We start from the raw sequence: 57,678 nt of genomic DNA, 5'->3' as shown, positions 1-57,678 counted from the left end.
GAAATGAACCAAATACTAAGAATATGGATAGCACACATACTTACCAGTACCCATGAATATATCCCCAAAGATCAGCTAGGTCTTTCACAAGGTTGTAATGTAAGGTTTAGGCTAGGGGCTACAAAAGAATGGATTGGAAATACTAGAGCCTGGGACATACCAAAGTGTCTTTATTATGAAACCAGCAAGCTCCCCTCTTCAATTGACTTTAGTTGTTTATTCTTGGTGTCCAGGACCCATGTACGATAGTGAAGGATTTGGAAATTGCATCTTCTTCTTTTTTCTTTTTTCTTTTTTCTTTTTTTTTTTAACTTTTTTTCTTGTTTTGCAATTCCAACACATGTTACCTCGGTACATGCCACGTTCTTGATCTAGAGCTCAATCTATATGTCTCCATCACTTTGGTATTCTCCAAACTTTAAGGTATGGCTGTAATGGCTAAGATGGGTAGAGTTTGGTGTAGGTGATGAAAGAATTAGGTTAAAAGTGTTTGGCTACAACAAAGATGAATGGAACACACAAAGGGATGGGAATTAGGCCTTTTAGTGGCTAAAACATGCATAGCCTAACATCGTCTCAATGAGTTCATTCATAGGTGATAATAAACACATGGTATCTGCAACATAGGATTCTTCTTAGCATTCAATCAAAGAAAAATAATGAGATCATTCAAAGTGAAATTGAAAGAAAAAGATAGGAACAAAAACACTTTAAACCCTCTCAAAGAAGCAAATAGGCTCAAAAGAACTCACTAGGGTAGTCTTCACTATTCTTCTTCTATAATTTGAGCATGGTACTTTTACCATCATAATTCCAAGAGTAACAACTTTGTAAAAGAAAATAAGATACGAAACTTTTTCATGACAACACTGTAGTTTTGTTTGTAAACATAGCCCTCATATACATTCACATTAGTAAGCAAAAACAAACTTAACCAACACTAAAAACAAACAAAAAGTTTCAATCCCTAGCCAGGACGTGGTGGGTATGATGGATGAACGCCTAGGGTGGCAGGAAATCAAGGTACCTTCAAACCTTGGTCGGAAGAAGTGGTTTCTTTCGAGGGACCTTGAATATGGTGTTGAATTTCCACAAGGACTTGATTGTGATGGCATTTTTGTCTCTCCTTGTGAATAAAATGCAAGACCATATCCTCTTCCTTTGTTTGAGATAGCAGCAAGGTCTCATTATCGAACTTCAATTATTTTCCCTCTTGAAATGGCAGCAAATCATCTTCCAAAGACTCCAAATATGGCACCTGAAAAGATGTAAAACAACATGGAGAATCCGGCATAGATTATGAAAAACATTCAATTAAATTAGAGGATAGAGGAAGAGCTTCAAACACTATGTTCGGCACAGTTTCACCATGCACATCTATGGGTGACTCATCATGCTTTTGTTTGACAAATCTCCCTTGAAAAGGAATTGGTGGATCATATGGCTTGGGAGGAATGAAAGGCTCTTCATCTTTGTAAAGCTCAGGAACCTCATGAAAATATGCACAGCAAGCTTCCTTTGGTTGTTCCTCATTCTCTTCTTGATCATCACCATCGGATTGATGTTCATTTAATACTTAGACAATTTGCCCCAATTGAATTTCCAACTTGGTAAGTGCAGTGGAGTGTTCTTGAATCATGCTACTCCTTGATTGTTGAAATTGTAAAGTGCTTTGAGCAAGTAGATCCAAAGTTCCTCCAACGAAGTGTTAAAGGGGGTCTACTGTGGGGGAGGTGCAAATGTTTGATTTGGAGCTTGTATGTTGTTCAAAGAGTCAATATTAAGGTTTCTCCAAATAGGGCTATATGTGTTTGATAATGGATGTGTTGGACTTTGGTTGGATAAACTTATGAGGTGTGAATGCTCTCAGAAAAATGTAGGAAATTCATCTCTCCTTCGACATAACTAAAAAGGATGACCAGTCTTGGCACATAATGGACATACACCATACATCTTTTTATACCGCCTGAAATCAAAACAAACTAAATTGTAAATGAAAAATCTAAACTAAGAAAATAAAAACAGAAAGGGTTTATAAAGCAAGCAATTATAGGGGACTGAAATCAGTCCTCGGCAACGGCGCCTGATGCGAAAATTTACTTAACACACAAATTAAACCCTCTTGTTGTCAATTGTAGTAAAGAATGTAAGTAGGGATCGTTCTAGGCCGGAGATTAGGAGGGATTGCTAAAACACATGAAACTGACTTAAAAACGTAAAATTAAGTTTAAAACACCAAACTAGACTCAAAAGATGCAATACAAACTAAAAAGACTCAAAACTACTTAAAACAATGAATTAGACTCTAAACTGACTTTAGGGATGGTTTTGGATGAAATTAGGTTCTAACTTAACTCAAGACACTTAAAAACACAAATCAAAAAATATTTTGACTAATAAAACACTTTAAAGTAAAGGGGGAATTGATTTTGACGAATTTGAAAACAAAACAAACAGATTGTAAACTAAAACAGATTTTGGACGAATTTGGGTAAACTATGGATGATGGGCTAGCTAGAGGGTTCTTCTCCACATATGACATACTTGCACATAAACCAATTTTCAGTTGTTCTTTCGATCAATCATGAAACTCAACACCCCAGATTAATTAAGTCCGCTTAAATTAACCTTCAAGTTCTCCTTAAGTTATTGAATTGGATGGGAAAGCGCATACAACAATTCAAGCATTCTTCAAAAGTCCTTTACATGAACAGCACAATAAAGATACAATTAAAGATCATTAAGCATTATGAAAACTATAAGTATTGACGAGGCATTCGTTACTATGATGAGCATGAAACTCCTTCCAAGAATTCATTTAACGTGATCGTTTATAAGCGACCTCCACTACTTGTGAATATAAGTTTGTAACTATTAGGTGAAACTCCCTTATACTCTAGCATCATATTCATGCATGCAAACTAAGTGTGCACTCTTAATAAACATACACGAATAAGTTATCAATCAAGTAGTTAAACAAATTGAATTCACAACTTATGAAATCACAACTGAAGGTAATCAAATCATATTGCAAGCATGAACATGGTTTCGAATTCCCCTTAGCTAAGGGGGGGTTTAGTTCCTCATACTCACAAAGCAAAGATAAACAAATTTAGACATTGAAAACAAAAGAATGAAAACATCTAAAAACGCTCCAACAATCCAACTTGAATGGCAAGCACGTCCAAGGGTCCTCATTCTTCTCTTTGTTGCGGCACAAGGTGTGGTTTGATGGATGAGTGGTAAATTATGGTGGTGGATGGATATAGGTGAGTTATGGTGAAGGGTGGATGGGTGGATTGTGTTCTATCTGGTTTTCTTCCCCCTTGTTATGGTGAAGGGTGGATGTATTTATAGGCTAGGGAGAGGACCACCATCTAATTAAGGTGGTAGTGATGAGTGTTGTGGTAATGAGTGGATGTAATGGGTGCGGTGGATGGATGTTTGGTAATTAGTGGATGTAATGGGTGTAGTGGATGAGTGTTTGTGGTAATGAGTGGATGGATGTAATGGGTGTAGTGGATGAGTATTTGTGGTAATGAGTGGATGTAATGAGTGTAGTGGATGATTGTTTGTGGTAATGAGTGGATGTAATAGGTGTAGTTTTGGTAATGAGTGGATGTAATGGGTGTAGTGGATGGATGTTTGGTAATGAGTGGATGTAATGGGTGTAGTGGATGAGTGTTTGTGGTAATGAGTGGATGTAATAGGTGTAGTTTTGGTAATGAGTGGATGTAATGGGTGTAGTGGATGAATGTTTGGTAATGAGTGGATGTAATGGGTGTAGTGGATGAGTGTTTGTAATTGTAGGTCAACACACTTACACACACACACATGCTGATTTCTAGCATTCTAATCTTCAAAAACGTCCATCCTCATGTCTCCATGCTTGCACTATCCAATCTTGGCCCAAAAATGCTCCAAAGTGCTCCAAATAACACTTTGTTGCCAACTTTGTTATTTGAACCTACAGACACACAAAAATAGCTTAAAGTACTAAAATAACTAGAATTAAACTAAGTAAATGCCAAGAAACAAGCTCACTAAGTTGCATAAATATACTCCTATCACCTGCCTCGACCGCCACATCGCCAACGCCCAAAAGGCTTGTTTGTCACTTCAAGCTCTTAGTTTTTTGAAGGAGAACGTGAGGGCAATTGGGTCTAGAGGTGGGGTTTCGTCGCTCTTGGACATTTGTCAAGGCTGCATGCCCAGCTTGCAGGCTTCGGCAGTGAGTGTGCCGAGAAATTTGGCTGGGTTTGCTGAGAAATAAAAAAAAATTGGGTTTTTTTGGTTTCAAAATTTGTTTATTTATAGGGGAGTAGGATGAGTGGCAGGGGAGGGTTGGGGGGGATGTTGGTGTAGGTGGGATCTGGGTTTAAAGTGGTTCTGGTATTGGGTTGGGGGAAGGTAGGAGCAGGGAAATTTTTTTATGGGGATAAGGGGTGGGGTGATGGGTTTGTAGGGGATAGGTCCGACCTTTTTTAATAAATGATTTTATTTTTTATTTTTTTAATATTTAATTAATTTTTTAATCCAATTGGGCCAGGGAGTGGGCCCCGCCTCAATCCACGTCAACATTTAACGGAAGAATTGACAAACAAATTGATGAAGGTATGACATTGCAACAAATTCGTAAGATCAGGTATGACATTGAAACTGTGGTTGGCACAATAGTTAAGGTAGTTTTATAATTTACCCTAGAATATGTAATGTAGTGTGTGGGCTATAGTATTAGAATACTTAAAGTATGTACTATGCTAGCTTTGTAGTTGGTTTTGGATTTCAGCAAATTGTGAAACATCAGAATTGTTAAACTATGCATATAGTTTTACTTTCCTTACATTTTTTAAACTCTTTGGATTTATGAGCATCCTCTGATCTTAGGGTGGTACAAGAAAAATTGAAGAATGTATTGGAGGTGTGTTTAATTTTCGCTTAATCTACCCAGTTTCTTTCTTTTGTTTCTAATGTTTAAATTCATTTCATTTCGTTTTGTTGTAAATATCAGTGGCTAAACCCCTCTTGGCTAGGGGTGATTTCAAAGCCATGATTATGTGTGCAATATGATTTGATAAATTCCAGTTATGAGTTCTTGAATCGTGAATGCAATTAGCTTAACTATTTGATTGATAACTTATTTGTATTTGTTGATTAAGGGTCGACACTTAATTGGCATGCATAAATCCGTTGCTAGAATATAAGAAAGTTTCACATAATCGTTACAAACTTATATTCACAAGTAGTGGAGGTCGCTTATAAACGATCGTGTTAAGTTTAATTCCTAGCATGAGTGACATGATGTCATAGTTGCAAGTGTTTTGTCAATGCTTATGATTTTCATTAAACGTAATGATCTTTAATTGTATCTCTATTATGATGTCATGTAGGGAACTTTTGAAGAATGTTTTGGGTTGTCAAATAATGTCATCCAATCCAATAAAACAAGGAAATCTAAGGGTTAACTAGTGATGTCACGGTTAATTTGAGGCATTGTCTTTCATAATTCAATGAAGTAGTAACTGAAAATCGAATTGTTTGCATACATGTCATGTGTGGAGGAAAAGCCTCTAGCTATCCCATCATCCATCTAAATTCCTAAAATTGTCTTCAAACCTGTTTTTAATTACAATCTGTTTTGTTATTTTAAATCTGTCCAAAACAAAACCCCCCTTTACTTTCTTGTTTCAAATTGTTTTAAACTTATTTTGTTTGTGTTTTTAAGTGTTTTGAGTCAAGCTCAAACCTTATTTTCATCCAAAATTGTGTTTAGTGTCATAAACTGCCTAGTTGGAGTTTTTAGGCAGTTTTGAGTGTTTTTATCTTATTTTGAGTCTTGTGAACTAGTTTTGAGTCTTTTGAATCTATCCTATTGTTTTTAAGTTTGTTTTTGTGTCTTAAGTCAGTTTAGAATCAATTAGCAACCCCTCCTAATCTGCGGCCTAGAACGATTCCTACTTATACATATACTACAATTGTCAAAAGATGGTTTAATTTTTGTGTTAAGTTAATTTTCGCATCAGCTTGGCTTGGCATCGGGTCAACTAGGCGCAGCTTGGCTCACAGCTTTGGTGTAAATTCTTTTTTTTTTTTTTCCAAATTCTAGGGTTTGAAAAACCCTAATTGCTTGTAATTTCTTTTGATTCTTTGACTCACAAATTCTACATATCAAAAAATTGCGTAATGCATGAATATATATATATATATATATATATATATATATTGACAAATTTATTAAACATATACAATATATATATATATATATATATTGGAAGGTAAATATAAATGTACGGGGTTCATGCATCATGGGGAATGTTTTCATGTTTCATGGTCTTTTCAAATATCTTAATATATTTTAAAAGAACCTGATTGGCAGAAAACAGCTGAGCCTTTGAATTTGTAGAAGATCCTTCTCGGAAAGTCGAAATTGCATCTCCAATACGTTGTATCACGTCTAACAAAGAAAAATTAAATTGAATCAATAACATGTAGATTAATTCAATAAAATAATAAATTAATCATAATAAAGAATGATTAAAACGTAATACTCCCTTAATTGAATATCAAACTCTCTTTAGCGCAGCGTCAAGAGCGTGCTGATAAATTGTTGTAGGCATAATTTACTAAACAATTATGGAGGCCAGAGAGGGGGTGCGACACAGAGAGAGAAGAGAGAGATGTGTACTAGTGAGGTGTGTTCTATTTCATCTCATTGTGCCTTTATTTATAGTAGTATGGAAGGTTAATTCCATAGGATTACAACTCTAATACGATAATATATAGTCTAAGAGATATGGTAGAATCCCATAAGGATATCCTAGATATGTTAGGTTTTACACAATCACATTTCTAATCTAATAGGATTGCAATTGATAATTAAAAGACAAATAAATGGGGAAAGAGATCCTATCGGAATCTCTTCCACCAAAGCCAACAAATCAAGTGATCCGGGCCCTTGACATTTGATCAAATGACTAAAATTATTATAACTTTTAAAATGGACCTCTGTTTTTAACTATTAGATCAAATACAAAGGATCCGGATCATTTATTTTTATAGCTTTGGTGAAATAGATCCGGAGATAATCTCTTTCCAATAAATAGGGACATGCTGGAAGAAAATTGGGCAGAAATCATTTTTCAAATTTGAAAGTATAAATGTTGATTCTTCTGTGCTCGTCCGCACAATAATACGTCAGATTTTCTTCTTTTTTTATTTATTTAGGGTTAGTGAAAACTCAAACATTGTAGATGAATCTCAAACTGTTATCCCAGTTCCAGCAGACTTCACCCGACATCGATTCCCCAACAAATGGCAGAAGCAACAAAAAGGTGGCCGCTTAATTTTCTTCAATTCTCTTCTATATTGTGTTTTGTTTCTTACTTTTGTTTTGTGTTTTGATTCTGAATTTGTTGTTTCTGTGATATTTTCAGGTATGCAGTTGTGACAGGTGCAAACAAAGGCATAGGATTGGGAGTCGTGGAGCAGTTAGCATTAGATGGAATCACTGTTGTCTTAACTGTCAGAGATGAGAAGCGGGGTCTTGAAGCTGTCGAGAAACTCAAGGAGTCTGCTGGCCTAGCAGAAGGTCAAGTGGTTTTTCATCAACTTGATGTGACTAAACCTGCAACAATTGCTCCTTTGGCAGAATTCATCAAAACCCAGTTCGGAAAACTCGATATCTTGGTACGATCGGAACTGGTTTCTTAAAATGTTTCTGTTATTTGCATCTTATTTTATTTTATAATTTGTTGGTACAAGATAGATACTAGGGAATCTGGGGATTAGAACACAGGATATGAGGTGCAGGGTAAACGCTTTAAACTGTTTTATGTTGTCAATTTTCGATACGCGACTTCTTACATTCTTCAACAATATCTGTGTTCATTTTCCAGAAAAGAATACAGTAACTCCTAGTGGTGTCAAAATTAAAACAATCCGGATACAAAATCGCTCTATCAAACTGAAACATCACCAAATCCTACAAAACATGTCTTAAAACAAACCCACCAAATCAAATTTGCAAACAATCGGATCAGCAACATGATATGCTCAGATTGTAAAAAAAAAAAAAAAAAAGCATCAAAATTTCTGCATGTTTATAACAAAAATACTTCTACCATAAGCACTTATAAGCAAAAGTTCTTCTGTAAAAACCCCACTACGTCTAATTTGCAAGCAAACAGATTTGGATCAAGATATGCTCACATTTTCAAGAAAAGATACTGGGGAAAGGTTGATGGCTTTCCTGGTTGAAGTGGCATGCCCCATGGCCTCAAAGCTAGGTGGTTTGGCATTGGCAACATCAAGGATCTACAAATTTTCCCTTTTATTCCGCATATCTAGATTTTTTTTTTTACTTTTTAGTTGTTTGTTTGTGGCTGATTAGAAGTGATATAGAAAGAGTTGGGGTGTCACAGGTGAACAATGCAGGGATCGGTGGAGCAATAGTGGACGCTGATGCTTTCAGGGCTTCAATAGTTTCGGGTGCTGCGGTAAGTCTTTCACTTGATTTTTCTCAAAAGCTTCAATGTGCTAAAGTTTGAACCTATCTATCGTTTGGCCAAAGTCTGGTTGGGTTCATAACATCCCATGCCTTTTCTCTAGCAGAAATTATGTGTGAAATGTCATTCAAGAATTCATTCAGTAGTACTTTGTTGTAAAAGAATCTGATGTTTCCCGGATATGAGTTGAAGTAATTAGAAGTTTACCGACAAGCTGCAACCTTTTGAGATTTTTCTTTTCGTGCCATAAAACTTTCTGCGTTCTGTCCACAAATTTTGAAAGCCTTTTGCTGATATAAGTTCTGAATTTAAGTTCACTTTTCCCTGAATCTGAAAAATATTTCCTCTGTGATAGTGTAATAATTGATATGCGTGTCACACTGTAATCAATAATTTTCTTGTTTGGGGTTGGTGTAATGCAGGAAGGAGGAACAGTTGATTCGAATAAAGTAATGACTCAAAACTATGAGCAAGCGGAAGAATGCTTGCAAACAAACTATTTTGGTGCTAAAAGAACAGCTGAAGCGCTTATTCCACTCCTCCAGTTATCTGATTCACCAAAAATTATTAACGTTTCATCTTCTTTGGGAAAGTTAAACTGCATACGAAATGATTGGGTTAAAGGAGTTTTCAGTGATGCCGAAAACCTCACAGAAGAGAGAGTAGATGAGGTGTTGACTGAGTTTCTAAAAGACTTCAAGGAAGGCTCACTTGAAAGCAAAGGTTGGCCTTCTTTTATGTCTGCCTATACACTTTCTAAGACAGCATTGAATGCATATACAAGGCTTCTGGCCAAGAAGTACCCCAATCTTTGTGTCAATTCGGTCTGCCCTGGCTTTGTCAAAACAGATATTAACTTCAAATCCGGCATCTTGCCTGTTGAAGAAGGTGCTGCAAGGGTTGTGAAGTTAGCATTGCTGCCCAATGATTGCCCTTCTGGTTCCTTCTTTGCTCATTTTAAAGTGACAGATTTTTAATTGAAGATGATCGACTTAAGCAGAAGTTGCAGAGGCATGTTATGTATTTGGGTAGCATCTTCAACTTTTTATAAGTATATTTGGAGTATGATAGCATCATAACTCTGTCAAACTCTTCCAGCATCTGACAGAAATTGAAGAATCTAATACTAATACTATTGTTTGTATTTCGACATAGAACAATACTTGGCTCGTTACAAGACAAGTCACACTTTGGCGCGGGTGAAAACCTCAAAGACTGTAACCACTTTTAATTGTGGAAGATTTATCTTCGTCCAGATCGGATTCTTTTTTTGTCACTCCGTCGTCAAGTTCTTTTCGATATCTGACAGAAATATTACTTTTTGTCAAGGTGTTCGTCAGAGTTACATTTTTGTTGCCAAGTTTTCTAAATGTATTTTTCCTTTTTCAAAACAAAATATAAAATGAGACAGTTGGGCTCTACATAGGTGAACAATGCAGGGATTGGTGTAGTCAGAATCAGGGAAGAAAATGCCGATAATATCGGCGAAATATCGCCGATATTATCGGTTTTTCGGGACGGCGATATTAAAAGTGGTATCCGCAAGCTTTTCGGCCAAATATCGTGATATTATCGATAATATCGATAATATCGCGATATTTGGAAATTATCGGCGAAATATCCATGGACGGTGGAATCGGAATCCGAGGCGACGTCGGAGAAGAACGCCGGAGACGGTGGGGCGATTCCCGGGCCGGTTTCGTCCCAAAAACCTTGCAAAAACACGAATCTTAACATCAATTTCACAAATATACATCAGATTTCACGCATGCATAAACGATTCAAGGCAGGGTGAAGTCGGAGAGATTAGGGTTTAGGGTTTCATGGAATCTCACCTGACGAAGCGGAATACGAACGATCCTTGCTCAGCGGCGCACCTCTGACTTCGCCTGAGCCACGATCAACGGCGATCTGTGTGTGTGTGTGTGTGTTTGGGAGAAGAGAGATCAGAGATCTCTCTTTGTATGTGGGTGTTTGGGAGAAGAGAGATCAGAGAAGGGAGAAGAGAGATCGGAGAATGGAGATGAGAGATCGAGAGATCTCTGTGTGCGTGTGTGTGTTTGGCAGAAGAGAGATCGGAGATCTCTGTGAGTCCGATCTCTGTGTGTGCGTGTGTTGGACTTGGATCCGATGTCAACCTGTGGAGCTCTCTGTGTGAGTGTGTGTGTGGGAGAAGAGAAGGGAGAAGAGAGATCGAGAAGGATGATCGAGAGAGAGAGAGAGACTGAGGAGCTCTCTGTGTGTGTGTGTGTGTTTGGAAGAAGAGAAGGGAGAAGAGAGAACGAGAAGGATCGAGAGAGAGAGAGACTGAGGTGGTCTGCGTGCGTGCGTTGTGTGTGCGTGCGATGTGTCTTTTGACAGTGATGATGTGTGTGGGTTCCTCCTGTCAGGAGGATACAACTCACTCAATATTTTTACAATTATTTGGACAATTTCATGCAGCTTTTACAATTATCAATTGTATTCTTTTCAGACCATGAATGGTGGTCATTTGTGTGTGTGTGTGTGGGTTCCTCCTGTCAGGAGGACACATGACTCACTCCATATTCTCGACAACACGAACAATTATTTGGACAATTTTATGCAGCTTTTACCATTATCATCAGTAGTCTTTTCAAACCATGGACGGTGGTTTCATTCAAAACCGTGTGCCAATATTGTTTTAAAAGGTGGAGTTTCAGAGTTATTGTGTGAACTCGTTCAAAGTTGTCATTGTGAAAAAATTTCAAGAGGTGGAGTATCAGTATCAGAGGAGCCTTTTCGATTATTTTATTTTCCTTACCCCTTTCAAAGTCATTCCAGATCCAGAGCTTAAACACAAAGGGTTCCATATTTAAAGTAAGTTTACAAACTTATATTTATATTCTTATAATTTAAACAACAACAAAAAAATTTGTGTGAACTCGTATGTAAATTTTTTAAGTAATTAATACTTGCATGTTAGTTTTTGTAAGTAATTAAGTAATGTTAACAATTGCATGTTAATTTTTTTAAGTAATTAAGTAATGTTAATACTTGCATGTTAGTTTTTGTAAGTAATTAAGTAATGTTAACAATTACATGTTAATTTTTTTTAAGTAATTAATACTTGCATGTTAGTTTTTGTAAGTAATTAAGTAATGTTAATACTTGCATGTTAGTTTTTGTAAGTAATTAAGTAATGTTAACAATTGCATGTTAATTTTTTTTAAGTAATTAATACTTGCATGTTTGTTTTTGTAAGTAATTAAGTATTGTTAACAATTACATGTTAATTTTTTTTAAGTAATTAAGTAATGTTGTATAATTATTCCCTAGGATAATTTTAATATGTTTAATGTTATTTATTATTTTATTTCCCTTACCATTTTCAAAGCCATTCCAGATCCATTCCAAAGCTTGAACACAAAGGGTTCCATATTTAAGGTAAGTTTACAAACTTATATTTATATTATTGTAATTTATACAACAACAAATAAATTTGTGTGGACTCGTATGTTAATTTTTTTAAGTAATTAATACTTGCATGTTAATTTTTGTAAGTAGTTAAGTAATGTTAACAATTACTTGTTAATTTTTTGTAAGTAATTAAGTAATGTTGTATAATTATTCCCTACGATGATTTTAATATGTTTAATGTTATTTATTATTTTATTAATATTAGGTTTTATTATCAAATAGGATTATTCTTCATTAATATTAGGTTTTTTTATTATCAAATTGGATTATTATTCATTAAATTAGATTATTATTCATTAAATTGGATTATTCATTAAATTGGCTTATTATCAAATTGGACTATTCATTAAAGCCCACTCAATGTAGTCTCCAAACTTGACCCTAGGCCCAAATCTCAAACATAACCACACTTGGGTTGGGTTGGGTTGAACCAAAAGGTCCAAAACTTAGGAAAAAAAAAACGAATTATTCAATTTTATTCTTTAATATTAGGTTTTTTTTATTATCAAATTGGATTATTCATTAATATTAGGTTTTTTTAATTATCAAATTGGATTATTCATTAAATTGAATTATTATTAAAGTGGATTATTATTAAATTGGATTATTATAAAAAAGGAATATTATTCTTCACTATGTTTTATATTAGGATTATTTTCATGAAACATAATTATCATCATTTATAGTAGGATTATTTATATTAGGATTATTATCAAAAAGGAATATTATTCATCATTTATATTAGGATTATTTTTTTATCAAATTGGATTATTATTCATTAATATTAGGTTTTATTATTCCATATTAATTTTTTAATTACTTAAATTTTTACAATCATTTTCTTTACTTCATATTGTATTCTTCTGTAGAATAACTTTATTATTTAGGTTCTGTATAATAACTTTATTATTTAATTCTTTTGTCTAATTTTCATGAAAAATAAATGTAGGTACGTTTAAGATGTCTAGTGGAGCTAGTAAACGTGATCCAGCTTGGGAACATGGCGACCCAATAGACGGAAACAAACATGGCACAATTTGCAAATATTGTGGTCGGGTAATGAAGAGTGGTGGAGTGACACGACTTAAGTACCATCTTAGTGGATTAGATCCAGCAAAAAATGTCCAACGATGCGATAATGTCCCCCCAGAAGTGAAGGCATTCATCAGCACATTATTAAAAAATAAAAAACAGCAGAAGGAAAAGATGACACAAGGAATGGAAAATATTCGAGCTGGGCTACGGGGAGAAGTCTATGGCCAAGCGGTTGACAGTGATGATGATAACGATGAGGACGAATGTGATGATGACATGGGACCTGAAGAACGACGCAGTTTGAAACAAGCATTACGTGCCTCCAAACAGTCAGCATGGGAAAGAGAACACCTTCATAAAATTCCTAATAGGGGACAAGGTTCCGGGACAAGTGGTGGTGCACAAATGAGACGGGGAGGCAGTCTTAGAGAATCACAACCAACACCACCAATAGCCCCAAGTTTATATAAGTCATCCAACGCACGTCAAAAGAGTGTTTGGAGTTATTTCAAGGGAGGTAATGTGAAGGAGGGAATGGGGCGTCTAATTAGCAAGTTCTTTATCTATGAAAATGTCCCTGCTGCGAAGGCTTCATCACATCATTTCAAAAATATGGTAGTGGGATGTCAACAGGCCGGTGTTGGAGTACAACCTCCCACTCCCTATGAGATAAGAAACAAATATTTGGATATGGAGTATAAAGACATTGGCGAGTATGTTAACAAGTTGAGGTCAAAGTGGGAAACTAATGGTTGCACAATCATGTGTGACGGATGGACCGGCCCGACCAGATTATCTATCATCAACTTCATGGTATACTCCAAGGGCAAGACAATTTTTTTGAAGTCTGTTGATGCTTCAGACCATATAAAGAATTACAAGTATATTTACAAATTATTGAGGGATGTAATCATGGAGGTGGGAGAGCATAATGTTGTCCAAGTCGTGACCGACAACGGTTCTGCATTTGTCAAAGCTGGAAAAAAGTTAATGAAGCATCATAATGTGCTTTGGACATCATGTGCAGCACATTGTATTGATCTTATGTTTGAGGCAATGGGGAAGAGAGAGAATGTTGCTACTGTGGTCAAAAGAGCTAGAACGATCACTAATTATATTTACAATCACGGTTGGTTGTTGGCAAAGATGCGTGAATTTTGCAGAGGAGAAATTATTCGTCCAGCTACCACTCGATTCGCCACCAACTATATTGCATTAAACAGCCTACTCAAGAAGAAAGCAGGGTTGAAGCAACTATTCACTAGTGACGATTGGGCCAACCACAATTTCAGCCGCTCAAATACAGGTCGTATGGTGGAAAGTATAGTGCTTGATCATGCTTTTTGGAGTCAAACAGAACATGTGTGTCAAGTGTTTGAACCTCTTTACAAAGTTTTACGGATCGTTGACACAGAAGTGTATCCTACTATGGGGGCTGTATATGAGTTGATGCGTGTAGTGAAGGATGAATTGGAAAGAAAACATGGTGCAAGGTGGGTCGTAAAAATAATTGAAGACCGATGATATAAAACATTATACCACGATTTGCATGCAGCAGGTATAAATTATGTCATAATTTGCAATTCATTTCTTTAGTTGCATAAGTATTATTTATCTTATTAGAGTATGTGTTTCTTTGAACAGCATATTATTTGAATCCCCGATACCAATACAGACCCGGTGTTGGAGATGATGGTAACCTTATACGTGCTGTACATAATGTATACTCTAAATTAGACCCTGCATCACCAGCAGTTGGCCAATTTGGAAATGAGGTACACAATTACTTAAATTATAATAATTACTTTGTTGGATTAAACTAACACAATTTATTGTATTCAGCTAACATGGTTTAAAGATGCAAGAAGAACATTTGGAGAACCAACATCAGTTGCTGCTCGAACAAATATGTCTCCTAGTGAGTATAAACATATTTCACTATAAGTTTATAATAGAATTTGTTGGAGTTATTAGGCTTATCAACATTATTTTTCATTGTAGCTGAATGGTGGATCATGTATGGGACCGATGCACCAACTGTGAGAAAGTTAGCAATAAAAGTATTATCACAAACAGCTTCCTCATCTGCTTGTGAAAGAAATTGGAGCACATTTGCACTCATCCACACAAAGCAAAGAAATAAGTTGGCTCATAGTAGCTTGGAAAAATTAGTTTATTGCTACTACAACATGAAGCTTCAAATTCGAGATAAGGAAGCAGAAATCGATCATGTCGACCGTGGTGACCCACTAGATGTGTTTGATATTGTTGGTAAAGATGATGATACGGAGGGTAACCAACTTTTTCAATGGATTAGACCTCTTCATTTAGATGATGATGAAGGCAACCCAGCTCCCAGAGTTGCTGAAGAAGCACGTAATGAAGGGATAAATGTAGAAAGAGTATTAGAGGAGGAGGTGGGATCTAGCAGCGCTGACTCTTTCGAAGAACTTTTGCACCCAAGACCAAGCAACACTGGAATTCCACCTTTTTCCAATCCTACACAACCACAACATCGTGCTGATACTAATGATAGCTCTAGTACAAGATCAGGAGACTCACCTACCACCGGAGGTGGGAATGATGAAGGACATAGTGGAGCTGGAGGTAGTGGAGCTGGAGGTAGTGGTGGTGGATATGGAAACTATTATGGACCACCACCTCCCGGATATATGAGCCCCTTCACTGGTGAGGCAAACTTCACGCATGCAACACAAGATGATGACCATGGCAGTAGGCGGGCAGGACCAGGAATTGGTGCCATAGGGAAGGACTATACTCGCAGAGAAAGAGGCAAAAGGATTTTGTCAAGTCAAGAAGATGACTCGTTATCTAGAACTTCAGACTCTGTTGGATTGGGAAGTAGTAACTATGGTTATACTCATAACCAACCATTTCCCTACCCTTCATATCCCATTCCTGTTGGGATGGAATCGAGCGACTCATGGAATCAATCCCAGCCTCAATCTTCAAATGATTTTTCTTATGGACAACCTCAACCAATCTCGGATCCATATGGGTGGCATATTAACAATTACATGCAAAACTATTTTGGGGATTTATCATTTGATAACTACTCTTCACAATACACTCATTCTACACATAGAGATGATGAAGATAGTGACAAATTTGAACCTCATAGGAACTCTATGTGGTACTAAAGTGTAAAATATTGTACTAATTCATTATATATAAATGATTATGGTGTGTTTAGACTTCTTTCATTAATTACTACATATTTTCTACACTCATAATGTTTGTCAGATCGCTATATAATCAACTTGATAATGTTAAATCCATCATGCAATGCATTTCCTTCCAATTTTTTGTGATAAACTAATAGATAATTGACTAAATAAACATCCTACAAAGTTTCAATAAAAATTTCCAAGTTTTTCTTACAATTTCCGTGGTTTCCATGTAATTTTTATCGATATCGATATTTTACCGATATTTCCATCGATATTTCCGTATTTTCGGACTACCGATATTTCCGATATCACCGATATTTTCTTCCTTGGTCAGAATAGATGTTGATGCTCTTAAGCTTCAGCAAATCCAGCAACTGAGTTAAGTTCTTCGCATTCGAACTTTGTTTTCGGGTTTTGTTTCCACAGCACTGTGAAGGTGATGCATCTCTGAGGAATGGTGGCTGCATAATAGTTGATGCTGTTTGCTTCTGGTTAGGACATAGCTATTAAGAACGAAAAGCCGAGCGCCATTCCAGAATCCATCAAGATACTTAAGTAGTGTTTCTCGGAGCTGTGTATCGTTTGGATTTAGTTTTCGTGCATGAAGAATCCTTCCGCTTTCAGGGCACAACAAATTAGTTTTCGGCACGAGGCTTTGTGTTTGTTTGCAGCTGAAGGAACATTCACCACCATTTCTGCAGAGCGCCTCTCGGCTTTTTGTCTCAACTTTATATAAAAAGTATGCATGTCGCTATTCGCATGAGGGATGAGCATCCCCGCATCCACCAACCAAATTCCAATTCCTGGCTTCTCAGTTACATGTACTTAAACACGTTCCGTCCTGAGCTGTCTAATATGCAGAACCACTCACCGCCACCACGTGCTCGATCAAGCCACAACAAAAACAAACAACCCAGATGACTCCACAAAGTCTCATACTTCCTTTATATGGTAGAGATGTATCACATATCACATAATCCAACGGCACATGGACCAACTCTTGACATGCCAAAACACAAATGATTTAATAATTAGAGCAACAGATCAATGACATTCAAAACATTCTCGAGATTAACTTTACTAGAAATTAAAGAATTTTAATATGAATTTTTCCATCTCATTAAACTTGCCACAAAAACACAAAGAACATGCAATTCCCTTCATCCAAATTCAACATATCACAAGAAAATATAATTTTCGAGATAAAATAAGTAGTAAATATGTGCTCATCATTCATCAAATTCTACTAACTAAAATTACAAATTAAGAAATATAACATCGACATGTATTGTGAAGTTGGCACCTATTCAATTAACGATGATTCTGTTTCTAGAGTATCATCATGTTCCTAGAAACAGAATCATAACATGATGATACTCTAGGAACATGATTCTGTTTCTAAAGAAGACAAAGGACGTTGTCTTCTTTCTGGACATTGGTAAGTAAACAAACAAACGTGGATTCTGTTTCTAGAGTATCATCATGTTCCTAAGTTCCTATCAGCGATAACTTCCTTCTCCAATCAGTATATATGGATACTAGAAACGTATAAATCTAACCTGAAACTACCAGAAGCATTCAAATCCAGCGTCTACAGCTTTAGCATTAGTTGGTACAAGGGACATTCTTCCGAAGAGGGAGATGAAATCTTTGAGGCTCCTATTTATTCCTCCTCTTGTTGTGGCCCTTTAGACTGCTAATTCCAGATGGTCCAATCTCATACATCTTCCCTGCAAAAGCATGTGTGCCAAACTTCAAGATCAAATTTTTCCAACAAAAGAAACATAAAGATCAAACTCGTTAGCAGAATAAATGGTGCGCGAAGGAATTTAAAATCTTGACATCTGTGTATTTCTCGCAGATTTTATGTGAGCATGCAACTAAAACTGGCATCACTATCAATGGTGCACAAAGATAGGCAGAAAAATGTAAAGGGAAGCAATCACAACACAACATGTAGCAAGTAATCTGTCCACATATTGGGAAACTTTTAACAGTTTGATTTGTTAGTTTTCGATTGTATTTGTTAAGGCGAGATGGATGTCAACTATGCAATGCTCCGTAAAACTTAAAAAGCTGTGTAGCAGCTCTTGTTTGTTGTATTGAATACCATGGTTTCATTCAGAGAGAGAGGCTTCATTTCTCTTTAATTTCCTTCACAGGAAAAGGTATTTAAAATTTTATAACTGCCTAGGCTACTGACGAATGCAGAGTGTGTTGAAGATGCATACGACAACCTACACCACTTACGCCTAAAAAGCAATCTAATCTAGACTATATAGTCATTTCGACATTCACGCAAATTCGGGGTGCTAATTTGCAGATATAGAAATGTTAAGATAAGGAATACAAACTACCTTTCACCCAAATTGGAGGAGCACCGATGGCATTAGCAACGAGCAATGACATAGCACTATCTTCATAGTTTCTGCACAAGCACAAATCAAAAGTATAAGAAAAGTAGCACATAAGCAATTGAACCCCGCAAAGCCAAACAAAAAGATAGACTGTAAAAGTATTCCTATGAAAGAATGCAACTTGTAGGAGAAGTTTATGTATCCCAATGGCACTGGACGCAGATTGCCAGACGGCAAAAGTGAAATCCAATGTGGGGGAAGGGATTATTACATCATTGTCAAATCCAATAATACAGAACAACTCCAAAGAAGTGAACTGCATTTCAATTCCAAAAAAGCACAAGTGAAACTGGGGAAAATTTGATAACTTTAATGGTGGGTGTTTTTTGTGGTGGTTGATGGTGAGGGTGGGTTTTTTATTTTAGTGTGTCTGCTTGCAGTGGATTGAGTCGTGGCAACATATTCCTTTGGTGGATTGTGCGTGACTATGTGAGAGACAAATGTTGGTTGCTGAGGGAACATTGAGTAATTGGGGAGGAGTTGAAGAGAGTCGGTCAAGCTTTGCTAACATGCCCGCTACCAATAACTGGAGAAATTGGCTAGACCAAGGTGTGAGTGTGACATATGAAATCTAGACCGGCTAACTAGCTAAGAAATCGAATCAGACAAAGTTAATAAAGTGACCTTAATCCCTGGTCTATGTTTCCAATCAGACAAAGTCAATAAAGTCAGTTTTATGTGAGCATACAGCTAAAACTGGCATCACTACCAATGGTGCACAAAGATTCGGCAAAAAAACGTAAAGGGAAGCAATCACAACACAACGTGTACCAAGTAATCTGTCCACAGATTGGGATATTTTAAGTTGGAGTTGCAAACTTTCGGCTGTATTTTCTAAGGCAAAGCAGACATCACATCAACTATGCAATGCACTGGGCGAGAAAGGCTTCATTTCTCTTCAAATTTTCATAACTACTAAGCTACTGATAAATGCAGAGTGTGCTGATGATGCATACAAGAAGCAATTGTTACGCCATAAAAGCAATTTAATCTAGCTTAAGATGGTCATTTCGACATAAACACAAGGAGTTTGTGACTCTTCCAAGTTTTGAGTTGGTTTCTGTATTTTGAGAGCTCTTCTATTTAGGTTTTTGCTTTTTTCGTGTCTTTCTTTCTTCATCGTTCATCCAGTGACTGGTACGTGGTCAGTATTTACTCACTCGTATGTATTGGGAAGTTGGCACTTGTTCAGTTATTTATGACTGTATTAACTTGTGTCTGTTGAGTTAACCATAATTTTATCAGTTTGTATTCTTTCTGGAAATTGGCCAGTAAACAAATCTGGATTCTGGTTCAGGAGTATCATCACGTTCCTAACTTCCTATTAGCGATAACATCCTTCTCCAAGCAGTATATATACAGATACTAGAAATATGTAAATCTGACCTGAAACTACCAGAACCATTCAATTCTAGCGTCTAAAGCTTTAGTATTAGTTGGTACAGAGACATTCTTTCGAAGAGGGAGATGAAATCGTTGAGGCTCTTAATTATTCCTCCTCTTGTTGTGTCCTTTTAGATATTCTTGCAAAGTCATGTGTGCCAGACTCTTAGATCAAATTTTTGGAACAAAAGAAACTTAAAGATCAAACTCATTAGCGGAATAAATGGTGCACAAAGGGATTTAAAATCATGAAATATGTGCATCTTTGGCAGATATTATGTGAGCGTGCAACTAAAACTGGCATCACTATCAATGGTGCACAAAGAGTGGCGGAAAATTGTAATGGGAAGCAATCACAAGTTCACAACACAACATGTACGAAGTAATCTGTCCACATATTGGGAAACTTTTAACAGTTTGAGTTGTTAGTTTTCGATTGTATTTGTTTAGGGGAGATGGATGTCAACTATGCAATGCTCCGTAAAACTTAAAAGGCTTCCTTGTTCGGTGTATTGAATACAATGGTTTCACTTGGCGAGAAAGACTTCATTTCTCTTTGATTTCCTTCACAGGCAAAGGTGCTTCAAACTTTTACAAAAAACCCAAGCTGACAAATTCAGCGGCTCATCCACTCTAATTTGCCGATAAAGAAATGTTAAGATAAGGAAATGCAGACTACCTTTCACCCAAATTGGAGGAGCACCAGTGGCATTAGGACAACGGGAAAAGACAAAGCAATATCTTCACAGTTTCTGCACAAGCACAAATCAAAAGTATCAAGAAAAGCAGCACATAAGCAATTGAACCCGCCAAACCCGAATGAAAGGATCGGCAACAAATGTACTCCACATGTAGAGAATACCTCTCCTTGGAAAATACCACCTTTTCGAGATGGGATTTCAAAGAATCCAGCGGTGGCTAGCCGTCTGCCCGCGCCACATTAATTCCATCAAAGCCGCCGCATGCGGCACAGTGACCGATTGATTTCTTCAAAACAGAGCTTCATATCCACGTGTTTATCAGCACAGCCAGAGTGTACCCAAAACCCTGAAGATTATTCTTTTTTGGGAGTGTAGTACACGTGTCAAAATGTCAGTATGCCCATTTTCTCTGACATAGTAACACAGAGATTAGTTTCTCAGACATAAACAGAGATAGAGAAAGATTTGTGCACCCACCGAGATGGAGAACTCACAAAGAGTGTCGGGAAGATGTACAAGGCTTTTGCAATTTCCCAGATCTAATACCTCAAGCCCCTGAAGCCGTTCAATCGAGGGGGAAAAGCTCTTTGATAGATGTCCCATCCAAATGAAGGATTTGTAATCCTTCCATATTTTCTTCAATGCTTGGAAACACATCAAACTTTGTGCAACCAGAAAGAGTAAGCTCTTCAAGGAACTTACGGTGACAAATGGTGATTGGAAGACTCCTTAGGCCATCTCCGATCCAAGGAAAGAGGATCAGATAATTCTTTTTAGCCAATCTCTAACCGAAGGATTCATGGTGAGAGCCGAAAATAGTCTAAAAACCGTCTCCAACTGAAGGCTAGGCCAGAGATCTCGGAGAATCTAAAAGGGTCAAAGGGCTGGAGGGCTGGCCAGAAAAAAAAAATTAATCATGTAAGTTATAATCGACAAAAATACTTAAAAAGAAATTTGAATCCAACGGCTAATTGGTGCCTGTTACGTTGGATTCTTTTTTTTTTCCTCAAAAATTCTAATTTTTTGCCTATAAATACTTAAACCATTCATTCACCATCCCTCACAAAATTTTCACCCTTCCTACACCATTTCAATTCTCATATTTTCTTTCCTCTTTCAAAAATCTATCCTTCAATTTTTTCAATAATTTGCAAATGGCCTCGTCTACAATGAAAGATAAGGCTTAGACCCGAAAAGAAGATGAAGCTATTTGCAAGGCTTATAGATGGGTATCGGAAGATAGTGAGAGGGGGAATTGTCAAACAAATGATGGTGTTTGAACTTGTGTGTCCAAAAAATACTTAGAGTTCTATGAAGGCACTACTCCAGTGAATATTCAAAACAACGAGAGCTGTTCTTCAAGATGGAAGAAACATATTCAGCCAAGTTTGAACAAATGGTATCAAGCATTGTTAGCAGCCACAAGTAGACATGAAAACGGCGCTAATTACTACGACGAAAAAAGTGTTTTCACAATTTATTTTAAATATTTAATTATATTACATTTAATTTCATAAATTAATTTCCTTTAATTTTTTTCTAGGTACGCCAAGCGGACAGTTGTTGGGAAATTTGTAAAGGGTGTGTGTTATTTGAAGATCCACCACATAGAGCTCCTACGCTGGTGTTCGGAACTGCATCCTCAGTTGCAGATATGGATGAAGATGGATCTCCAACCATTTAACAAACAAGGGTAGAAAATTCGTCTTCGGGTGAAGGTTCCATACCTAAAGCTATGGGACGAAACAAGGCGCGAAGGTTGAAAGAAAAGGGCAAGGCAAATGATGATTATGCCGCTCAATATGAAGTGGCGGCCTTATTGCGAGAAATGGCGGGGCAAAATGCCCTTGAGGCGGAAGAAAGGAAAAGCAGGCATGAAGAACGGGCCAAACAAATACAAGAAGAGATGGATAATAAGAATATGGAAATGAACACTTCGAATTACACTCCAATGAGTAAGGCCTATTTTGATAGGAAAAAAAAAAGAAATTATGACCCGGCGGCAATTGTTTACCTCTGACTATACTCCTACAATGGCAGATGATGAAGATGATGTTGATTATGGATATTAAATTTAAGTTTTTGTAGTTTTTAAATTCAAGTTAATGTTGTTTTTAAATTTTATTTGTAGTTTTTAAATTTAATTTGTCGTTTTTAAATTTAAGTTGTAGTTTTTAAATATAAGTTGTTGTTTTTAAATTTAAGTTGTTGTTGGATTTGAATTTAAGTTGTTGTAGTTTTTAAATTTAAATAATAAATTATGTTTGGCCCTTTGACCCTTGGTTGGAGACGGTTTTTTGTGACAGAGCTAAAACGAGCCATATGGCCCTTTGGCCCTCGGTTGGAGATGGCCTTAGCCCTATAGCCCTCGATTTTTTGTGACAGAGCTAAAACAAGCCCTATGGCCATGTACTGTTCATTAAAATATTAATATCTTAGAGGGTCAGAGGGCTAAAACAAGCCCTCTGGCCAGCCCTCGGTTGGAGATGGCCTTAGCTCTATAGCCCTCCAAGAAAGTATATTTTAATAAACAATGTCAAGTCATATTTCATATCATCTCCAACCGAGGGGGCCAAAAGGTCATAGGGCAAACATAGCACTGTGATGAAAAATCATCTCCAACCGAGGAGACCAAAAGGTCATAGGCCAAACATAATTTATTATTTCAATTTAAATACTACAACAACTTAAATTTAAAAAATACAACTTAAATTTAAAAACTACAATTTAAATATTAAAGACTACAACAACTTAAATTTAAAGACTATAATCATCATTATCATCATCATCCGCCATTGTAGGGGTATAGTCGGATGTAAACAACTCCCGTCGGGCCATAATTTCCCTCTTTTTCCTATCATCATTGTAGATGTGGCCATTTGAAAATTATTGAAAAAAATTGAAGGAAAGCTTATTGGAAAAGTTAAGAGAATAGAATGTGAAGAATTGAAATAGAATGAAATAAGATAGTGTGGAATGGTGAAAATTATGTGAGTAATGGTGTATGAATGACTTAGGTATTTATGGGAAAAAAATTGGAATTTTTTTATTACTTTTAAAAAAAAATTATCCGGATAAAAAAAAATCAAATCCAACGGCTACTGGGGTTAGCATGACTCCAGCTAGCCATTGCTAGCTGGCGTATGCTGACTCCAGTAATCATTGGCATTTCAATTTTGGGTAGGCCCCGAGCTGGCTAGCTGGTTTATTTAGGCCAGTAGGTTGGCCTAATTTGGTGTTTTTGGCCTAGCCCTTGGTTTGAGACGGTTTTTGTGTCATTTTGGGCTATTTTTAGCCATATGGCCCTCTGGCCGAATCGGTTAGAGATGGCCTTAATTCCTTGCAATTTTCTAGGATCAAATAACGCAATCCCATGAGATTATTAATTAACGAGGCAATTTTTTAATTTTTAAGCTAGATAAATTAAGCTTTGATAGTTCCTCTGTAACTTCTAAAATCTCTAAAAGTATCTCAAGACTCGAGCAACTACAAAGATTAAGGATTTTAAGAGATTTCATAAAAATGCTGCTTGAAAGACTCTTAAGTTGATTGCAACCTTTTAGCTTCAAATAACACAACCCCGTGAGATTACCAATTGACAAGGGCAGTTTTTAAATTTTTTACTCAAATAAACTAAGCTTTGATATTCTCTCCATAACATCTAAAATCTCTGAAAAATCTCAAGATTCGAGCAGCCAGAAAGTTTAAAGGATTTTGAGAGATTTCATACGATTGAAGCTTGGAAGACTCTTAAGTTCCTTGCAATGTCTTAGGTCTAAATAACTCAACCCCGTGAGATTATTAATTGACGAGGGCAGTTCTTTAATTTTTGACTCGGATAAACTAAGCTCTGATAGTTCCTCCATAACTTCTAAAATCTCTCGAAACATCTCAAGATTCGAGCAGCCAGAAAGTTGAAAGGATTTTGAGAGATTTCATGCAACTGAAGCTTGGAACTCTTAGGGTACGTTTGTTGTACCGGACTATCTCGGGCTGTACTAACTTTAGGGATTAAGATGGACTGGCTTAGAATAGACTAAGCTGAATTAACTTAATGAAGTGTTTGGTATAGTGTCGGACTAAAAAGTAGGATAATTAACAAAACTTTAATATTATATTATTTAACCAATATCTATTAATATTTTAATATTAATATATTTATTTATTCTTTTATACTCTTCATCCTCTCTCATAACCTCTCTTTTTCTCCGCCCATTTTCTTCCTGCCCTTTCCCTCTTTTACTCTCTGTTTCTTCGTCCCACTGTCACCCTCCCCACTTTCTCTTTTTTCTCCCTTTTCACTCAAATTACGTTGCTCTGTGCTTCAAAGTACGAAACTCTGAATTTATTTTTATATTTAAATTTCAGTTCTTTGAGATTACAAATCAGTTATTGGCGTTGGATTAAATCCAAAGCAAATCCAGCTAGGTATTCCTCCTTGAAGCAAATAGGGAAATCTGGGCTGTGGGTTCGTTGGGTTTCATAAGAGGGAGAGAAATCAATTTGAAGCAAAGAGGAAGTTGGGTTCGTGAGACGAAGGAGATCGGCGAGATTTGGTAATGGGTTTGCGGGATGATGGAGATCAGCGAGACGGTAGGATTTGGCGACACATGCTTGCAGATCGCAAACGATGCGGATATTAGAGAGCCAGGATTAGCAATCCCATCATTTTTGGGGGTCCTAGCTAAGACGAGGTAGCGAAGCCTTTAGTCGGAACGAGTCCGACTTAATCCCATTAAAGATAGTCCCAGATCAAACCAAACACGGACTAGTAAGCCAGTCTAATCTAGTGAAACCTAATAAGCCCAAACAAACACACCCTTAAGTTCCTTGCAATATCTTAGGTCCAAAGAACTCAACCCCGTGAGATTATTAATTGACGAGGGCAATTCTTTAATTTTTGACTCGGATAAAACAAGGTTTGTAAGAGTTGAAATAGAAGGGTGAACCTCAACTAAACTTGTACAATATTCAAGAAATATCTTCTCAAGATTTGGTACCTTTGAGAAGTCAGGGGTTTCATTAAGGTATCGACAATTACTTAAATTGATGAATTTCAACTTTTCTAGTGTCTGTTAAAATGTTCAGGAAAACTTACATTACTTAATAAGGCATCTCATAACCCAATCATTTAAAAGAAACATATACATGTAAACAATGATTGTACGCACCAGGGTTCCTTCCCAAAGTCTGTCAATGACACTATATCGTATGTCAAGGTCAACAAGATTTTTGAACTCAAAGTTGGATGGCAAAGACTTAAAGGGAATCCAAACCAAGAGATACACCTCAACTCACAAGAAAGAAACTTTAAGTGCCCAATCAGGTGTCGTTTGCCGTAAGGATTATGACTGATCTTGAGAAGTCTTAATCAGGTCATACTGACATAAGTTTCAGCATTTAAGCATACCTCTCCTGACTTCGACAAATCAAGAATCATGCTTTCAATTGCTTCTGTAGCCTGTGCGAATCAAAGTGAAGGAACAAAAAGAAAATCTTAGTTTAGATTATGAATTTAATGCATGTTTCTAAAGAAGCGTTTAATAATTATTTCGTTTTCAGTTTTCAACTTTTGTTTTGATTATTTTTTTAGAAATCTGAAAATTGAAAACCCATAACTTGTTTAGTAGTTGTTTTCAGTTTTCAATTATTAAACAAACAATGTAAACTAAAAATAAAAAATTGGAAACAAAAATGGTAATCAAACGGACCCAAGAAATATATTTTTGTCAAAAGTTGAAGCTTCTACTAAACATTGCATAAGAAAAAGACTTCTCATCGTATTTTGAGTTAGCACATAATGAACATCTTCATAACTCCACAATCTACTTCGTCTCCCAGGCTCTTTGATAGATTCTTGGTGGACGATTTTCTGACCCATTTCCTCTAGTGAATCATGCATCTCCAGTGTCCCTCGTTGTGAGACAGTTATGAGAGCTCGATCGATTATAACTCTTATTCGAGTATGAGGATATAAACCACAACCATCCAGAATTTCGGTTGCATAGTTTTTTTCCATTCGTTTTAAAGAAACATGCAATATCTAGAAAGATGTCTATCTCTGTGTCATCTAGACTGCTAGTCCATCGAAGCTTGTTTTAAGCCCAAAAGCTGGCGTCCAATCCCTTCAGCCTACGTAGCCTCGAAAGCAGGCTTGAACGCTTACACTAGAATTCTAGCCAATAGCTGGCCCAATTTCTGCATCAATTGTGTCTGTCCTGGATCTGTCAAAACAGATATAACCTGCAATGCCGGCTTGGCATCTTAACCATCGATGATGGTGCCGAAAGCGTTGTCGGGTTGGCGCTGCTCCCCAATGGCGGACCTATTTCACCCGGAAAGAAGTGACACCTTTTTAAGATGTTGTAAGACTAATTGAATAACGGAAAGACAAGGGTTCGCAGTGTTGAATACGAATTCGAGGGACTTGCGTTGTAAGGGAATTTGAGTGATGACTCTTCTACAAAAAGAATAAATATTCTTTCTTAGAGATTTATTACTTGTTAACTGCAGGTCAATGTAAATGCTGCAAGTTTAAGATTTAGGTGATCAACTCTCTTGCATCTCACGTAAGTGACTTGCACAGCAACTTATGATTGAGTAAGGGAACTACTTTTCGGACTCCCGTTTTCTTCTTTTGAACTTTTTCCACTTTTACTAACCTTAATTAGAATTGAAAAAAAATGAAGAAGAATCGATAGACAAAAACAACGCGAGAGGAGTACAGAAGGCAAAACTGTGAAAGTGAAAATCAATACGGTTCTTATTAAAAATTCAAATAATTGGAGTTGGAAGTTTCCAAAGGCAATTAAGGCCAGAATGAACCAAAAACAGTGAAGTATGAGGCCTGGTGCTGAGAAGTTACCTCCCAATTGGACAAAGAAAACATAGCAAAAAGAGGACAATATATACCAGTAATAAGTGAGCAGATAATGATAATAAAACCAAGGTTCTAAAAAACGTTAGGCGCTAGTCGGGCGGTGGACAGGGGCCTAGTGTCTAGGCAGCTAGGCAGGGTCTAGGCGGGCACCTAGGCGGATTTATGTAAATTTATTATATATCTTGTAAATAAATGTTTATTTACACTTAAAAATAAACTATACTTGTATGTATCCTCTTAAAAGTTCTCCAATCATTTCACAATTGGATGAACTTGTAGTCAATCCATCATTTACAAATTAGGTACACCATTTTCATAAGTATACCACTATAAAACTAAAAAATAAAAAAACACACAATTTATTAAAAATTATGTGTGTGTGTGTGTGTATGTGTGATTCTATTAAGTTAAAAAAAAAAAAAAAAAAACATTATCCCAATAATTTATATAAATATATAACACACACATATATATGTATATATAATGCATGTATATTCCAAGCTGTTTGAAATGATAAAAACCCCACGTAGAAGTAGTGGATGGTTATTAAAGATTAAAAACCAAATAACATCCCATCCCTTCTTCTTCTTCAAAAAAAAAAATCATCCTATTTGTGTTTTTGACCCCTGCACCCCAACTCTGTCACGCCACCCAAGATTTCCAATAAACCCCACGTAAAGGTAGTGTGTGTTTATTAAAGATTTAAAACCAAATAATATCACATCTTATCTGTGTTTCTGACCTCTCTACCCTAACTCTATCACGCCACCCAAGATTTCCAAAGCTCATATCATTATTACACCCGTTGGAAAGTGGAACACTCTTTCCATCTGAGTTTTTTCGTTTCTTCTTCTTTTTCCTTTAGTCATCAGAATGTTGAATTGGATCTCAAATCTAGATAGCGCTGCCATGGATTAATACCTTAAAAGTTAAGAGTTTCTCTCTTTTTTCATTCTCTCTTTCCTATTCTACTCACAATCATACCATAGAGAAATGACAGTCACAATCATACCATAAATAGAAGCCATTAGATACCAAAAGCATATTCCAACTCCACAATAATTTGCATTCATTTCTGCACCTTTTGCACGCATCACTAGATCCACGACCTACCGTTACTCCACACAACCATAAGGTTGGGGAAACGTTATGTCTAAGTATAAATACAAAATACAACTCCTACAAAAGTTTTCTACTAAGTTAAATCACACGATTAATAATTTGATATCAAATTTGCCGAGTCATTCTTTATGAGTATTAAACTTATGATTTAAGGCTACTAGCTTATAATAAGTGATAAAACCATAATGTTAGTGACAACTGAAGCGAAATATTTTGATATGATTGTATTTATCATTAAGGGGATGAAGGATTGAGGGCCACACAATAAGTTAGTCGCTTATTAGGTGTTGACCTCAACACATCTATGTAAGTTGAACTTGAAACGTATCATTTGCAAGTAGACCTGTAAACGGGTCGATTTTATTAGGTTTGAATCAGTTTCAACCTAACTCGTTAAACTAACAGGACACACAAACTCAACCCATTAAGCTAATAGGTTATCTAAATCCAACCCGTTAAGCTAATAAATTATCTAAACCCAATTCATTAACGGTGGTAACAGGTTTTGTAGGTAGACCCCAAATGACCCATTATTTTAACAAATAATTAACGAATCCATTCGTTAACTACATATGATTAGTTAATCAGTCCACCCAACTGTTAATTTTAAAAGGTGAATTGAGTTGGGTTTACAAGTTTGGCGTTTGGGTCTAAAATGTCAAATCTACTGCTGCCACAAAATTTGACTCAACTATAGAAGTAATCTTCCTCTTTTTCCGTTTTCTTCTCATTTGGTAATTTACTTTTCTTTTGCCATTTTCCGTTGATTAGTGCTCTTCATCTGAAAACCTCATTGCCCTTAGATCTTGAAGTTTTCTTCTTTCTTGGGTGCACATAATTTTGACCCCATTTTCAGTCCCTAATCACCTTTTGGTTCTGTTGCATACAATCTCGGCCATCCAGTCAAATTTTTTTTTTTTAATTATTGCACTTTTAAGTAAATAATTATTGGGTTTTGGATCTTAATCCTTTTTAACATCTGGGTAATCTCTGTTTTTGCTGTTTGCTTTCTGGATTTACTTCAGGTCACAGAAATTCAGGAGATTAAATTGTTAAATGAGCATTGTGTTATTGTGTGATTGTTTGCAGGAAAACTAGATTGAGTGTAAATGGCTGTTAGGAGGCCTGGTGTGATTGCCTTGTTTGATGTTGATGATACTCTCACAGCTCCAAGAAAGGTTTGAATCTCTGATTTATACTTTTCCTCTTAAATCACTGTTTATTTTTCAGTTAGATTATGGACTAGTTGATCATATGGGTTACCGATTTGAAGGACAAGATGTTTTAGATTTCTTAATCGGCCTATGTGCATAAAATTTTCTGATTGAATGTGTTTCGCTTGAATCCCAGTTTGTTACTCCAGAAATGTTGGAGTGTATGAGAGAACTTAGGAAGGTAACCCATCAGCCCAAAAGTGTACATCTGTATTGAGGATGGTTTGTTAGTTTCTTGTGAATGATCAATTGCCTTACTGAAGTGCAGGTTGTTACAGTAGGCATTGTGGGAGGATCTGACCTTACAAAGATAACGGAGCAGCTTGGCAAAACAGGCGTATACTTTTTCCTTGTAGATAGTATAAAAATTAAACTCGAAATGTATTGAACATTTAATTCTGCAGATGACACATCAATTCCAAGCTTCAGTTGTTGGAGCTCAAGTTTGGATATTTACTGATCGTATATATCGTTAATTAATATTTGTTCCTAGGATGCAATTGAAACTGTTTTGTTGATCTGTTATAGGCCGTTTAGATTGTCTAAGTACCACAATATGCTTGGTTGGCACCTTGTTCCTTTTCCTTCCAACTCTTATCCTCCAATGTTAGTTCTCAAGGGGACATTGTGGACACATTTATAGCTGTCTATTTTACTATTTTTTAAAATCTTTTCTTGACCATGCTTATTAAATGTGTCTTTGTCTTTGCAGTTATTGATGACTATGATTATGTATTTACTGAGAATGGTCTTGTTGCTCACAAAGATAGGACGCTGATTGGCACCCAGGTATTATACAGCTTAGCGTGATAATGAAACAAGTTTTCACATTCAAAATGTCATAGTGTCCTGACTAAAAGTTAGGTTTGAATCGATTGTGTGAAAGTGATGTTTGAATTAATTATGTCAAAGTGATGTTCTGTGCGAGTAAATTTATGTTCCTTTTCTGGCCTAGTGTTTGGCTGAAATAATAAGCGAAGCTAAATTTCTAATGATCTGATACCCAGAATTTGAGCAAGGTATATATATCAGTAAAGATATAAATCTTTTCCTGAAGAACAATGAAAAACTGGATAATCAAGATAAATATTTCCATGTTACAATCTTGTTTTGTGGTATCTTTTAGGGGGATCGTTCTTCTTTTATTTTTTTAAGAAATTATTTGTGGCTAAAGAAAGTACTTTCATCTTAGAACGAAGTAGTTCTCTGCCCTTAGATTTCTTCTGAGCCATATAAATGTTTCACCTCATTGTCCTCTATTACAGTTCGAACGTCTTGAACACACTACCTGAGTTAAAATTGCTTTTTCTGGGTCATAGTGTAGGTGCCCAATAGCCATCATTTGTTTCTGATAGGATTTGTGACAGAGTTGCATTTCTTGTCCTTTTTTCCTGCGTACATTTATTTCTTTCAATAATAACTCCAAACTGATGCATTTTGTGTTTTTATTCTGTAGAGCTTGAAGACATATCTTGGAGAAGACAAACTCAAGGTAAAGCCCATGCTCTGTTGTATGCTATGACTCTCAAATTCCTTATTTGGAAGATATCTTAGGCAGTTAAGCTAAACATACACAAAGCACCCAGAAACTTAATTACGTTGTTCTTGAGATTGATCTGAGATGATTGGCATACAATTGTGCAGGAATTTATCAATTTTACGCTTCATTATATCGCAGACTTGGACATACCGATAAAGAGGTTAGTGGAGTGGAAGCCTTTGTTAAATCTTAAGCTATTGACTGTAAACTTATACTTTCATTTTAACTGAACTGCAGGGGCACATTTATAGAGTTCCGGAGTGGGATGCTTAATGTATCACCAATTGGGCGAAACTGTAGCCAAGAAGAAAGGGATGAATTTGAAAGATATGACAAGGTTAGATACCTTACACCATAAAATTAAATTGTGAGTTTATATTTATTATAAATGATATCAATTTTCTTTTTTGCTTGTGTATAAATTGAAAGACGAAATTTCATTTGCAGGTTCAGAACATACGCCCAAAAATGGTTTCTGTCCTCCGTGAAAAGTTTGGTCACCTTAACTTGATGTTTTCCATAGGAGGGCAGATAAGCTTTGATGTAAGCGATAGTTGATACTCATATTTGCTTTAATGCTTATTACATTTATTTACTTTTTGCCTGCCCATTCTTGGAATAGTCGAGTAAAAGTGACTAGGACTTTTGAAATTGAACGCTGATGGTTTACACTGCTTGAACCAGGTTTTCCCGCAAGGTTGGGACAAGACATACTGCTTGAGATACCTAGATGATTTTCAAGAAATCCATTTCTTTGGTGACAAAACTTACAAGGTTTGTCCATAATTTGATGGCTTAACCCTCTTCTTCCTACAATTTCCTTTTCTATGAATTCATGAGTAGTAGTCTGTTCATGTTTTATGTTTTACGTTTATTGTATTCGATTAAGTTTTCTGTTTTACATTTTAACCTTCTCATATTCGGGCCCTAAGACTTGTGAATATTGTTTTCCGCAGGGAGGAAATGACCATGAAATCTATGAATCTGAAAGAACCGTAGGTCATACAGGTAAGCCGTCGTCTCAGGTTTAAAGTTACTTATGGCCATATTTCGGACATATTTATGGAATATGTATATCTGATGCTCGACCCTTTTGCAGTTACGAACCCTGAAGATACAATCAAGCAGTGCACTGCTCTCTTCCTGAACCCTTGAGTTCGAACCATCCCCATGAATTTCTGGTTATATGCCATTTTTCGAACAAGAAAGAAAAGTTAAATTCCATTTGTAATTCTAGATTTGAGAATAAATGCTAAGCAGAAATCTGTAATTTGTAACACTATTTATAGACGCAAATGTCTTGGTTGAGAAATTTCATATTCGCATTGTATTTTTTGTAATCACACTGATTCCTACAAATATAAATTTATATACTGAAAGGCATCCTTCACTTCCTATTCACATTGCTTCTGCTACTTGTGTTCTATAATAGTTGGTGGAGCAACAAGTTATTAAATTATTCAATTTATAGTTTTTTTTTCTTTTTGAACAAACGATATTATCTATACTAAAGGGGAGGGAGGTGGGCAACCTCACAATGAGCTAGCAATATTGTGGTTCAAATTCGCATTTAGCGAGAATCGAACCTAAGACCTTTTACTTACAAGTAAAGAGAACTAAGTGACATTCAAGTTAAAGTTATACATTGCACATTACTAGTTTAACTTACATACGATTGTCTTAGTAATTAGGCATTTCTCTTCAATTCATTGCGTGTTGGGTTCAAACCATACCCATTGCCCTTAATCTAGATTTTTTTTTAGTCAAAGTCCTTAATCTAGATTTAGATTAGTAATATTGTTGGGTCTAAATCCTCCCCTTCCCTTTAATTTAAAATATATTAGTAATATGGGTTTCAATAAATACACTTAGATTATCAGGAGGGAGCCTATATAGGTGTTGATGCAGAGACAATTTGGAGCTTGAATTTATTTCTGATTTGTGGGAAAATTTGAAGTTGGACTAACAATACAAACGGTACCAACATTGTAACATGTCAAGCATAAATTTTAACAAAAAATTTATAACTCAAGTGGTTAAGAACGTATGTGTATCCATTGAGATTTTGTGCTTCACCTTCCTCATATCCTTTTGTAACAAATTTCTATTACCTAGAAAAATATTAAAATAAGTGCCACAATGAGGCACATCGAAACGACTAAAATACTATACTTACTTTAGATCGAATCTTCCTCTAATTATGTAAATCAAATTAATTAAAATATACTTTGAATAAAAAAAATAAAGTGCAATAAAAACTTGGGAAAACAGACCAAATACCCTAAAAAACTTACATTTAATTATCAAGACATGAAATTTTTATAATTTTCAAAATACCATTAGAATTATCAAATTACCAAACAGAAGTATAAAGTTAAAATTTTTCCCACACTAAAAAAAGTGGTCTAAAAAGACAAATAAAAAAAAGAACATGCAACAATAAGCGGCCCATGAAAAAACAGAAGGCACAAGAAGAAGAAAAAGTGCAATTTAAAAACATCCATTTTTTTTAGAAATAGTGACAGCACCAAATAAAAAGAAGATATTTTGCAAAAGTTTTTTTGTAACATAGCACCCTCGTTGATGTATATAAGAAGAGCTTTCCTTCATTATAAACACGCGGAACACAACTCAACTCACAAGCAGGGAAACACAGAGCCTTCCTAGCATTCTTTCCATCCTTGTAAACTTCATTTGTAATCATTTTTTGTAGCAATAAAAAGGCAAATGTACATATCCAAGCAATTCTCTAGCCTTAAGTAAGCTTTTTTTTTTTGGGTGTGTTCGTTAATTAGACTTCTAATCCAAAATAGGAAACGATATTGTAGTTATATTATTAGTGTGAAATCCCGTCCCAAGATTCCACTATTTAAAATTACGTATCTCATATTTCGTATTCATAATCGTAGTTTTGACACTCTCATATTTACAGCGTATACATTGCCCCTATTGTATTAAACGGAATTCTTTGTAGACGTATTTGATCCTTTCATGATTTTTCAGATTTCTTTACATATTTGGATAGTACTCGTCGATACAAACGAGTGGGTGCAAACATAATATAATTTGGAATTATAACGAAGAAGTTATTATAACGAAGAAGTTATAAATGAGCAAAGGAAATGGTGAAATGGTCATTTGACCATTATCTAGAAGGCTCCAAATTTTCTGGAGCAAAGATCTGTGAAGCCACGTGTGTGGCTATGATGGAAAGGAAATGAGAGAAAAAGAGGATGCGGCCAATTAGAAAAGGGAGGAAGAGAGAGGAAAGAGAAGTGATCAATGGGGGAGAGAAGAAAGGAGGGGAAGGGAGAGAGGAGAGAGGCGAGAAACATGGAATCACCCTAACCTGTTACACCTGCGACCCGACCCTATTCCAGTGACTTTTCTCGATGGTTTTCCATCCATTTTTTGGCAATTTATGACCTTCTACCCCGACCAAACACCTACCCGACCTCCCCTCTTTCATTTCCACAAAAAACCCGATCTAATTTGGCTCCAATTCGTGGAAATCGAACCAAGGAATTCGATAGGTGTAAGGCGACGATCCGCCCATTTCCGAAGGGTTTTCCATCAACCATCACCACCCTCAGGTGTATTTGGAGTCCAGGAACAAAGCCCAATCTACATTGGAGATAGCAGAGTTGGGTTTGACGTCAAATTGAACTGCACCCAATTTCTAAGGTTTCGACTGATCAAGGAGGTTTTCAAGTGTTTCTCGACCGAATTGGACATCGGCCCATGTATGAAAGTTGTTCTCATTGCTAAGATCTACATTTTTGTAAAATTTGATACTTTTTAGAGTAGATGAATTTTTCCGGCACGTTGGGGCGGCCGGTTTCCGCTTGCGGTGACGCATGGCAGAGACGCAGGGGCCGAGATCCGACCTACCCATTCTAGGCTAAATTTGATTCCCCGATTCCATATTTGACATCCATTTAGTGAAATCCCGATGTTTTAATATAGTTTCACAGTTGACCACTTAGTTGGCCGTCACTTGATAATAATATGAATTGACAATCCGACCGTTGGATTGACATAGAACTTTAATACGTAATATTTGACAATAGGAACTTATGGATCTTCCCGAATTAGATTTCTAAGTTTGTAAAATCAAATGTTGATCGCCACTTAATCTTAGTGATTGGCGGAGATCCAACCAATGGATCGTAATGAAATTTTAGTATATTGTTCTATAAAAGTAGTGAGACTTTTGGGAAGTTACGGATCATAAATCTGATAGGTGGATCTTCTGGTTTGGATTTCTAGGGTTATGGACCCCACTCCTGACCTTATTCGACAGTTGGCTTTATAGTTAACTAACCTAAGTTCTTCTAGCGTGTTGCTGATCTTAGAGTGTTGTTGAGATTCCATGGAGCTTGTTAGGCTCATCATGATGACATGTATTCCTCGATTGATGTGGACCTCGATTCACGTACTAATGGCATCACATTGTGTTATGCTTGTTTATTTTATGTGATTTGACTTGTGTATTGAACTTGTTGTATAGTGTGGTTGATTTGTATGTTTGGCATGATGTGATGAAATACGAGGGCTAGTAGTGGAACCCATTGTCATGGGGTTGTTGCTTCGAGACTTGTTTCACATATCATATCATTATTTCATTTCTCATTTCGTTGACCCGTTCTAATTGTTTACCTTGTGCTTTGTTCCATTTCTTGCTTCGTTGAGCTTTTGTATTTTGAGTACTTGTTTCAAGTCTTCTTCTTTGAGTGTTGCTATATTCCTTGGACTTCCGCTCGATTCCGTTAAGTGATTCGGAACTGGGTTTCCGTTGGGGTTCCGTTGAGTGGTCCGGTTCCTTGCTCCGTCTGGATTACGTTGAGTGGTCCGGAATTCCTCGTGATCCATAATTTCGTTGAGTGGTCCGGAATCGTATCCAGCTTGGATTTCATTGAGTGGTTCAATATTCATTGTACTCTGGGATTCCGTTGAGTGGTCCGGAATCGTATCCACTCAGATTCCGTTAAGAGGTTCGAAATCCTTTCTACTTCGTGATTTTGTTGAGTGGTCCGGAATTTTACCCTGGTTTGGATTCCGTTGAGTGGTCTGGAATCCCACTTGGTGTTTTGGTTCCGTTGAGTGGTTTGGAACCTATTGTTGATGGATTTCATTGAGTGGTCCGAAATCGCATCATTTGACTTGTTGGTTTCTTGGATTTGATTTTAGTTTCAGAGATGTAGGATTCGGCCAAACTGTGTTGCTCTAGCCCTGTATTTCAGTGTATGGTATGCATTATTGATTGATGTGATTTTGGAATGATGTTGGTTATGATTGTTGTAATTATGATTAGACTCGTTGACCATTGTGACTAGAGAATATTATTGTGCTTTGTCGAATGTTCCTTGAGGTGCTGGATGCCCTGAATCGTGGTATTATGTTGAGACATAATGGTTTATATGATGAATATTCGAGTGTAGTGAATGATGAACTACGAATGGCTTGATCCCTGTTTAGGATATGTAGGCAGTCTAACAAGGAGGTTAGATGCAGACATAATGTATACGAAAAATTGCTACGCAATTGGATCGTGAGAGTGTGTATGGTTGTATTCCGGAGGCGGGATGATAGAAGAACATGTATTTGGTGACGTCACGTGTCGATCTTGGACATATGTAGGGATCGGGTTGTGACAATTAGCTTGTTAAACTAACAATCATACTTTGTTCAAGCACTTTGCTATAGTTGAATATTTGCCATACAAACAACTGGACATTAGCTATGGTACCTTTGAATTCTCAGTATCTCTGAGTTAAGCCTTTGTGGGCTTATAACTGCATTTTGAGTGACCATCATGCTAAACATGTCAAGTTCTATGTGCAATGTTTTATACTTAGTTGTTATAATGGTCATTACGAGAAACTACTAAACTTAAACCATTAACGCTACCATTAGATGATACTTACAAAATAGTTGAAACATATGTTCATCATTAGGATGGGCCCACAAGCCCCTAGATCAAAACTAGGCTCTGATACCAAATTCGAGAGCAGAGACCTAGTTAAATGGCCGAGTAACCATTACAACAACTAGACATAAACCTTTGCACATGGAACTCAACATGTTTCAACATGACGCCCATTCATAATACTGGTATAAGATTACAAAGTCTGAACTCAGAGATATCATAGTTAATGTTCAGTTATTTGTATAACAAACATTCAATTATAACAGAGTGCTTGAACAAAGTATTATCATTAGTTTAGCAAGCTAATAATATAACTAAAATAGTGTTTCCTTACTTTGGACTTGAAGTCTAATTCAATGAACACACTAAAAGAAAGAAAGAAAATTTCCTTTAGACTGAAGAATTGCTTGAATATGTACACTTGCTCCTTTATTGATGTACAAAAGATGTTTACAAGGATGGAAAGAATGTTAGGAAGGCTTTGTGTTTCTTTGCTTGTGAGCTTGAGTTGTATAACGTGTGTTTACAATGAAGGAAAACCCTTTTTATATACACGAATGAGGTGCTACGTTACAAGGAAACCTTTCAAAAGTGATGTACAATTATTTATAAATTATCTTCTTTTTCTTTTCTGCTGTCATTGCTATTGAAAATAAGGAAAACTAATGAAAAATACTTGAAAACTTTGAGTTTTAATTAAAATGACAAAAATGTGTTGTAAGTGAATAGTAATAGGAGTGACTTTTTAGAGTAAAAATGTCATTTTCGTTAAAAGTGAATAGTACCGGAAGTGTTTCGTTAAAACTCCCTTGAAAATATGAACTGTTTCTGAATTGCACTGTTTTGGACGTTTCTACGAACTGTATTTAGATGTGAAATTTTTTCTGGTGCCTTCTGCTTTTTCCTGGACCACTTATTGATGCGTGTGTTTTTTTTATGAGAACTTTAATCAAAAGCTTTCGGTACTGTTTACTTTAACGAAAAATTATATTTTTACACTAAAAAATCAATCATGATGCTATTCACTTTACCCTTTATTTTGTCATTATAGTTAAAACTCAAAGTTTTCAAACCATTTTCATTAGTTTTTCTTTTTTTTTATTTGTCTTCTTTAATGTGAGGATAATTTTAATTTTATACTTTTGTCTCGTAACTTGATAATCATGATGTTTTTTTTTTCTTTGAAATTGAAGTATGAAACAATTGAAAATGTACAAATCTAAGGGGATGATGGTGAACTTAACCTCATAATGAGCTAACAATAATGTGATTTAAATTCGTCATTGGAGAAAATCAAACCTAAGATAAGATCCATAGCACTAAATTGCCGCATATCCTGGTAATTAAATGAAAGTATTTTAGGGTTTTTGGTTAGTTTTTTTAATAAAAGTAAGCCATAAGAAACCGAAGTAATCAGTTGAGACACTAAAACGCAGTGTTTAGGTCCATCAGCCAGTCCAGTCCATGGCTGCCGCGAACCAAATGCAAGAAGAAGACGAAAACGCCACGTTCTTCGTGGCGGTTCACGTCGGCGCTGGATACCACGCGCCATCTAACGAGAAAGCCCTCAAGTCCGCCGTCAAACGCGCTTGTCTAGCCGCCGGTTCAATCCTCCGCAAGGTTCCTCTCTCTCACGCACCGTTTTTCTTTTTCTTATTTGTGTCGTTCCAGCTACTGTTTGGATCCCCAGAAAGCCTGAGGGTGATTAGAGAAGGAAAGATTGAAACTTGAAAAAATTGGTAGTGGCATTTTTGTAATTTGAATGTTTTTGTTTTGTTTGTTATTCTTGCTCCAGGGTTCTGGTAGATGCATAGATGCTGTTACTGCAGCTATTCAGGTTTTAGAGGTACATTTTCTCTGTGTGTGTGCGTGTGTGTGTGTGTGTGTGTGTGTATTCTTAGAAGACTGTATATTGGGAAGCAGAAATTCGTAATATGGCGCTGTCTGTGTATTCGAAATGTTAGCCATGGGAATGCATGTCTGTATCTAGTATTTGTGATATTTAAAATTCGTTTCTTCTCTTGTGCAAGTGCAATGGCTATGTGTGCGTGTGGAAGGAGTTATCCGTGGAAATTTACGGAGGATTTTAGCTCATGTTTTGTATAAAATCGTGGTTCAACTGGTTTAACTTTGGTACTTTGACGCGTACTTTTGGAGTCACATAGATTGTTTGGAGAATTCAGTTGAATTAAGTTCAAGTAGCTAGGACAGAGTGCTTCACGAAAGCACCAATGTGTATGTAGAACAACTTAGTAGAGAAGATTCAGGTTCAAAAGAAGATTAAAATTGTGCCTCTTATTTGCTTTATATGCAATTACGAAGAGGTTGTCAGTAGATGTTTCTTTCCTTTCTGCAAGAGCACTCTTCAATCCCTACTATATAATGTATTGTTTATTGATTGTGTTTTTAATCACATTATTGTCTTAAAGGATGATCCAAGCACGAATGCAGGCAGAGGCTCCAATTTGACTGAAGATGGTCGTGTAGAATGCGATGCCAGTATGATGGACGGAAATTCTGGAGTATTTGGAGCTGTTGGAGCAATTCCAGGTTTAAGATGCTTTGTTTATCTGATTCTGCTTGCATATTACCGTTTCCATACTGATTTATACTATACGTTGTCCCTTGCATCACTGAATATCCCCTTGCGGATGTTGTAGACCAGGTGTCAGAAACCCCATCCAGGTCGCTGCTTTATTGGCCAAGGAGCAAATGATGGGATCCCCTCTGTTGGGCCGAATACCTCCCACGTACTAATTCATCTCTCTTAATCATACAGTTATAGCTTTCATTCTAATCATTGTGTTCAGCTCAGCAATATTTTCTTTTTATTATTTCATTCCTTCAATATTTGTAAACTGTAATAGCATTTTTTTCTGATCCTCCTGTTCTTATTTCTTTTTCCCTTATTTTCTTTTCCTTTAATAATGGAGCAAATGTGTCATTGTGTAGCTTCCTGGTTGGTGAAGGTGCCCGTGCATGGGCAAAGTCCAAGGGCCTTGTTTTGGCAGCAAGTACCAGAGCTGATGATGAGGTAATATATTTTAGTTTTTATTACCATGATGTTTTAAACCTTTAAATCATTTTCATCTCAATCACTAATCTTTATTTTTTATATGCTTATGTTCTCCGTGAAATAAACAACGCGAAAGATACATATCTAATTTTCCATTTAGTGGCTCTAAAGTTCTACTGTGAATTTATTCTTATAAAAGATGAATAAATCTTATGTATTTCAAAACAGTGGCTGGTGACAGAAAGAGCAAAATCACAATGGAGAAAGTACAAAGCAATGGTTGATGATGCAAAAGCAAAGACAGAAAATTCTGATTCTAGACTTTCTTGTAGTCCTCAAGAGACTGCTGGAATGTCAGGTATTTCATTGCTTTTTGCTATTAAAAAATAAATAAAAAATCTGTTCCTCTCCTTTCAAAGCTGATAGTGCAACTTACCCATCTACATTTCCTAATTTCCGAGTATCAACACTATCTTTGTATCTGTGTTTAGAATCAGAAGCTCAACCATGCGATTATTTGAAGCATAATGGAGCTGAAGAGGATTGCATCATGGATACTGTTGGAGTTATTTGTGTGGATGCTGAAGGACAAATAGCATCTGGCGCCTCAAGTGGGGGAATTGCACTGAAGGTGACAGATGGTTATAAGAATTTGCACTCTTTGTCATCTCTTTGGAGTGACTAGTGAATGAAAATCTAACAGGTTTTTTGTATGAAAAAAATACAGGTTGGTGGGCGTGTGGGATTAGCAGCTATGCACGGTGCAGGCTGTTGGGCATCCTCCAAAGGTGTTTTTGGGGCTCCATGTATAGTTGGCTGTTGTGTAAGTGGTGCTGGAGAATATCTAATGAAAGGATTTGCAGCTCGTGAGTCCTGCGTCTCTTTGTCAGTGTATGTCCTTATTACTATATAATTTTTTCTTAGATGTTACCCTTGACGTGAATGTTGAAATTGAAGATAGCTGCCTCCTCTCACTCACTGACGCACACACCAACAAGCCTGCTTCAATGCACATTGAAGTGACCAACGTTTGAAGCGATCCTGATTCTTCAAAGTTATAATTAGAACTGTAGAGTTGGCTGACCTACAATCCCTATTCAATTGCGTAGTTTATACACCATTATGTGAACTTGACAGTCATATTCATTGGTTAGTTCACAGGCAGGCCCTGCCTCTGCTTGCATGAAAGTTTTACGTTCTGTTGTTCAAGAGAGTAATAACAATTGTACTGATAGAAGTGCCGGAATTCTACTTGTGCAAGCTGATGCTCCTATACTGGTGAGTTCCAAGCTAGAACCTTTTTCGTGTTAGTTGTCTGAATGAATTTTTGTTTTGTTTTATTTGTCTGGAAGTGTATGTTCATATGTTGCTTTTTTAGGTTGCAGGAAGTTCTCCAAAGTTGAAAGCTGTAGAGATTGCAGCTGCTTACACGTCTTTATCCTTTGGAATAGGATATTTTGGGAGCGCTATGGAGCGGCCCAAGGCATGTTTCGTAGTCTTTTGTGATCGTTTTATCATTAACTGGCTTCATCTTCTGCCTTCCAGATCTGACTTCTAGCAAAGATTGTGGTGAACTGGGGATCCAATCCGAAATTTTTGACTAAATTTATTTCCCATCTTTCAGGTTTCAATTCTTAGGAGTACAAAATTGCAAAGCAAAACTGGAGTGGACCATTTTGAAGCACGAATTGATCTTTCGGGTGGAAAGCTGTCGTGACTGCAAACCTGCGGTTGTGTTTTTACCCACCTATGCAGTGAGCTTCGATTTAGAAGATCATTGGTCGCAAATGGTTACTAGCTGTATTCTAAATTTTTCCGTTGGTGTTGGTTATTCCTTATTTCATTGCGAAAACTACATTTGGATGTTAGCAATTTTCTCTAATGTGAGGTTTTCCTTGTACCAAAAGAAAAAGAAAAGTACGCTCTTCCGTAACTTGTCCCAGCAGGTGCATGTAAACATTTGATAAACAACATATTAGGTTTCACCTCGCCCGTCGCCAATTCGATGAAATTGCACTTGCACATAACAAACTCAGCTATACTTCGTTGAATGCGGCACTTGCAAAGATTTAGACTCGAAAGCTAATAAGATTGCACTCATTACATTCAGTCTGCAAACCTCATCTCTACTAATGCGTAGAGAGGATGCCTTAACAGGATTTTTATCGTATGACACACAGCAGTTCCCAGTCTTACACAAACCTCCTAACCTAAATACATTATTACGTCCCGGCCAAGAAGCCTTCGCTCGTTTGACTGGGAAACTGAAAAACCAGCTCTCACAACCGATAAGCGCACAAAGGAAACGTTCTCCCGATATAAAAACAACAGTTGCTTGGATCTAGGTTAAGATGGCTTCTCCAACTGAATTGGACTCACAACAGTAATTCTGAACATCTTACTGGAAGCTGTGTATTCTTTTTGCTGATACGAGAGTATTAGAGAGAAGCATTGCTATTGTCATTGGACCCACTCCCCCGGGAACTGGAGTAATTGCTGAAGCAATCTGGCTGGCCTCCTCGTAACACACATCTCCAACCAGCCGATAACCTCGAGGACTCTTTTCATCCTGTAAAAAATGCACACAATGAACTCAAAACCTACTACCTTGAATCAGAGACAAACATCAACATGGCATGACCGAATCATCTCATCTCAATTTTTCAGAACACGGATATTGAAAATTCTCTAATAACAAAGTCAGTGCTTCATTTCGTTCACAAATCTTGAGGAAAATCAACAACAAATTTAACAAAGTTGAAGTAGAGAAAGGGAGAGATGTACTTAAGGACTAATTGTCAATGCACGATAGAAGGGAGTATCAACAAAGCATTCCTCACCTCAACTGGATTGATTCCGACATCAATAATTACTGCACCGGGTTTGATCCAGCTGCCCCTCACCATATTTGGTTGCCCCACGGCAGAGATTATAATATCCGCTTGTCTTGTGATCTCCTCAGGATTCTTGGTTCGGGAATGGACTATACTGATTGTAGCATCTTCCCTCTACCAGCACATGCATATTACGTTAGCTCAAGAAGCGAAACAAATAACTTATAACTAAGTCAACTGAAATGTCACCTGCAACAATAAAGCAGCTGGCATCCCAACAATATTGCTCCGGCCAATTACAACAGCTCTCTTTCCCTTGATAGGGATGCCATATCTATGCAACAACTCTATGCATCCTTTTGGCGTGCAAGGAACAAACAAGGGGTCCCTACCACGCATGGCAAGACGGCCAATATTTAGCGGGTGAAACCCATCCACGTCCTTCTCAATGCTAACAGCATTTAAGATGTTTTGCTCATTCATATGCTGGAAACATACACATGAAAAACAATTAGACCGGTTAGTCAATCGCAAAACATGATGGAACAAATGCAGTTATAATAAGTTTGCAAATTCATCTACATTTCCATGGTCGTGAAAAGTTATACAGAACTCCACATACATCCCATATGACTCATGTTTTAATGACAAAATGAGGGCAGAAGGGAGGTAAATCAATGGGGAACCAACATGTCCTTATCTAATTCATTTCATAGCTAAGTACACAAAACATGTATATGATGAAATCCCCAAGAAATATTAAAATGAATAGGCCCTGAAGCCACAAAGCAAAACAACCTAGAGTTCCATCGACAACAGTCAACAGAGTCAATCATTCTCACGAAACTAAAACACCAACCTCCATGACCAGCAGTTCTCTATTTTCGAAACGAGGATATTGACGAAATTGAATATACTAAAGAGCTTGAAATTATGTAAAATTAGTGACTGAACTTTAAAACATTTGAATAACTTGTTATTTATATTATGATTGAAACATGATTTCACAAAGGGAAAGCAAAATTGGAATTTAGAAGCATACACAAGGCAGGGGTAGCTGCACAAGGATGCCATGAACTGAAGGATCATCATTGAATCCCGCAATGGAGTTGAGCACTTCTTGTTCCGGGGAACCCTCGGGCAAGCGCACTTCAAAAGAATTAATCCCCACGGACTCACAAGCTTTCTTCTTGTTGCGCACATAAGTGGCAGAGTCCTTCCTGTCCCCAACAAGAATAACTGCCAAACCCGGAACAATGCCAATTGCATCCTTCATCTTCGACACTTCTGCATTGATCTCATCTCTGATTTGCTTCGCAACGGCTTTCCCATCGATCACTTTTGCCGATTCTTCAGTGGCCAATGAAGCTGTAAAATGGAAATTCAATAAACAAATTACAGAAACTGCTTTTAGAATTCTGCCAAGGTTTTATTCATAGCCCTCCACATGTTCGATGAAATGCGTCAGAGAACAAAAACACTCTCAAACAGCTAATCACACTCTTTCAACAGAACTCTAATTTGTTATGTACGAGAGGGAAGAGAGGCGTACCGGTGGGCGACGGAGACGGCGAAGCAGAAGCGGAGGAGGAGTGAAGGGAGAGGCGTCTAGGGGAGCTAGGATTTATGAGGGGGCGAAGGAAAACGGCGCCGTGGTTGCGGTGGAAGAGGGGGTTCCGCCGAAAGGGGAGGAGGCGAGGCGTGGTGGTGGAGCAGCAGTCCGTGAATACCATCGAAGCCATCTGATGTTTTATCAGACAACGAGAAGAAGAATATAGGGGTTTTCGGTAGGTTATGATCAAACTTCAAAAACCCTTTTGGGGTTTTAGGGTTTTAGCTCTGTGTCGGAGAGAGAGAGACACTGGTTCAGTGGCCAGCAGTGACAGTAGGAAAACAGTGCGGTGAAATTCGAAAGGGGTGTCCACCCACACCCCCTTTTTTTCGTCTTATACATATTTACTTTTTAATTTTAGCTATCGATCGAATAAATTAAAAAAATAAAAAAATTATTAATTAATAAAGAATGTATGAGAAGTTAAAAAAAAATATGAATATCACATCCCATTCTAAAAATTGAACAAATTATGCTATTGCATGAACAAATTATTCACTTGTAATTAAAAGGTTTTATGTTCGATTCTCGTTTATAAATTTGAACAATATTTTTGCCAACCCATTTTGAGGATAACATCGTTTGAACCATAAATGATACATAATTTTCGCTCTACAGCCCACAAAGCCATAAACCGCGTAGCACCGTATTTTCGTCAAGCAATAAAGAAACATAAAGTAATATAAATACCAACAAAAGGTTGGGAAATTTACGGTTTTCTATACTTTGGACCCCGACACAGCCCAAAACAAAAAGGTGGTGCCTTGAGACAGAAGGATGCATCAAGAATATAGGTTTGTTCAACAAAGTTTATGGAACAAAAGTTTGTCAGCCGACTGTTTGCTATTGATTGCCTCTTCGGTGTAATTTCTGTACAATTTAATACCCATTGGAAGATGAATCATTTCTGTTTCGGGTCCAAAATCGAAGAAGTAATCTGCTATACAGTTCTCGAGCTGTTTCTACATTTTCCTTTTATCATTTACCGTGTTTGCCACCATCTAGATGGCCAGCGTTCCTTCAGTGAACTGGTTCTCATCTGTGGAATCCGGAGTCGGAGTTTTGGGTTTACTCATCATTCGAGAAAACCCGTAGCCAAGAGAACTTCCGCTAGTTTCACATAACTGTAGAAGAAAAACATAAATCCGAATATCTCAAGTATCGGGATGAAGAGAAGTCAGAAGTGCTGGAACTTAGTTCATACTTAATGGTCAAAGCCAAAACTGAGGTTGCGGTAAAATTGTTGGCTTAAAATATAAAATAAAACAAAAGGAGAAGACGATGAGATAAATTAAACGTGGAGTACCTCAGTTAGCTCACCAAGGTGACGGGACCTATACTCATTGATTGTTGATGCGATCTCTGACATGGGTAGCTTAGCCTGAGGAGGAGATAAAATAAGAGGAGACGATGATGTTAGACACTTAAAGCAAAAACAATGTTTAAAAACAAGAAAAGCAGAATGTGGGCAAAACTGTTGAACATTTGAAGACAATACAGCAAAAAGAATCTTCGACGATGGCCATCTAATGATGAAATGTAAAAATTTATCGAAATAAAACCAAGCTCATGCCAATTACATGTCCCATTCAACCAATCTCTGCTTGATGATATACTATGTGGGTTAATGTCTTTTCTCCCAACGGCATTGGCTTATGATGCTTAAAAAGAGGTCCAATTGGAGATCACTTGAGTCCAATTGTTAGATACTTACATCTAGATGGAAGTGAAAAGAAATATCGACAATCAACTAACTTACCTGAGCTAAGACAGCAGCTGCCAACTGTAGACTAGGTTCCAAGGTCTCTGGGACAACCTGAAAGTTTCATGAGAATTAGTCAACTCATGAATGCGACGCATGATAGATAACCTGTAAGTTGCCACTCATTCGTCATTACAGAAAATCTTGCTCGAAAATATATAAAATAATATACTAATCCATTAAATTACTTTGGACAGGTGCTGGCAACAGAGAGCATATTAAGAACAGGCATAAAAATATTACCGCTGTAGCCCCAGCCTTCTCCAAATTAAGACCATGATCAACATCATGAGCACGGACAAAAGTTTTCACGTTAGGGAAATACTTGCTCAGAGCCCAAACAGTTCTATAGTTTGCACCAGGAGAATCTAAAGTGATTGCTGCAGCACATGCTCTTTCAGCACCAACTTTGTGGAGCACCTACTCATGGGGTAGAAAGCATTTCAAATCATAAACTCGCATATGAAATAACTATAATTTCAACTTATTGTACATACCTCTCGGCTACCAGCATCTCCAAAGTAGACTGGAAGGTCCAGCGAGCGTCCGACTGCCACTCTATCACTGAACAACAAAGAACAAAATAACGAGACATTATGAGTTGCAGTGTTTTGCAGAATTATAACCCTAATTCCGGAGACCAACCATTCCAAAGATTTTCAGGCCTTGAAATATACTTTTTTATTGTTATCGTGTCCTTGGTACTGGCTAAGAACATAAATAAACTCCAAAAACCATCCGTTGAGATGTGCAGACAAACTAGACTAACATGAAGTTGTTAAATACACATGAAACTAACATGTAAACATCCAAAGTAGTAATTCTAGAAATATCAATTATAAAGAAAATTTGGAAATGTCCTCAAGATTACCTCCTCACATCAAGAGCTACAAATGGAATTAGACTCTCAGAAAGAAGCTGTGCAATTATCTGAAAATAAAAAGGGAGGGAAAAAACAAATTACAAACGTTACAAATACATGTAAAAGCTTGAAAGATTTAGAATTAATTGTATGATAGCTGCAATTTTTTACAACCTGGCCAACTCGCCCAAATCCACAGATGATTATATGACCTTGTAAATCATCCGTCTGAAAATGTAAGCAATCCAAGAGACACCAATTATCAGTAAATGCTAAATGGTAATTACCAAAAAAGTCGAGGATTAATGAAGAATTACATTTGTCTCATTTCCAACACAACCTAAACAACAAGAAATAAGAATTAACAAATACTATGTGCATAGTTGCAGTTATTATATGCTAATCAAGTTCCTAAATAAACAGGGAAATATATTGTTGTAGATTCTAATTAAAAGGATTTTCTGGGTGGAAGAGAATGCTTTAGTCTAGGCAGAGCATCAAGAGTGACAAAAGTACATCTTCGTCGGGCATTTACCTCACTCTCGACTGGTAGTAAACTTCGAACGTCATGCACCTCAAAACGAGATGCAATTAACTGCCCTCCAGCAGCTAGCCATGGTGTGATGGCCATTGAAATTCCAACAAGAAGGAAAAGCAAAGATGATAACCGAGGAGTCATTATTCCCTGCAGATGCCACAGTTAGTTCGATACTTCTAACATTACATAATGGCTGAGAAGACATTAAGCTGCATATAGCAAAGTAGTTAATCAATTTTCAATAGCAATTTAATAAAAACATTCAGTATTGTTTTTACCCTGTCAACTTAACATTATGAATCTTAATTTGTAATATTGGTTAACACCTTTAATGCATTAAAAGAAAGCTACTATCCGCAACTACATTACTTGTAGGACATTACTTGTAGGAAATAAACACCAAAAAGACCATATAAACTTAGTAAATTTTTATAGCTGCTACATGAAAACCAGCAATTCTCAGAAGCAGTATCAACGGCTAAAGGAAGCAACCTGATTAACAGCTTCACCAAATGCAACAAATGCAAACTCTCCACCAGGAGCAAGAAGAAGACCAACTCTTATTGCAGATATTATTGAAACGCCAAATAGTTTGCCAATCAAAGCAACCAATAAGGATTTCCCACCAATCAGAAGTCCTAATGATCCAGCTATAACCGGGAAGTTTGAAAGAAGAAGTTTCGGATCAATAGACATTCCAACCTGAAAACCCATAAAAATAGTTGTTACAAATTGCAGATATAAGAGCGACATTGTACAGACAATAGACTGACAGGATCATTTGACTAAAATTAAAAACAATTTCAAAGTCAAGAACTCAAGTAACATCCTTCTCTAAATTAGAAATTGGATAATTTTGTTTTAAACAATCCGCTAAGTTTCCTTGTTATCATATAATCCAGAAGAAAATCCATTTCAAGCAATCACAGAGAACTGTTTCTTACAAGCAGTATCATCTAACATTACAGAAAGAGTGACACTTTATGACTCACTTTTAGATTACGGTATGTAATATTTGTTCAAAATTCTTGAGGTGGTATGGAAAGAAATGCTAGGAAATCATGGATTGACATCCCTACCAATTAAAGACATGTACGCCCAACCCGGGAATGGACTGAATTTGTCAGGGGTTTCTTTTCTGTTTTTGAACAAAAAGTAGTTTTAGGGGCAGGTCTTCCCTCTCTATTTCTCAATTATTCTCTCAATTCAACCTCAAACAATTGCCACCAGAAACCACATACCGTCATAAAGAAGAGGCCCAGTAGAAGACCACGATATGGAGCAATATCGGACTCAACCTGTAAAGAAAATTCAGTTTCTGCAAGAAGCAAACCAGCCAAAAATGCTCCCAATGCCATAGATAGTCCAGCCTATTCAGGAGACAAAAGAAAAGCACAAAACTTTGTAACTCTCAGGAATGACCCAAAAATAAATTAACTAAAAGACATAGAATGCACAATCTACCCTGGCAGTGAGAAGACTTGTTCCTAGAATAACAAGCAAAGTATTGGCAGAAAATATTTCTGCATTTTGATTTTCTGCAATTTGCCTATAAATTGGTCGAAGCAGCTGCAAAACCACAAAAAGAAACATTAGCTTCAACGCACAAACTTAACTCTTAAAAGAACTTGATGAGATAAAACAACAGAGCTTGTAAAAAAATTGGAAAACGTTCCGAACTTGTTTTCTCAAGCAATATGAAATATATGTTTCCTCTCCTCCCAGTCCTTTACTTACTCTAAGAGAACATGGTTTAGCATTATTTTCAATCAAGATTGCAACAATGGAGACTTAGTAGTCTGTTGAACCATTTGAAGCTTCAACTGTAAATGCCTAAACCAGCCGTGCAGTTACTTTTCCTGGGAATTCACCCATTTCATTGACATAATTCTCAAAAGTTTTGGATGTACGAAGACTTACCAAGCGTCCACCAGCAATTATGGCCGTGATGGCAACTGCTGCCTTTACAGCAGCAAGTCCAAGAGCTTCAGCAATGGCTTGAAAACCAATCTACAAGTAGAAGATGAAGTTACTTAGTATGATAAAAATAAGTAGCATGTTTGGCTCTGAAGTTCTGAACAATGATTAGATTCTCAACAGCAAGAGGAGAGGATAAGTAGTATTACCCCTCCTTTGGATGAATTTGGTGAAATCAGAGGTATAAGAATTAGCAAAACCACAACAGCCAAATCCTGAAAATTAACCAAAAAGTGAGTAATGTAACTAATTTAGTTCAATGATTTGTGAAACAAACCTAGATGATATGAAATAACCAATGGTGCAAAGAAAAGCCTAAAATAATGATGGAAGGGGTAGCAATCTAATTGCCAAGAATCAACACATAGTACGTAACCATAACGTCACTTAACCATGCACTAAATTTAAAGCTCTGATGGGTATTTACTGTATGGAGGACTCAAATCCAAACTATGCAATATGCATTGCTGAAGATGATCACCCTACCATAATTGCTCACTGTAAAGATGCAAAAGTAAGGACTCTAAAATCATGGATCTATGTGTCAAGATGTTTAGTTGATTCAACTAGACCACAAACTCTAAGTTACCAAATATACCGTTAATATATTAAAAAATGTACCAAGTCATTTTCCAGAAAATGAAGTCTTTTGAAACCAATGGACCCTTGACATGTTTTTTAAAATTCAAAGTGACCTGGAAAAGTAGGACAGAAAACGTAGCACGGCCATGACGTGAAGTGCTCTCACCCCGCTCTTGCAAGACCTGAAAATAAGTTGAAGCATATTAATTACTTGCCTGTCAAAAGAATATTCATTAGTAGGCTCTTGCAGTCTTTTCTTATAAAAAATAAATAAATTATTGGGAAAAAGTGCAGAGAAATGCAACCCATGTACAGAAACCATAAATAACATATAGACTAAAATAAGATCAAGCAAGAAATCTAGGAAGAACAGAACAACAACAACAACAACAACAAAGCCTTTTCCCACTAAGTGGGGTCGGCTATATGAATCCTAGAACGCCATTGCGCTCGGTTTTGTGTCATGCCCTCCGTTAGATCCAAGTACTCTAAGTCTTTTCTTAGGGTCTCTTCCAAAGTTTTCCTAGGTCTTCCTCTACCCCTTCGGCCCTGAACCTCTGTCCCGTGGTCACATCTTCGAACCAAGTCGCCAAGCTAGGGGATCTGCTGAAAGAGGTGACAGACAAGGTATGCAATCAGAGTTCCAAGCAATCAGTCCCAGATCAGAAGTTTGATTTCGAGTTCCGGCTGATTGTTATCCTTCTCCTTATCTTGCAGGTAGCATGAAGGATAAAGAGAAGAAAAGGAGAAAAGGTGATATGAGATACTTTTGCTTTTGAAGAAGTAACTTTCCACAGGCTTATTCTTGAACTGGGCTGGAGGGTTTTCTTGTTTCCGCCAGAGTATAAGGCCGACTGAAGAATTTGAGGGTCAAAACAAGTCCATCAAATCTAGAGTACGTTCGACCCTGCTGATATGGGATACTTTTGCTGTTGACAAAGTAGTGGATGTATCGGCACGTGGTTGCACTTGTCTCCACATGCTTCCTTGTATCCTTCTCACTTGCCCTATTTGTTCATCAGGCAGATGTGGTATCTTCTCGGGAAGCATAAGATGTTGAAGATGAGTACTCGAGAGCAATGGGGTTCCAGGCAGTCAGTTCCGGACTGGAAGCTTGATTCCAAGTGCTAACTGATTGCTCTCTTTCTCCTTGTCTTGCAGGTAAGAACAAGGCCAAAGGAAAAGACAGGGAAAAAGCATGATATGGGATACTCTTGCTTTTAACCCTGATGATATGAGATATTCTTGCTCTAGTGTAGCTTGTTTGCAGAGGTATTCTCGGGGGGAAAGAAAGCTGAGTATTTCGAGAGGCTTCGTTGGGAGTGCCCTCTCAAATATGAGGAAGGGTTGAGCATTTTTGCAGGTCTGCCTGTCCGTTGAGGATGGAGGTCGACATATATAGGAGTCTCCCTAACAAGGAGTAATACTATTCTTTTACCCTGCTTGGTCATAGCACGGTAGTGGGAGCTGCCAACTTCACGTGTTTTAACTCTGTCAGAGCACTTTGAAAAAGTGGTCTGTGGTATCTGGAAAGCTGATGTTACGTGTGAAGATTACAGATAAGCTTTATCCAAGGAGATCTGGCTCTCGAAGTTGAGAAAGCGGTGTGAGGATTACAGACAAGCTTTATCTAAGGGGCTCTCGAAGTTGAGAAAGCGGTGCCTCTTCGGTTTTCGAACAAGCAATCCTGTCAGGGATCTGTCTCTCGAGATTCGGAGAACGGTGCCTCTTCGATTTTTGAGAAAGCAATCCTGCTAGGAGTCTGGCTCTCGAGATTCGGAGAGCGGTGTCTCGTCGCTTTTTGAGAAAGTAATCATTTTGGGAGTCTGGCTCTCGAGATTCGGAGGACGGTGCCTCTTCGATCTTAAAGCAAGCAATCTTGTTTGGAGTGTTTTCTCGAATGTGAGTAAAGGTTAGGCCTGTTTGCTAGTCTACCTTGCCACGGAGCACAGAGGTTGACCCACAGGGACTTTCCAATTATCCAGCAATGGTCCTGTTCCTTTACCCTTCTGGGTAATAATATGGCAGCTAGACCTTCAAAATTTATGTGTCTAAACTTTGTTAGTGTTGTTTCTTTGCTATTCTTTTACCCTTCTTGGTCATAGCTCTTATGTACCACTGAACACCACACCAGAATTCACACATGATGAACAATATACACACTGCTCTATTGTGCTTTTAACGAACTGAACATGTCAACCCAATAGAGAACCAGAAACTGAACTACAAGAAATACTAAACGAATATAGGATAAAAACCAGTATTTTGAAGCCACTGAACAATGCAGAAGAATTAAATCATTTTTTGTGCTGGCCTGCTGTGTTTGATACAAACAATACCTACTCACCAATATTCTGCCTCTAACCCACAAACTATCAATAATTAAACTGTCATGGTGAGCTGCTTCTCATTTCTCACATGAAGAAGGCTGCTTTTACTGGAATATTCACACCCCAGACCCCTTTCCAAGAGAACAAGGCTTTTTTTTTTTTTTTTCTCAAAGAAGGAAAATTTCCACAGTAGTTACCCACTTCATCATAGTCATCATGAATTTTGTATTTATTATAAGGTCCAAAAACCCCTTAGTAACTTAATATATCTGTATTGAACATATCCAGATACTCAATATTGTATTTCTTCATCTATCTACCCATATACTTACATTTTGAATGAGAAAATAAATAAAGCAAAACATTACCTGCAGAACAACTGCAGTGGATGATAAAGCCAGACCATTGCCAATTACTATTGCAGCAGGTCCAGGCAGCCCACAAACATAATGAGCAACCACACCAACCACAACAGCTGTCACCAAAACCTGCATTGGTTATGCATATTAACAAACTGATAGAAAACTTTTTTCTCACTACCAATACAGAAAATCTTACTAATGGCCAGGCCGAAACGAATATGAGTAACTCACCTGAGCAGAGCCTAATCCAAATACATATTTCTTCATTGAACTCAACCTTTCAACAGAAAGCTAAAAAATGCAAACCAGAGTATTGTTAATTTTCCTCATTGTAATTCAAATTAAGCATAATTTTTATTTTTTTTAACAAATTGAAATAGCAATATGTCCAATTTGTCCACTCCACCTCGAGGCCAATGTTGAACAGCAAGAAAACAACCCCAAATTCAGCAATTGCCTTTGTCCCATGTACATGACGAATAATAGAGAGGCCATAAGGCCCAATCAAGATGCCAGCAGCTAAATACCCAAGAACAGGACTGCCTAAAGATAGCAAAAGACAGATGATACCCATCAGTGAAATGGCGTTATAAGCCCAGGCAGTTATGATATGATGGTGTGATGTGGAAAAGAACCAAAACGTATTTTGTCAACTTGTGATCAAATCCATAGAATTACCCTCTTAATGAAACTTTAGCTAAGTTCAAGAAAGTGTAATAGGGTAGGGTGCTGCAGTACAGAGGTTGGCTAAGTGTAAGTCTAGATTATAAAAAGGTATATGACAAGAAAGTGAAAGGCATATGACAAGGAAGTGAAAAATAAATAAATAAAACAGTAGAAAGACATATAGCTAATCCACACATTAAAAGTTCAGTGTTTGGTTGGTGGAACTCCGAACTTTATGGTTTATATTCTAAAGCTTAAAAAGTAATGCAACTCTATAACCAAAACCAACTAGAAAATACTACTCGCCTACATTTGAAATGACAAAAAAAAAACCAAACAAGTGTGAAATAGAAATTAAAGCTATAGAGATTCAGTTACCTCCAGGAATTCTTTGAAATACAGGCACAAATATCACACTTGCTAACAATAACCATAACATGTCAAAAAGAGAAGCTTCCTCCTCATTCACCTGAGAAAAAGATAGAACAGATCAGAAAGTTGAAATTATGATAGACGTTAGACCAAAATAAAAATTTTGTTAGGCAACATACCTCTTGATGAGGAATCATATCAATTAGTTTTTTAATTCTTCTAGGAAGTTTCTGTAATTCTCGAACTAGAGGCTTCGCACTTGAGGAAACTTCTTCAATACTAGTGGTGATGACGTCTGGCTGTTGTAACAGTTGTGTGGCCCTTTCCACTCGATTAGCATAAAAGGTGAGCCTGTGATCAATTTCAACATCTTGAGGTCAAAGCAAGACAAGGCTCACACCCCATATAACCATTATAAGAGCAGGAATTTTTTTAAAAGAAAACCCTATTGAAGAGGGGAAAACAAGGCACAGTAATAAACGAAATAACAAGTAGAAAAAACACTACATACCCTACTCCAAATAGGAACATCCCGACAACCAGCTTTGGCCATTGCTTCCTTGCATACTCCATCAGACCTTGGAAAACTGATGTCGGAGTCCCATCAGCAGAAGAGAAGAAAGATGCAGAAAAGAAACGAGAAGATTTCTTCAATAATGTCTTTGGAGAATTTAACGGTGAACTCTCCCTACTCAAGTCCTTCTGAGTTTCCTGCTTTTTAGCTTGAACCACATTCTTTGACTTTTCAGCTTCTACGTCAGCGTCTTTTAGAGAATCCAAACTTAACTTTCCATTCTCATGATCACTCAAATCAACAAATTGACTTGCGTCTTCAAAACTCTGGCTGATTTTGTCAGAAGGGCTGTCTGCCAAAGGCTTGACAGCCAACAAATCACCATCAATTACCACATCTCTGTCCCTTTCAACAATGATATCAGCAGAACTTCCTAGGACTACCGTCTCCCCTTCCTCAAGAGCAGGATTATCATCACTCAACACCTGTCCTTGGTTGTTTTCTGTGGTGTCAACCATTGAGTTGGAGATAGATTTCTGTGCTCTTTGTAATGCAATTTCTGCATCGTTGACATGCTTTGCAGCTTCAAGTTCAAAAGCAACAGCTTGCTCTGCTAAAAGCATTATGTTGGTTACATCCTCTTCTGCTTTCAAAGCACTGAGCTGTGCTTTCTCTGCAACCTCATTCAACCTGTCCATTTCCTTCTGCAACTCCTCTTTTTTACTATGCAAGTGCATTAGCTCTGCCTCACAGTTGGCCAAATTCGCCTGGCATTCCTTAATATCTTCCTGGGCAACCAAAAGTGCTTTTTCTTCTTCTTTGCAATCATGTTCCCCATCATTCTCTTGTGAAATTTCAGAAGAATTGGTCTCTCTTTTTGCAACCTGTAAAGATTCCACTGCCACCCGAAGCCTTGCCTCTGCTAATGAAAGTGCCATTTTTGCTTTCTGAACGCCTTCTTTGGCAATAGTCTCTTCATGAACGATCTCTTGGACAGTATCAAGGGTTGAGTTAACATTATTCCAAGCATTTGCTGCTTCATCCCGTAGGCATATCGCGGCTTCTGATATTCTCTGAGCCTTTTCTTCAAACATGGTACTATTAAGTCGTGCAGCTTCAAGCTCTTTCATGGCATTTTGCAGCAATTCGTTCAATTCATCCAATGTAGGTGCCTCTGGTTCTTCTTTTTGTTCTTCATATCCATCTTCTTCTCTGGAATCACTCAACTCGGCATCATGAACAGACCCAACTCCTGAGCTCTCATCATGACCTTCTAGGTATTCCACATTCTGACCATTTCCATTAACATACGCTAATGAGTCATTACTCTGACACCGCGACCACCAAACTGTTCTTGACCCTTTGAAAACACTACCAAAGTTACAAGATAAAGGCACTTTCGGATTCGAATTCCACAAACGATCATCAGCTTTTTCTCTATAGGTCAAACGTGAAATCCTACAACCACTTACACAGACAGTTCTCTTCAACTTCTTACCTGACCATGCTTTCACAACAATTCTCGAATTACCCAGAAAGTTACAACTAACATCTTTACTCCCAAAGATAATCGGTGAACTACTAAAGCAATTCAACCTCTTATAACTAGCCCCTTCACTGCCATATAACACATTTGGCTGCTGAAAACTACACAGAAAATCCATATTCGAACAGCAGCCTAAAAAAACCACACTCAAACGCCTATAACCGCAATCAGCATCACATTGACACTCTCATTCCTCGCTCGATTTTTCGACAAACACCTGGCCAAACAAATCCAATCTACTATAAATAAAATAACATCAAATCAACTCATAAATTCATAAAAATCAATAGCTCTAAACCCTAAAACCACCAAAAATCCGTAAACTCGCACCTTCGCACAACATGCATAAATTCACACATACGCCAGTTCGTTCACATTTCACAAAATCCCAAACAAATCCACACGTACCTAATCACACAAATACACATACACACAGAATAATCGGAACACGAATTAGTTCCAATAACTACAAACAGACGCAGCCAACCGTATACGAATACGTATATGTAAATGCAAGTGCGTGCGTGCGTGCATGCGGCGGACTTACCGATAATCGGAGGAAACAGCTGGGAAAACCAAAGGCGGAGTTCGAGAGGAAAATGGCGGAAGTGAGAAGTGCGAGAAACAATCGACGACGTTGTTTTGGTACTGGTTCGGCTCGCTCAGTCTGCTCTGGAGAAGGAAATGGAAACTCAGCTTCCAGTCCAGTAGTCTAACTGCCTCTTCTCTCTTTGGAAGGTCGGAAATGTAAAAACGCCTCCTCCGTCCTCGCAACGAAATAAAAAATAAATAAATAATCAAACAAATACATTTGTTTTTTTCTATGAGGAAAATACAACTTCGTTTTGTCCCCACGTATGCACACACGTACACGGTACACCTAACCTACCACATTCTCGCGAAAAAAATAATAAATAATGCTTAAATTTGTCAATATTTAAAGTTAAATTATAATTTTACCCTTACGAACCCATTTAAAGAGGTGTTTTTAAAAAAAAAATTAATTTTCTAACTTTTTAGAATTTTTTAACTTTTTCATTGGTCTTAACATTTTTAAACATTCCAAATAAATACTTAAATTATTGAAATGCCATATTTGTTAAGTTCCAATTAATTTTTCAAACATAGATTATATTCATTACCCACCAACTGGTATATCATGGTCAACATTAATATTAGTTGCCTCAAAATCTAAATTTCAAATATATATTATATAATATGGTATCCAAATACACATCTATGTACTTCTATACGACTGGTTAGTGCATTTAAAGGAATTTGGGTAAGTTTTTTTAAATGTGAACTGAAGTCAGTACTACGGTTTAGTGATATTCATTTTCACTTGTAAGTG

General features: G+C 37.0%; 6 protein-coding genes, 1 long non-coding RNA gene and 1 pseudogene across 19 annotated transcripts; 4 read left to right on the top strand and 4 right to left on the bottom strand.

Annotated features, from left to right (window-relative positions):
• The first annotated feature begins 7,158 nt into the window (after positions 1-7,158).
• LOC126629409 ((+)-neomenthol dehydrogenase-like) lies at positions 7,159-9,838 on the top strand. The gene is made up of 4 exons (XM_050299449.1): positions 7,159-7,331; positions 7,434-7,686; positions 8,421-8,495; positions 8,927-9,838. The coding sequence occupies exons 1-4, from the start codon at positions 7,312-7,314 to the stop codon at positions 9,479-9,481; spliced, it is 903 nt and encodes a 300-aa protein (XP_050155406.1). The 5' UTR covers positions 7,159-7,311; the 3' UTR covers positions 9,482-9,838.
• A 1,031-nt stretch (positions 9,839-10,869) lies between these two features.
• Positions 10,870-16,205, top strand: LOC126629408 (uncharacterized). Of its 7 annotated transcripts, XM_050299447.1 has the most exons (6): positions 10,877-11,342; positions 11,860-11,909; positions 12,892-14,470; positions 14,622-14,752; positions 14,820-14,895; positions 14,979-16,205. In XM_050299447.1, exons 3-6 carry the CDS (start codon positions 14,443-14,445, stop codon positions 16,136-16,138), a joined length of 1,395 nt encoding a protein of 464 aa, XP_050155404.1. In that variant the 5' UTR covers positions 10,877-11,342; positions 11,860-11,909; positions 12,892-14,442; the 3' UTR covers positions 16,139-16,205. The 7 variants fall into 7 exon arrangements, 6 of the variants coding, with proteins under 6 accessions (XP_050155405.1, XP_050155404.1, XP_050155402.1 ...); XM_050299448.1 differs by having other exon boundaries at positions 10,870-11,342; positions 12,892-14,535; positions 14,622-14,895; XR_007625751.1 differs by having other exon boundaries at positions 10,980-11,342; positions 14,622-14,895; positions 14,979-15,051.
• Positions 16,206-16,324: 119 nt separating this feature from the next.
• On the bottom strand, positions 16,325-21,463 carry LOC126629410 (uncharacterized). Of its 4 annotated transcripts, none has more exons than XR_007625753.1 (6): positions 21,147-21,463; positions 20,831-21,078; positions 20,648-20,720; positions 18,526-18,596; positions 17,728-17,898; positions 16,325-17,167 (listed from the first exon to the last, which is right to left on the bottom strand). It is a non-coding gene; the product is annotated as an uncharacterized LOC126629410 (long non-coding RNA). The 4 variants fall into 4 exon arrangements; XR_007625754.1 differs by having other exon boundaries at positions 21,186-21,463; XR_007625755.1 differs by having other exon boundaries at positions 21,216-21,463.
• A 2,497-nt stretch (positions 21,464-23,960) lies between these two features.
• Positions 23,961-26,688, bottom strand: LOC126630162 (disease resistance protein RPV1-like; annotated as a pseudogene).
• Positions 26,689-29,267: 2,579 nt separating this feature from the next.
• Positions 29,268-32,826, top strand: LOC126630594 (phosphomannomutase-like). Of its 2 annotated transcripts, none has more exons than XM_050300722.1 (12): positions 29,268-29,405; positions 29,761-29,849; positions 30,022-30,066; positions 30,154-30,220; positions 30,598-30,674; positions 31,342-31,377; positions 31,530-31,585; positions 31,663-31,762; positions 31,873-31,968; positions 32,110-32,199; positions 32,382-32,433; positions 32,525-32,826. In XM_050300722.1, the coding sequence occupies exons 2-12, from the start codon at positions 29,781-29,783 to the stop codon at positions 32,578-32,580; spliced, it is 744 nt and encodes a 247-aa protein (XP_050156679.1). In that variant the 5' UTR covers positions 29,268-29,405; positions 29,761-29,780; the 3' UTR covers positions 32,581-32,826. The 2 variants fall into 2 exon arrangements, with proteins under 2 accessions (XP_050156679.1, XP_050156678.1); XM_050300721.1 differs by lacking the exon at positions 29,268-29,405 and adding an exon at positions 29,412-29,654.
• Positions 32,827-38,758: 5,932 nt separating this feature from the next.
• LOC126628646 (putative threonine aspartase) lies at positions 38,759-42,303 on the top strand. 2 transcript variants are annotated; one of them, XM_050298414.1, is made up of 11 exons: positions 38,759-38,974; positions 39,150-39,200; positions 39,784-39,904; positions 40,020-40,104; positions 40,307-40,388; positions 40,599-40,728; positions 40,862-41,001; positions 41,098-41,261; positions 41,525-41,648; positions 41,749-41,853; positions 41,995-42,303. In XM_050298414.1, the coding sequence occupies exons 1-11, from the start codon at positions 38,819-38,821 to the stop codon at positions 42,085-42,087; spliced, it is 1,251 nt and encodes a 416-aa protein (XP_050154371.1). In that variant the 5' UTR covers positions 38,759-38,818; the 3' UTR covers positions 42,088-42,303. The 2 variants fall into 2 exon arrangements, with proteins under 2 accessions (XP_050154371.1, XP_050154373.1); XM_050298416.1 differs by lacking the exon at positions 39,150-39,200.
• A 135-nt stretch (positions 42,304-42,438) lies between these two features.
• LOC126628647 (bifunctional protein FolD 4, chloroplastic-like) lies at positions 42,439-45,136 on the bottom strand. The gene is made up of 5 exons (XM_050298417.1): positions 44,757-45,136; positions 44,247-44,572; positions 43,454-43,690; positions 43,211-43,378; positions 42,439-42,939 (listed from the first exon to the last, which is right to left on the bottom strand). The coding sequence occupies exons 1-5, from the start codon at positions 44,944-44,946 to the stop codon at positions 42,769-42,771; spliced, it is 1,092 nt and encodes a 363-aa protein (XP_050154374.1). The 5' UTR covers positions 44,947-45,136; the 3' UTR covers positions 42,439-42,768.
• A 380-nt stretch (positions 45,137-45,516) lies between these two features.
• LOC126628645 (K(+) efflux antiporter 2, chloroplastic-like) lies at positions 45,517-57,115 on the bottom strand. Of its 2 annotated transcripts, XM_050298412.1 has the most exons (22): positions 56,875-57,115; positions 56,658-56,735; positions 54,779-56,544; positions 54,447-54,618; positions 54,274-54,364; positions 53,636-53,772; positions 53,461-53,520; positions 53,236-53,355; positions 50,651-50,719; positions 50,105-50,170; positions 49,899-49,988; positions 49,443-49,547; positions 49,220-49,348; positions 48,471-48,680; positions 47,976-48,125; positions 47,615-47,668; positions 47,450-47,508; positions 47,076-47,142; positions 46,822-46,998; positions 46,576-46,632; positions 46,123-46,197; positions 45,517-45,940 (listed from the first exon to the last, which is right to left on the bottom strand). In XM_050298412.1, the coding sequence occupies exons 3-22, from the start codon at positions 56,443-56,445 to the stop codon at positions 45,818-45,820; spliced, it is 3,678 nt and encodes a 1,225-aa protein (XP_050154369.1). In that variant the 5' UTR covers positions 56,446-56,544; positions 56,658-56,735; positions 56,875-57,115; the 3' UTR covers positions 45,517-45,817. The 2 variants fall into 2 exon arrangements, with proteins under 2 accessions (XP_050154369.1, XP_050154370.1); XM_050298413.1 differs by lacking the exon at positions 56,658-56,735.
• Between the last annotated feature and the right edge of the window lie 563 nt (positions 57,116-57,678).

This window comes from Malus sylvestris, chromosome 7 (genome assembly GCF_916048215.2).
Source record: "Malus sylvestris chromosome 7, drMalSylv7.2, whole genome shotgun sequence".
In the NCBI taxonomy this organism is placed as follows: Eukaryota; Viridiplantae; Streptophyta; class Magnoliopsida; order Rosales; family Rosaceae; genus Malus; species Malus sylvestris.
Note: the sequence above shows the minus strand (reverse complement) of the source record. Positions and strands in the feature narration are given on the sequence as shown.

Bases quoted from the DNA above. Each gene is read 5' to 3' on its own strand.
- LOC126628647 (XM_050298417.1), bottom strand. From the start codon at position 44,946: ATGGCTTCGATGGTATTCACGGACTGCTGCTCCACCACCACGCCTCGC. The intron at 43,691-44,246 runs GTATGCTTCTAA...GTATGTTTCCAG, and splicing joins TGCAGCTACCCCTGCCTTGT to CATATGAATGAGCAAAACAT. The intron at 43,379-43,453 runs GTGACATTTCAG...ATGTGCTGGTAG, and splicing joins CAGCTGCTTTATTGTTGCAG to AGGGAAGATGCTACAATCAG.
- LOC126628646 (XM_050298414.1), top strand. From the start codon at position 38,819: ATGGCTGCCGCGAACCAAATGCAAGAAGAAGACGAAAACGCCACGTTC. The intron at 39,201-39,783 runs GTACATTTTCTC...ATTGTCTTAAAG, and splicing joins CAGCTATTCAGGTTTTAGAG to GATGATCCAAGCACGAATGC. The intron at 41,854-41,994 runs GCATGTTTCGTA...CCCATCTTTCAG, and splicing joins GCGCTATGGAGCGGCCCAAG to GTTTCAATTCTTAGGAGTAC.
- LOC126630594 (XM_050300722.1), top strand. From the start codon at position 29,781: ATGGCTGTTAGGAGGCCTGGTGTGATTGCCTTGTTTGATGTTGATGAT. The intron at 30,221-30,597 runs GCGTATACTTTT...TTGTCTTTGCAG, and splicing joins GGAGCAGCTTGGCAAAACAG to TTATTGATGACTATGATTAT. The intron at 30,675-31,341 runs GTATTATACAGC...TTTATTCTGTAG, and splicing joins GGACGCTGATTGGCACCCAG to AGCTTGAAGACATATCTTGG.
- LOC126628645 (XM_050298412.1), bottom strand. From the start codon at position 56,445: ATGGATTTTCTGTGTAGTTTTCAGCAGCCAAATGTGTTATATGGCAGT. The intron at 49,989-50,104 runs GTAATACTACTT...TTCTACTTGTAG, and splicing joins CAAATTCATCCAAAGGAGGG to ATTGGTTTTCAAGCCATTGC. The intron at 46,633-46,821 runs GTAATATTTTTA...TGAAACTTTCAG, and splicing joins AGAAGGCTGGGGCTACAGCG to GTTGTCCCAGAGACCTTGGA.
- LOC126629409 (XM_050299449.1), top strand. From the start codon at position 7,312: ATGGCAGAAGCAACAAAAAG. The intron at 7,332-7,433 runs GTGGCCGCTTAA...TGATATTTTCAG, and splicing joins ATGGCAGAAGCAACAAAAAG to GTATGCAGTTGTGACAGGTG. The intron at 7,687-8,420 runs GTACGATCGGAA...GGGGTGTCACAG, and splicing joins TCGGAAAACTCGATATCTTG to GTGAACAATGCAGGGATCGG.
- LOC126629408 (XM_050299445.1), top strand. From the start codon at position 12,903: ATGTCTAGTGGAGCTAGTAAACGTGATCCAGCTTGGGAACATGGCGAC. The intron at 14,471-14,621 runs GTGGGTCGTAAA...TTCTTTGAACAG, and splicing joins GAAAGAAAACATGGTGCAAG to CATATTATTTGAATCCCCGA.